This window comes from Metopolophium dirhodum, chromosome 9 (genome assembly GCF_019925205.1).
Source record: "Metopolophium dirhodum isolate CAU chromosome 9, ASM1992520v1, whole genome shotgun sequence".
NCBI lineage: Eukaryota > Metazoa > Arthropoda > Insecta > Hemiptera > Aphididae > Metopolophium > Metopolophium dirhodum.
The window spans coordinates 16,851,044-16,923,132 of record NC_083568.1 but is presented as its reverse complement, the minus strand read 5'-3'; the positions used below and the strand labels follow the sequence as shown (position 1 = coordinate 16,923,132).

Below are 72,089 nucleotides of genomic sequence, written 5' to 3'. Positions count from 1 at the left end.
GGTCTATCATTGAGTGGTCTGCTCCTTTTCTGTCAATATTTTTATACTATTGTGTGCATTATTTTTACTATGAATTTTTATTTTTGCATATAATTTATTAGGCATACGCATTTTTACACTAAGTACCTACCTACTTTTATCAAATCCACTTATTAGTTATTATTGTAGTTAATGGCATGGATTCTAAATGGTCAATTTAAAAAAAAAAGTATCAAACTGTTTTGTAACTAAGTTACATTTATTATTTTCTATTTATCCATAGGGATTTTTACAAGTGAAACAAAGAAAAGTAAATTTGGACTTTACACAACTTTACTTAACGAATATTTTAAAAATTAACCCGTACCTATGAATAGTAATAGGTATACCTATAACACCAACCGTTATATTAACATCTTATAATGTTCTGACGATGCCGTATAATAACATATCACAAGCAGCAATACTTGAGTACCTAGTATGTGTGTGTGTGTGTGTGTGTGTGTATAAAATAGTATTTTAATTTTATAATAACGATTTTGTTTTTAATTTTTATCACGATTTTTCCGGTTTTTACCTTTGCGTGACATCGTTTCAATTATAAATCACGAGCGGTAGGAAGCAGGCTGTCACCGTGTGTAGTTAAATAATAACTCTGCGCCTAGTTGAGTGCCTACCCGATTGTATACTTCAGTAGGTAGCTCTACATGTCAACGAGAATAGGTAATGGAAAATAGGAAATTATATTGTAACAAAAATCCAAACGATTTTTTTTTCGAACTAAAGACACGTTCTTCAATAATAATTATTGTTCGTTGGTCAAATAAAACTCAAAGTCAAAACTAGTCCACACAATGAAGGCGTATGAGTTGTAGTAAAGGTTATTATGAAACGCTGCTCAGACGTTTTTTTTCATGGAATGTCATATGTTCTACGATAATCGTACACATTGAATTTTTCCACGTTTGATTCGAAAATCTATTACTACCCAAAGGTATATGATTTAAAATATTATTGTGTATCCGTTTCGTTCAAAACTAAACGTGTAATATAATTTGTTCTCTATAACAATCATCGATATTCGTCTTTTGAATATATATTTTAATTTTATGCTTTGAACAAGTTATAAGGACTTTTAAGTTGTATAAGAATTTTAACTCGTGACTCACGAGTGTTTATCTACTTGCCATTATTCAATCGGAAAAAAAGAAAACTATATCCGATTTTTGTTTTATTTTATTATATAAATAATTACAATTTATATTAATGATTTAATTTTTATAAAATATTATTATGACGAAAAATGTAACTTAATAATTCATAAAACTATTATTTAATTGTTTAATTTACTTATTCGTTTTGTACTTATTATTTCCTTGTATTATTCACATAGGTACTATCTTTCTGATCGCAAACTAATTTAAATAAAGACTTAAGATATTCTAAATAAAGAGTGGATAACTATTATAATAATATAATAGTATGGTCATGGCTTAGGTACCTCACAAACCGATCATTATCCCGACAGAAACGAGGACTAACGATCATATCTTAAATTATATTCAAGAATAATGATGCACTTTCTTTATTTAAAATTATGGATATTTTTACGGATTTCGTGAGTAAATTAAGGATTCACATGGTTTGTCAATACTAAATATTGATTATTTTTATTCGATAACGAACATTTCTAAATGAATATAAAAAAAATAAATATTTTTAACTTTCATTCTAATTCTCATTCTAAAAATCGGTTATTTTCAACTCAAATAAAAAATAATACTACATTATCGAGGTAATATATTATAATATAATAATAAATATGGTACCTATGTAAGTTGCATGATAATTATATCGTGTATTTGGTCGAATATGAGTAGGAAAATAGAAATATCTCGAAATCGTTATCATAATATAATAATATCAATAGGTCAACGCGTATTATTGGCTAGTTTGATTTATTTAAATTTTTATTATAACCGTAAAATGTATTACTGTTCATTGTTGACTCGTAAAATATAATATTCATAATCATTGTTGTATTACTATGATGATTATTATTATAACATAGTATTATACTATTATTGTGTGCTAGGTATATGCGGTGCATCACGTAAGCTAGATATTATATATAAATTGATTTTTTTCACTTCAATGGAAAAAGTGGTGTACCTATTACGAATAGGCGCGAATAAAAACCGTTTCGTATGTGTGAATAGACGCGATTATTATTAATATTATTTTTTTTTTTTATCATTATTTCAATAGGTACCTATACATTGTTACAGTAATGTCGGCTATCCGACGTAAGTAATTGAATGGACGGGAAATATTTTTGCGAGAAATTCAGACGCTATGACAGAACAGTGGATTCGTCGTTGTTACGCGTGCAGGCGGGTAGTCGTATTATGAATGTAGTCTTCGTTTATAAACGGAGAAATCGAGAAAACACTGAATTCGATCAGTTTTTTAAGTGATAATTAGTAAATAACACAATCGGCTGCCGTAATAATATTATATACGCTGCAGCGCAGTCATATTGTACGTACTGCGTTGTGAATGGAACTGGACTGTCTGTATAGTGCCATGTCGCGAATTTCTCTGATCGGGATTTGGTAAACGTCCGTGTAGGTTGTGAAGTAGCGAGTGTGCGACGATGAAATAAAAATATCGAATGTTATCGATCCGTATGTGTAGAATATTATTATGGTTTATTTGCAGTTAGGTTAGGTTATTTATCGTTTTATAGTATCTATAAATCGTTGCTTTTTACCCGAGTATTTTTCTATTTCTTCAGGATACTTTGGTATTTTTTTTAAATTCGATATAAGGCAGCTCGTCACGAGTCTGTTGTACCTATCTACGGGGAAAATGTATCGGAGAAGTGTTTGGACGGGTAGACAATGCAGGTTTGGTGTTCACCAGAAGGCGTGCACGCCGGCTGTAATAATACCTATGACAAAAATGATAATAATATACAGCGCCACAGTTAAATTATTATTGTTACGGTTATTATACCTCCTGCCTATATCGTAGCACTCGCCCTTTTAGTCGTTAAATAAATAAAGTCGATTTCATATACACTCGAATGATTCGACGATTTTCGTGCGGCCGACGTTGTAATGAAACACTGTTGGAAATTAATTGACTTTTGAATACAGCGCGGATAGTAATGGTGAGATATACAATGACAAAACACACATACCATTATGGTATTATAATATTGTGTTGGTATGATATTAATATTTCAATCATCTTCTATAACGACTGGGAAATTGAATGCTGCGCATTAATAAATAATAATTTAAATATGTATCGCAAAGAAATGGAAAGTGTATCAAACAAAACTTGCAAGAAAACAAACAAATATGGAAAACGACCTTTTTACATATACGTAGTCAATAAAAAATGCGTGTGTTCCTGATTTACTGGAAGATAATATAGTTTTTAAAAGTTTCGATATTACGGTAATTTAATGAGTCACTAAATTACCTTAATTACATTTTTGTTACTTTTTACGGTTAACTAATTTAAATATTTTTAAACTCAAATGCAGTTGAAATTTCAATATTAAAGTAATATTATGTTTTAATCTATTAAAAATGCTAAATGTTTCTAATTAAGTATCTAGTCCTGATTATATGTATATTGCTATTGGTATAATATATATTTGGTATTTTATAATAATATATAGTTAATGTTAGATAATTATATTTTCAAGTAAAATTTAACAAAATTATGACATTATTGACATTACAATAGATTTTTAATTTTTTTTTTTGCTAGTATCATTTAAAGAAAACCAACTTTTAGTTCTAAAAAGTCGTGTTAGATTTCTAACAATAGAAAAATAATAGGGACTTTGTGATTGATTTAAACTTAAATTGATATTTTAATAACCGCTTTAACTCGTGTGGGTTAGTTTTTGACGATAAACGAATATTTTATGATTAAAATGTCATCGGACAAAAATAATAATTACATAGAATAGAATAATATCTTTAACGGAGTATAATTATATCGTGACGTTAGTTTTTTCAGTATTTCTATATAGATAAAAATAAAAAAAACTATACAAAACCTTAAACACCGCGTTTATCATACTACGATATCATTATGGTGATGCCGAAGACTATCATATAGCATAATAATATATAAGCTATCTACATAGGTATGTGTATAGTAATTCGATTCGAATGATATATACGCGTAGCATTGTAATACCTACTATAATATACGTTACGATATCGTTATACGGACTTAGTACGGTGACCGACAATAATATTATGATATCCGATGTGGAAAATGATAAAAACAAAACCGAACTGACTTTGTAGAATATGCGTTTTAGGTATTATAATATTATTATTATGTGATTACATATATAATATGTTAATATAACACACACTTCATCGACGCATAACTGCACCACGCGTACCTATATCGATCCGTCCGCTGCACCGGCCGCGTAGGTTCTAGCCGCGTAAGTCCCTCACGCCGAGGTCGATTTTGGTAAAAAAACAAAACGAAAATGTTACAGAGATACTGTCTACAGGTGGTTCCGCGGACCCGAGCACGCGGTCCGGCGCGCGGTCATAGACTCGACGTGTCCGTCGGGCGCGTGTGCGCGCGCGGGATAAAAGAGAAAGACGCGGGAAAAATAGATAGGAAAACGAAAAGCGTACGGAAAGAATAATATTACAACCGAACACGAAGCTTATTATTATTATTATTGTACATCCGTTTCCGAACCCTATATCGGCCAAGGTTGACACAGTCCGGCCGGCGCGTCCAGACGGCGGCCCGTCTGAGTGGCGTGCGCGCGTACCCCCGCCGCAGTCGCAACCACTGCTGACTCGGTCCGATCGCGCGGCGGCGGCGGCGGCGGCTGCGGCTCGCCGGCACCCCACCAACTCGGCGGCGAGCGCGCGGTGGCGGTGGCGCGCCGGTCGAATAACAGGCGGAAACGCAGTCGAATAAAAGACAACTGACTCGGCAAACGATAGATCAGTGTAGTCGCTTTTGTTCAGTGGTGAAGAGGTGCACAGTAGTAAAACACTCGCACATCAACACTTCACTATTCATAAGATATTACATCGCAATAAAGGCGATATAAAAAAATCATATTCCGTACTCAAACGCAATCGACGAGATGACGAGAAAACTTGCAGTCGCTTGCCTGTTCTTGGTGGCAGCACAAGCAGCGTACGCCCATCCGACCGCCGAAGATGCCCCAGCCGCCCACGCTGCCGACGAGTCAGCTGGTCTGGAAAAGGTGTACAAGGTGATGCAGGACTGCTCCGAGAAGAACATGGCCACGTGCTTGAAAATGAGGGCGTTGCAGTACGTCGACCGGGCGTTGCGCAAGACCGACAGCATTGACGTGTTCGACGGAATATCTTTGGTCAAGTCCGAATCCGTAGAGTCCAGCCGAGGCTTGAACGGCCGATCGCTCGCTGAGTCTGAGCTCGAAGAAGCACAGCCCAAGGACGATGACGAGAAGGACGCCCAAGTCGAAAACCTCCTGTTGGACCGCGTTGCTCGTTTCCTAGAGAGCCACACCCTTCAACTCAAAGTCCCGGAATCGTCCATCTCTGGCATGAGGAGATCTCTCGATGAAGGTAAAAAACCATTTTTTGTCTCATTTACCGCCTTAGGTAACTCTTATTGTACCATCATATTATTATAATGGTTATTAACTGGTCAGTCTGGTCACCTTACCAGTTTTTGAAACGGAGTTACCTAGGCTCACACCTAGTATTATGATAACACATGATATACGATGATCGTTATACGCAATAACACTATACACTGATTCAACGATTTAGTCTTAAACTCCCGATTTTTCCGCGATAACGTTATATTAAATTATTGTTATAATATGCTTTCGTAACGATTTGTTTAAGAAAAATGTACTTATACATGTACACGCAAATATCTTCTCTAACACAATAATTGACTGTCGTTATCTCAGATATAAGGCTATACTTGACAAATCAACATTTTATTTAAAACAATTTGTTTCCGTTAAATACTATTTTCGATTCAAATTGATGATAATATCTTTCTTTCTGTCTATCTATAATAGTCCATCTGTTTCTTTCTTTCTTTCTCTCTGTCTCTCTCTCTCTCTCTCTCTATGACGATTACAGCTTGCTGGCTGACGTTAACGTAACCTTCCGGTCATCGTCATTTGTTATAACTTATAATACGCACAGTATATAATACACGTCATGATACGGAGACCCCGCGGTACCGCGCACGCGTTCCGAGTTTTATGTCTGTCATCGGGTCGAGATTTTGTCCTCGGGCCTAACTATAACTTCGGTGTATAATACGATATTATATACGAATTACACACCCGTCGACAGGCGCACATAAAATAATAATAATAATAATAATAATAATGAAACGCTAAATTCGTTCGGGCGCACACCGTTGCCCGGCGTCGTAACAATATAATAATAATACAAATTTAAATATAATATGTGTTACGGACCCGCCGGGCGCGGCCGAATGGTCGCCGGTGGCCCGAAAACCCAAATAGTGCGCCGATAGGGGGGCCCCCGGTGGGCGTGACGGTATCATCGCAGCCGGAGAAAGCCGCACGATCCTTTCACATATTTAGAAATATCGTTCGGATAATATTACATCGCCCAGCGGGCTCGGGACCTAAAGGTACCGACCGTTTTCGGACGATTGTGTTTTTTTTTTTATTTTTTAATCGCTCGGCTTTCTTCCGTCCATCTGCAGACGACCGACCCTATCATCGACGTCGCGTTTGACTGCGAATAAACTTCAATATATTTTATATTAACGATTTTTTCGTTTTGTTTCGCAGCTCGTGGCAAGAAGAAGAAGCACCAAAAGATGTTGATGCCATTGTTGATGCTATTGAAGATGAAAGCCATCGCACTCGTCCCATTGGCTATTGGTGCTCTTGCCCTGCTCGCATTCAAGGCCCTCGTCGTTGGAAAGATCGCCCTTGTCTTGGCCGTCGTCATGGGAATCCAAAAGTTGTTGGCCAACAGCAAGAGCCAACAATCGTACGAAGTAGTGTCTCACCCACACTACACCGAGGAACACGGACACGGACACGGAGGTGGATACAGACGGTCCCTGGAAGGCGAGAGCGCCCAAGACATGGCGTACCGCGGTCAACACTGACGTCGCCACCTCTAAGCCGCTACCCACGCCGCAAACCATCCCCCTTTGTAGCGGGCTCCACGTAGCTATAGTATCACCCTCGCTCCCTCAGCCATCACCCTACGAGGCGATATTTATTTGTAAATAGTTCGAAAAACATTCCCCCATAGGAACGAAATAATTTATTTTAATATTAATTAGTATATCTTTTTTTTTTTTTATATACATCCGATCGTCTTCTATACCGCTCAATTCACTTTTCCTCTCTTTATCTCAACCCCCCAAAACCCCCACACTACAATCCGTCGATAACGCGTTTTTCCGCCTACGTTTACAGATCGTTTTGCTCGCAAGCTCACATTAGTTATTTATTATATTATTATTATACTACGCGTATAATAATATATACTATTATATTATAATGCACATCAGCTAGAGCGACACAGCGTCCGTTCATCGCGCCCGCCACGTGTATATAATATTATTATTATACGACATCCGTACTCCGGAGGCGACTGTACAACGACGGCGGTCAATAACGGGTTCTGCTTAATCACTTCGGGACAATGATCGCACACACCACATAACAACAACGTTTTACTACCATATACACAACTGTATAATAATATACGATTATTAGTTACCCCGGGCGGTCGGTTAAAAATACAGAAGTTAACCTAGTGACATACACACACACACACACACACCCGCGCGCCGCATGTGTGTGGTGTGCGTGTGTGAGGTGTGTGAGCCGCTCGTGTGACGATATAGGTCGGCCGGAGGAGAAGAAGAAGTAGAATTATTACAAAAAAAAATAATAAATAACTATTTCCGTAACTGGTTTTGTCTATAAAACACGAATAGAAATTGTTAGAAATCTATTCTTTCTATACCTATATCGATCACGATCACCACTACCGCAACCATAGCACTATAATAACGATGACCACGATTACACACCTGCAACTGCTGCGTTACAACTTTGACCTTATCTACGAGATGACACCGACCCGACGACTAGAAATAGAGGTATTTCTATATACACTTCAGGACTAGTATTTTCTTCTTTCACATGAAATACCTAATAACACACACACACACACACACACTCACTAAAAACTAGTGCGATAACTTACTACTCGGCTGCTGCTGCAGCTCTTCCCGATCGAACAAACCCGTACCTACATACATATTTTACTGATGGCCAAACACTACGTTCTTCACTTGACCGGAAATTTAATAATTGTTGCTCACGAACCATAATACGTTCTTATATTAATATTATTATTTGTTTTATTTTATATTGTTATACATTGTGTCATGTTTTTATACCATTTTTTATGTTATCCTTTTTGTGTGTATATCGAAGACTACCTATTTATTACTTATTTTAATAAAACCGATTTGTTTGTAATAAAATCCACTTCTTTTTTTTCTAAACTCAACTCGACACGACTTGACTAGACTATACTCGACATGACTTGACTTGACTTGAATTTACTTTACTCGACTAGATTTTACTTAACTAGACTTGACATACCTTACTCAAATGTGCCATCGTCCACCCCCGCTCAAATGACATAATAATAACCATAGTACTCGAAGAAATAAACATATTATACCGGCTGTTATTAATTTATTCAACTTTTAATTATTATTATTTATTATTGATTTGATTTGACGAAATAAACTTATTGATTTTTTAAACGATTACAATTTTTTTCTGTTATACATTGCATTGCCATAACTCCTGTCAAACTCTGCACCCTACGGTGTTTAAGGTGTACACGTGTTCCATTAACAAATATTGTACAGCTCGTACGGTTTTTAGATTGATCGTGAAAAAAAAAACAACTTGGTGTGGCAAATGAGCGTTACGAACATACACGCATTGGACTTGTTTCCAAAAAACCGGTTTGGCGTTCGCAGCCATGCTAATGAATTAATGAACATAGATATATTTTTATTTTATTTTTTATCAATGGCCAACACAAATTATTATGAGTATTAACATTTAACACTAATTGAAATATCTAAGTGATACTTCGCCCGTACCACCGTTTATATAACATGTAATATAAATAGTTGGGGCTGTTGTACTCCTTTCCCATTTATAAAAAAAAAGAAATCTGATTGCTTGAATGAAGAATAAATTCGTGTCGTGGTGCGTATAACTTGTATACACACACACACACACACACACACACACACACACACACACAGAGTATAAGACCTAGGTCGTGTTTTTGATAAATTCATCGTGTGAATCACAGCTGCAGCTTATCCGTTGACGAGATGCTCTACTACACGATTTTCTGTTTATTTAACCACATTTCTATGTGTTTAGCATATTATAAAAACGTAAAAGTTGAGAGAAGAGTCGTGTGCTACAATATTATAATATTATATTAGGTACCTACTGCAGATTGTATACTACAATTTTCTATTGAATACAACGCGCCCCTTCACTTTTCGGTGTAGAAGTTTTTTTAATTGCCGTCGGATTTTATAATACACGCATAGTTTATGTGACGGAACATACTTTATTCGAGTTTCGTATATGAAGTTCTTCTCCGTTTTAATTGTACAAACAAGTTAGGCGTATATTGTTAACAACAAAGGTCATTGTATTAGAAACGTAAGTCGCGTTTCCTAGAAAAGGGTACAAGTGACTTCGTGAATAAATTGACCATAGACCAACGCGCCATCGATAGCATATTATTATTATGCTTTTTAAATGATGAAATTCTTCGGCATTAGATCGTATCATTTCGTTCAACCCATAATGAATACCTTCTGTTACGGACAATAAATCTGAAGTTAATATAGCTACGCAGCACAACAACTATGGAGACCTACATGCATTCGTGTTATTAGACTACCTAGCTGGTATAAATAATAAAAAAAAACAATATTATTATTGTGCTGGTCACTTAGGCATCCTAGCTATAATATCCAATCCTAGTTTGAACATTTTCGATATGCTCTTTAAATAAAAACAATACGACGTCACGTATCATTTATATTTTATAATATTATTACCTGCAGAAGAAAACTTTCGTTATGTTAAATGTCCGAGTGTGTTCCCGCAGCGAAGCGGAAAACTGCAGATTTCTAAAGTATATTCTAAACCCAAGCCAGATTTATTTCAGATTCATAATAATATATTTTTATTTCGATTATCTAAAATTTAGATTTAAATTTAGATTCTAAAATACAATCGGTTTTTTTTTCGGTTTCTTTCAAGTACGACTTTTGTACAGTCGACACGCGTTCAAACTCGTGCAGCGCTCATAGTCATTTTATATCATAGTCGTCAATCATTTCTACGAATACGGCGGCCACGGTAATTTCTAAACACCGTTTTGATTGCTCCGGAGTTAATTACAGACCCTGCGATTTAGAAAGTGTGTGATCAATCTCATATTATTACGAGAAGAAAAATCTAAATCATTCGACGAAAACAGCCGGCCGGCGGGAGCACGTGAAGGTTAGTTGTACCCGCCCTACGTAATAATATAATATAATATATACCATGGACGCGGTATATACCTGCTACAGCCGTTTAGTACCTCGACTTTGTACAACTGCACGTCGCATTGTGGCGAGGATTAATACAATATTATTGGATCGGACTAAATCTGTTCGCACTATTTTGAGCACCGATATAGTATTATACGACTGAGTTTAGTCCGGTACAGTCGGTTTATAGGAGAGAAAATGAAAAACGGTCGACGCCCGGAATAATTTATTATTATAAAGCCAGCGGCGCCTTTTAAACTACGATAGGTATACTACTACTACTTATAATAATATTATAATGTATATTATAGCGTATGTATACATTACGCCGCGACACGTCACGGAACACGCAATTTGTTATTCTAATAAATAATATTATGTACATAATAATATTATATAGGCAACTACGTGCTATCGGGTGCCGTATAAAAGTCGTATCCTTTTCCTCTTCGTCCTGCAGCAGTATCGGCGATTCATCGTACAGCAGGTCCCGTATAATGACGTTGTTTGGCCCGGCGTATAATATTATAATATATAGGTAACGATTAATTATATCCTTTATTTCTATAATATTATACGAAGGATCTCCTCTGATAATCGCGTCCACGCAACGGTAATATTATTATTATCATTAGCATAGATCATATTAATATTATACATGATATTATTATCATATTCTTCGAGGCCCGTTGTAAGCCGTGACGTCCTCCGCGTTGATGAAAATCAGTTCCCAGTAAAGATATCCCCAGAAAAACTAAATATCTCCTTTGTGGAAAAAAAATGCCACCGAAGGTCAGACGGTTAGCTCGCAGGATCTATGACCATTGTGCGACAATCGTGATTGCGCTTGCTGCAGGATATCCGCGGGCTTATGGAGAAACAAAAATATAACAATTTTTTTTAATTTAATTTGATTTCTCGTTTCAACACACCAAATGTTTTTACAGAGTTTTGTTTTCAATAAAATATACAATTGGTAAAGAAAGGAATCTTCTTGTTAGTAGTCCGGTCGGTCTTGTAGGAAAATGTAGAATTGTGCAGGCTCCACTTGACTATTTACTCTTGTGTGATATAATTCGTACGTTTTAAATGTTTCATAGTTGTATACTCAACTATATTATGGTTTTATCGATTTAGAACTAGGTTTAACCGAGACGACTTATAGGTACGACTTAAGTCTGATCTATATCACGAAATTATTGCCACGAAATGTTATTTGATGCCAGCAAGGCATACTACAAACAATAAAATCAATTGAAGAAAATAAAAAATAATTATTGTTCTTAAATTGTTTTTGCATTCTTATAAATTAAAACAATAACAGTACATTGTTTAGGGGTTGGATTTTTCTCGCAACTATTTTATTTATTTTTCTGGTCACCTACGGGCGGAGAGCGTTTCAGTGACGAGTGAGAATCGCGATCGTGCGATACCTACGGCCGGGCAATCACAACACCGCGCGCCGCATTGTAAGCAGGTACACTGCACAACGAACGGTGATAATAAATCGCGTAGACTGTATTGTATGGTTAGAAAGACGAATAATAAATAAGTAATAACAATATCGTATCGTACCGTTAATATATTATATTATAAAATCATCGTAAAACGCATTGCTCTCCTATATCGTACGCCCACGCCTCGCTCTCTGTGCAGTGCACCGTAATATCTTCCTATAACGTATAATATAATATAATATGGTATAGGTACACGCAATATCGCGTGGGTATCTGGTTGTACGGAGACGATCGTCGGGTAAAAGCGAAACAGTCGGATGCGCTCGAAAGGAAAAACTCGGAAACTTTCTTCGGAATTATATTATTATAATATTATACATTATCTCGTCGTAATACCCGCGAACTCGCTGCGGTGGAGGCGGTGCGTGCTATGACGGCGATATCATACTATACATTATTATTATTATATATCTGCGGTAATAATATTGTTATAATAGTATCGGTATGACGCGCATCATATACTTACGCGATCCACCGGCTTACTGCCCACTGTAACGGTGCGTGTAGTCGCGGTCGCTGCAGTCGTCTGCTACGGATATCAGCTGCCTGGTCCCGTAGTCGGTATTTTTAAAGTGATAATAACATTAATATAATATACAGCCCGGGGCGAACGACTCATACGACGTCAGTGCTACGCCCACGCAGATTACAATATTATTATTATTATAACACCGTCCACGAATATTATAATATTAATTTCATCGGTAAAATACTTAATCTCGCATCGACATCGTACATCCCGTAGTCCAAACGGCGGCGACGATGGCCGTACTCGGCGTTTACCTGGCCAAGCTGATGATTTTCGTCGGCTGCGCGCAGTGCGTCCTGTTCTCCGACGGCGGCCCGAACGGTGGCGGTGGCGGCCGCGTTGGAGGCAGTGTCGGCGACGCCGGTGGAGGCAGCGAAGACGTCCTCGACGACGACCACCTGCACACCCTGACGGTCAGCACGGCGGTCAAGAGCTGCTTGGCTGGAGCCGACCCGTTCCTGCCGTGTATCAACGAGCAGGCCATGGCCGCCATCGAACAGACGGAATCCATGGACTCGGTGCTTTTGGACTCGGGACTGGAGATTTCCAGACGTCCTGGCACAGAGTCGTTCGCCGCTCCCCGAGGAGTCTATTCCTTAGGTAAGCCTTCACGCTGCTGAATCTATATATCCTCCCTGGTCACTACTCTCTCCTAACCATCCCCGTCACGAGACTCCCGAGTCTTAAATGGAATATGAATATAAATATCGGCACTCTAGTCTACTGTATTAAATTCAGCTGCAAATCGTCTAAAATCGATTTCGTCGAAGGGTTATAAAAAGATCAGTATCGCCCGCAATTGTAGAGTTAAGAGACAAATCTTGACCATCGCAATGACATTCTTCATGTTTGTTTAAAAGTATTTATACAGCTGAAAAGTTCAAAAGTCAAAAGTCATAATATATATTATATATCATCATCACTATATATCACTATATTAAAGTCACTATACGCTGATCTCTCATGAGTCAGTCATGGTTAATCTTTTATGAATTAATTAATCGGTCTGTCAGTCTGTGTGTATTAATATTTTATCCAAATCATTTATTTCATCGAGTAGCAGATCGTGGTGGGTTACAATTAATGTTAAACAATTGGACTGGATTACTACGAGAATCTTACGTACACGTGCAATTTATTATTATGTGGGTGCAATATTTATAGAGTACCTAATCGGGTTATTCAAACATTTATAAGGATTTTTTTCCAAATAGAAAATTTTATAAAAAAATCAAAATATATTTAATTGATTTCGATTTCATTATAATGTTGTAATACCTGCAGGTGTCGATTTAAAAACGTATTCAATCACACATATGATATTATTTTTGAGACGTTTACAATCGAAAACTGTTGACTGGGGTACATAATCGTATTATTATTGTATCCACCGAGCCACCGAGGAGGAGGTATACGTAAAGTCCAGCTATTGTAGTCACCGTGGACACCGCCCTCGGGCCTTGACCGCGATGAACGTTCCGAAGGTTGCAATAAGTTGTTACGATAATTAATAATTACATACTTCGTCGGGCCTTAGAAATCCATGTCGGTAAAGGGGCTATTTTTACCGTTTTAATGTTTTCCAAAATACATATTTTACGAGGTGCACACGCCTAAAATGTATTTGTTGTAGTATTTATTATTAGACCTGTCCAGGCTAACGTCCACCACTGCCATCACTAACTGGTATAAGTTATTACGTTTCACGAACCCGTAATACCTACGTATTATTATTTATAATTTACTGGTTTTATTTTAGACACGACACAGCGTGTATTGTACCTTTCATGATTCTCAGTAAAAGCATCATGTGACTTTATATGATATATTTTATAATCTTTTTATTAAAACCAATATTGCTTGTATTTCGTTTCCTCGACCGAATGACCGACTAAGTAAGCTGAGGAGACGTGTACGTACATACGGAATCCGTCTGAATAAGATATAATATTATTAATTAGTAGTGCAACTAGAGAGGGGATGGGGCTAGCACCCCTGATTGAGACTTAGCCCACCAAACAAAAAATTAGTATTGACTATGAAATGTTTTTCTTTGATTATTCTCGCGTTACAGGTAAATAAATGTACACTAATAATATTATTAATGTAAAAAAAATCTTGTCAGATAACATTGTTGGGTGCATAGCATTGTAGGTAGACCATTTCTATGATTGTCTTATTACTTCACTCACCGTGGTAGTGTCAGATACGTAGAAATAAACATCATTGTACAACCAAAACATTCTTCGCTTCCCTCGGAATCTAAAACAGTAAAATGTCTTATGGTAAGTACTGTGTGCTGGATGGGGGGATGGACTGGAGCCCACGCGAGATATTATAATTTAACAGCTTTGGCGAGGGCCATAGTCTACTTAATCCTCATAATTCTAACTCTAATTGCGTCTATATTATTAAGTACAACTTTGTTTTAAAATTCATACCTACTATTGTTATTTTCAATACGTACAGTAGGTAGTACAATATTTATAAGACAATTTATAGGTATCTGGTTACTCTAAAGTCTATACCGTATAGAAATATTGGTCTCCAGCTGAGTGATGCGCCCAGTTTATGAACTGTTGAACTGCCAAAAATAAACTGTTCAGCTCGCTAGGAAAAATCACAAATATAGCGTTCTTAGTGTATGTAACTATTAAACTATATTAATATGTATCGATTTAAAAAAAAAATTATAATATTACAAAATTATACATTATTACATTATGATTTACGCTTGGGCGCTAGATTCCCTTCACATATCGATCACCGATCATGTGACGATTACAAGTTTTCCAAAACTATACAACATAAATTAAACGATTAAATCTAAAAAATTCAAGAAAGTCAGATCCTCCAAATACAAGCTACTAGGATATAATACATCTTTATCAATAAAGATAAACGAGGAAATACTTTTTCTACCATTATAACTAATTAAGTTTTAGTAAGTAGTAACTTAAAACAATGGCATTTGCCATTGTCCATTGATATAACAATAATATAGATGTTACAAAGTATTACATAATATCACAATACCATAATAAGTTCTATCAAAACATATTATATAATTATTAGCCCCCCCACCCTAAAAAAAAATTTACCACACTGATAATACGATAATTTGGTAATATAACAATAACGACATACGTGAGTGAAATATTATCATATTTTACTGCAAGTACTAAATTGCGAACATATCATAGTTATTATACCCATTCATAATATAATACGATTTAGACTTTAGACGTCAAAATGAGCATTGAACACGTGTCCCCTTATAGATAATAATAATATAATAGGGTAAACGCTTTCAGTTAACACTATAATAGTTAAGACTAACGGTTTGAAGACTGAGTTATAATAATAATTATGCTTCGATCAGGTTTTAGAACAAACTAAAATAATACTAATTAACTAGGTAATTTTAAATGTTAAAGTCATAGTCACGATGTAATATTACCGACGCTCCACATTTAAAATTCTTATGTAAGCCATATTTTATGACTTACAGAAAATCAAATTTATTGATACACTGATACATAATATAATATAAAATATGATTTTTTCATTTTGACACACTTATCAGTAATGGACGCTTAGGTAATTATACGTATATGAAAAGGTAAGTAGGTATATTAAACGAAACAAATGTACATATCGTATATTATTATCATTAATTACTATCAATACTAATAGCATCTGAATAGATATACACAATATTATACTATGTAGACATCGCTTTCAGAAACTTATCTTTAGGTCCGCGAACGGAGGAGTTTTTGAGGAACTCAGGAATCTCGAAAAGTTTTACTTGGGTACATTATATAATTTTTTCTTATTTGATACCGTGAAAACCGTGAATAAAAATTAAATCCATAAATAATCTGGCTAGGTGACATTTTTAGGTATATTTAAAACATATTTTATGAATCCTTGATGGATAATGTATTATAGACTCGGTATGATCGAAGATTTTTCAACGTTATCGAATCTAAAATAATAACCCTATACACTACAACTGCTGTCGTCTGTCATGGTGAGCGAAGCGAGTCGAGTAAGCACCATTAAAACCACAATATTATTATTTATGGAATTTCAATGATCTGTACCTAATTAAATAAGCAATTTGTAATATAACGGGTGAACGTATACTTAAGATAATATATATTTTATTTAAATTGCAATGTGTATTTGATATCTGCCCTACCTTTAAGAAAGAAAATTCAAAACGGTTAATCGTCCTGTATTTATAAAATTGTACACGAAATAATATGTGTTATCCGTGCACATAGAATAATAATAATTGTAATAGTAGTACGCAGAATTAGCATCGATTTCAAGTTTAAAATTATCACAAATTACAATGCAGCTCGGACACGCATTTGCCCGAGTGGTCTGTCCAAATTCCTAACCAGTAGCCTGTAATGATATTCTAGCAGTACGTTGGTAAATTTTGTTTTCATGTAACTAAATTTTACACGGTACAATCATTATTATGTACGCATTAACGTTTTAATAACAATGATTCTGTTATTATAATACTGTATACACGATTGTATTTCAAAGACTTTATTGAATAAGTGCACGTGAAACATGTTTTTTTTTTCTCCATTAATTTACCTAGCAATTATGCAGATGATGGTTGACCTTATTGGAGGCTGTGCGATTCACAACGGGACATAATTAATTCAATATTGTACTACTATTGTACTAAACTGTTGGCTGATGATTCTTAAACGCATGCTACGGCGTTAAATAATTATATTAATTTAACCTTATGATATTTAATATTGTAATTGATTTATTATTACGACGGTAAACAATCTAAAATCGTTGACCTTATAATATAATATAATTGTAAACCTTATAATATAATATTTGATCGATATTGATATTGCACGCACATGTCATACTGTTTTAAGTGCATTAAAAATATCATTGTTGAGCTGTAATAGGCTAGTAGGCTACCTACTATATTATTATTACTGCGAGATTTCGTGGATAAAAAAATTCAGAACCGGAGAATGAAATTGATTCGACACGTCCGCACGATAAAAGTTCTATTAATTATTATCAAAGTATAACGCGTAGTAATGACAATAATATTGTGTACCTACCCAAACTTGTGTCGATAATCACAAATTATTTGTAGTAAATATTATATTATTATCAGACCATTGTTGACCGAGCAACGGCTAAATCGTTAAATTACGTTTGAATTTTTATTCAAAATTATGAGCGGCAGATTTTATTAGGTATGTTTAATGTTAGTTTAAGTAAATTTCAGCCGTTTCATTGTTATACTATTAATATAAGAATAAAAATGTATTGTAATTTAATCGTACCATTTAATCGCACTAATTTTGAAACCCAAATTATAATAAATATAGAGGAGTCTTTTTATTAAGTAAATACAATATTATATTAATATAGCTTATTTTGATATACATTTTAACAACAGCTATAAGAATTGTATTGTTAGTATTTTTTCCTGTATTTAGTTTAGTTATTGAACTGTTATTTTTATCCTATTTTGTTAACTTTATTGCGTTACGATGTTATATAAACTTTTATTTTTAATTTGTTTTTTTGTAATATGAGCTCAGCTCATCCGTATTAAAGCATATTATTATGTTTATTGAATGAGTTTGTGACCTGTACTAAATACTTTTATATAATAATATATAGTATTTTTTCTTGTCGCAATAAATTATATATTATCATTATCATATAATACGGACAAATCGAATAATATCGATCGAGACGTCAAAAAATATTATTATTTTAATGGTTGTCATCGTGGTATTCATCAGTTCCTTGCGTTTTTTACAGGCGATAACCCGTACAACGTCGGCGCGGTAATTGAAGCTGCGTCCTCGTTGCTTTCCAGGCGAACGTTTTGTTGGGACATGAGTCTTTTGTATCCCGGGCTGCAGATGCGAATCGGCCCCACGTACACCGGCAGAGGAATAATCGATTTTATCGTGGACCCCCGACGTAAATTTGACGACCGGAGCTTGGGTTATGGTACGTACAAGATTTATAGTATCATACCATTCGTCGTTCCACCATTCGCATTTAGTATCGCGACATTCGCAATAACTACAACTGTATTGATGCGTGTTTAACTAAACAATTGACGACGGTTTTTTTATGAGAAAAGGCCTAAGTCACTATCCATAACTTATTTTAACGACAAAGGGCATAAGTCTTATAAAATTACATGCAATAAGTTTTAAGTCACGATGCGAAAGGGCTCAAACAGGTATAATATGCAATAGGTCATAAGTCCTTTCTCATAAAAACCGTTAATGGTAATATTTTCATGTGAATTTTATTTTTCAGGACACATGATATTCAAAAGGTCATTGTTACCAAACGTGTTGGCTACGCAAATAAGTATCGCTTCCGTTATTCCGATCATATTCGCGGCGATATATTTTCTGACAAAAAAAGCGTTCATATTGTCAAAGATTGCGTTGGTCGTCACCAGTGTGGTGAGCAAGCAACGAGCATAATAATATCATAAATATTATTTTTATGATTTCGACGGCGACGATAGAAATTAATCTAATTCGACCTTTTCGTATTTGTAGGTGGGCTACGGATCGTTGTTTCTACACCACAGCAGCAAGCCTTTCGCCGGCCACTCGTTCGGTGGCTTTCAACCGTTCGACGGCCAAAATCAGTTCGGCGGCTCATATCATAGTCCGGTTGGCGGTCATCATCATCCATATCATCATCCGATCAGTGGCCATCACAACGCGTTCGTCGGCGACATCAGGGGTGACAAGTTTTACGGGAACTTAGACGCCTTTCAACAGATTTCCTCGTCCAAACCATCGTCGCTGTTCCGGGGAGTCAATTACTTCCCTCAAGATGACGATCATATTACAAAGCACACGGAAGCGGCAGATAGGAACAAAAAAGAAACGCAATAAAAGTAAGCGCTATTGTGTTGACATTATGTTATTATGCCTAATATATTATGCTAAAGACACAAAACAATATGTTCGCTATTAAATGCATATAAAATCACGGTTAAACACTTAAGCACAATTTGGCCTAAGTCATTTTGGTGAATATTGTATATTATATTATATTTTTGATTGTAACACTATTATAATAGAGAATAATTTTATATAACATTGAATTTCCTAAAAATATTACAGTATAATATTACTGTTATGTATGCTAAACTTTGTATGTAAACTTTCAGTTTTTGAAAAAAAAAATTAGATATTTACTATAGTTCCTAAATAAAATGTAGTCGTTACGTATATGAAAATAAATATAATTTTTGTAATATACTTCAAATATAGTAATATATAAATAATAGATTTTGTGTACTTTTATATTTTGTGAAAGAAAACGTTCTATGCTTTTCATAAAATATAATACTACCTATATCCAAAAAGTATTTTATAATAATTATTATAAGAAAAAGCATTTATAATTAGGTAGGTAGGTAGGTACCTTTTTAATTTTCAACTTAGTATATTATACATTTGCAAAACATGTACATGTACAATATACAATATGTGTCTATACTATTTTTGTGAAATACTTGTCCTTATATCAAATCGTGTAGTTATGTTACGATTTATGAACACAATTATAGGTATTGTACTTTAAAATGAAAACATATTGTAGATTATTTAAATTGTTTGTATCATAAACGTCTTAAATAATCAAACAATACACTTTATAAATAAAATCCCGATGGATTTTTCTGTTAATAATAATCTTAGATAAGTATACAAAAGTCGTATAATATTATATTTGATTCGTATTTTCAAAAACTTAATTTATATACAATTGTATAGATGTCACTAGATGTCTATATTGCATGGGTCATGATTGACCTCTAATCACAATTTATTTATTTTTTAAACGTTGACCGATAACAACATCAGCCATTTGAATGTGTGTCTGTAGGGGGTAGGGGTAGGGGTTAAAGTTGGTATGGTTGGAACACGTGGTTTTATGTGGAGACAAGGGTTCGTCACGTAAATATACCCACCCACACCCACCAACTTCAATTTACAACTTTTTCCAACACCAATATTTAGTGCTCCATTCCTGCCAATTCCTGCCACTACTCCCGGAATTCCTGCTCAATCGCCGTCCCCCTAAAAATTATAAAACTCTGGTTGGGGCGGGGGAATGTGCGTGGATTCGTCGCCAAGAATCCGGGTGGCCTGACGACGATGCTTGACCGCAGCACACATTAGTAACTGCGGCCAACTATCGCACCACACCAAGCATAATATGTTAACACTTTTTTATGATAATATAAAATACTGTAACAATTATCGTCATCTACATCGTAAATTACTCCCTACGTTGAGCACGGCTAATATGCTGAGTGTTAGTAATGGCAAATGTTTATATATGTAAGAAATATATATATTATGCTGATGCGATGTTTAGCTCACATCGTGTAAATAACCGACCGGGACTCCTGGTGGCAGAGAGTTATGTTAGGGTCTACAATTAGATAGTCGAGAGAGTCTATAGTCGGCAGTCAATAGTTGGATGGTCGAGAATGAAGAGTCCTAGAGGATGGTCGATAATGGAAGTCGAGGGGTGACAACGACCTGTAGAGGACCTGCGGACGACCAGTTCAACCCATATTTGGACATCGGCACTCACGTCACATCATGGCCCGATTGGTAACCCTGAGCTATAGTTTTATAAGTATTACCTAATAATATAATAATACGTTCATGTTTAATAATAGATACGTATACATACGTTGAGTACTTTGCTTCACATAAGGTAACCCTGATCTCTAGTAATAATATCACACACCGAGGTCGAGTCTCCGAGACCTCTTTAGTATAAATATAACGACGCCTAAAAGAGTGGTATAACCACCAGGTGAAGAGGAGACGTTACAATACGAAATTCTGTCCTGTAACCCAACATTTTACACCCATTTATAAATATTATAATAAACCAGAGAGTGTAAGTACAATATCGATGTAAAGCAATTTTCACGAAAACACTGTGTGGCTTGGCGTGGAGCGTTAGCTGCTACCAGTCGCTCAATGTGACTGAGATTAAGTAACGCCCACAACTACTAGTCCCCGGATGGGTGACCATCCGGGTTCGTAGTAGTAAAAACCTTGCCACACATACACGTATTTGTTTACCTACCGTAACAACTATTACAAAACCTTACCGTACCAACCTTACAAACCACAGTTTATAACCCCTACAACATAGTCATGGCCATAGTCGCCAGATTTAAGTTCAAAAAAAAAAAATATTTTCTTACTATGTAACTCAGGTACCTTCTTAATAATATGCTCAATGTCACTGTTATAAGTTTTCTAAAACGAATTCGTTAAAATATATAACCATTAATCAGAGGTACACATATTGGAGACGACAAATAGGCTGAATTTAAATTCATAATATACACTATCACGCATCATTATATTATGGTCTTACAACCAACCGTATGGCGTCACAATTGGTAGTATCTTGATGTGACCGTTATGGTCTCGGATATCGAGTTGTGTGACCGTCATCAGTGTGAGACAGAGCTATAGGACAACGGGGCCAGTCTGGCGCGACGCGACGCCACTCGAAGAAGTACCTACCTTACAGCTCTATTTCAAACTAATATGCTTATTTTATTTTTAGCACTTATTATAGGTTATACATAGATAACAAATATTATTTTAATATAAAAACCAAAATATGTTATTATTATTATGTATAATAATGTATGATGTACCTACTATTATTTTCATTGAAATATGTTATAAAAAATATTTATTAATATGTAGGTAACCAAAATATATTTTTTGTTTATTGAGTTCTAAAAACAATCATTATTTACTGTTTAAAAAAAAAAACAATTTTTTAATATTACAATATTACAAATAATATATAAACACATATCTAATTATGTTAACGAAGTGAAACTGCATAATGTATATTCTCTAAGATTTGTAAACGTATAGTGGCGACGATAAGACCGCAACAATTTTAAAGTTTACTGACTGAAAAATTGTCCTACGTCGCAATATGTGAATTGCGAATACTGCATACATCAAACGCAATGAGTTCAACGTCCGCCGATAATTCTGTGGGATTTTGTCTTGCAGGTATAATAAATGATATTGTTTTTATAGTATTTATTAGTCCTTCGTGTATTATACGCGTATAACACAGACGATTTTAATTTATTATTATTATTTGTTTAATTATTATTTATTACCGAAACCAAAAAAAAAAAAAAATGTATACCAAAAACGATTTTGTCCACATATTTTTATCAGTTAAATGTCTAAATTATGAAAAAAATATGTGTACACCATCTGAGACATCAAGACGTCACGAATTGACGGTTTTCCCATTCTACGTCCGTATGGAATATAATAATAATACTGTCTTGAAGATATATTTTGATTAAAAGTAGCAGATTTAACGGTCGTTTAGTTGAGAAATGTCGACTTGGACCTCTCCTAACTCCTAATATGTATATAGGTACTGCGTTGGGCCCATCTAAATTATAAAGTTAATTTATTTATAAATTATTGCTACCACAAAATAATAGATACATTTTAAATTACAAACTGCAATATCATTTACTATTGTTAGGTCAGGTTAATAAAAACAACAATTTCGTAAGTATCTTATGCTACATTATATACGATGCCCCTCTTATGGATTTGACGACTTTATATATGTGAACCCTTAAATCCACCACTGGTGACTAATCATATACCTACGTCGCAAGACTACCCGAATATCGGGCGTCGCTATACGAGTCGATTTGATCCCTGTAAGCCATCGCATCGGCTGTGGTCATACTCTGCGGCGGGGGGTAACTCCTACGATACCCATTGTGCTGTTCGTTTCCACCACCTCCACCGCCGCCGGTCCACGAAGGGTGAACGCTGACACCGACGCCACCACCGCTCAACAGCTTTTTTATCGCCATGGTGCCGGCCAGGAGCAAAGCGATTTTGGCTATGATCAGAGCTTTCACGGCTATCGATATCGCACCGCCCATCATAATCTTGTTGAACAGACCACCGACGATGGTCAGGCCCATCGATATGAATCCTATCATCACACCCATTTTGTGCTTTTTGTTCTTGTATAAGCCTCCTTTTTTCTTACGACCTGTAACCGATTTTCTGAATTTATATTATACGGTTTAATGGTTATCATTTCGATTATAATATATTTACAAGACATACGCATCATAATATGTCTAACGTGGTAGGTGGGGGAGAGAGATAACGTGATATTGTTGAAAGTATACAAAAATACAATAAAATATTAAATTAATATTCATAAAAACTGGACTTGTCATCAAGAAACATAAATAATAGCCCTCCCTACAAATGGGTATATTATATTTTATTATATTCCGTTTGTACGTATTGTGTTAAAGAAATTATAATACTATCTAGCTGTACTGGTGAGGTGCTACCTTCGGAAACGTCATCGGTCGATCCGTCGTCTTCTTCTGGTTGGTATTGGATTTGCAGTGCGTTGAAAAAGTCCAAAAACCTCGCGGCCAAGTCGTCGCCTTCAGTACGTTGGCGGTGGTCACCGACAGCGGTAACAGTCAGATACCGGTTTAGCCGGTAAGTCTCGTTCTTGTCCAATACTTCATCGATGGATCGCGCCAATCGGCGTTCGAGGCACGCGTCCAAGTCCGTCGATCCGCAATCGTTCAAGTTGGACAAGACGTCGAAGTACCCGTCGACCCGGATGACTGCCGTGGCGGTGGCCAACACGACAAACGCGTACTGTACACGCATGATGCACTAGCGGCATTAAGTCGGATAACGAGTATATCCCGAGCTTTTATATACCGATTCGGTTGTCCGCTCATTTTAAATGATAATAGTTGTCATCATCGTCATCACCGTAGTCGTTATAATATATTACCATCGTCAGAGGTACAGGTACGACGACGAATAAAAAATATGTAACACGCACGGACGTGAACACAGTAACGATGCGAGTGTTTAGATCAACTACGCGATAAGTACCACGATATTATTTTTATAAAATATATGTCGTCAGTGGTCGCACTATGTGCCTAAATAGTCTATGGTAAAATAGTACACTATACCTAGGTACGTGTCGTGGCGTCGAAACTACGCAGGGTGTCGGCTGTAACAGATCGGTCGACCGTAGATACCCAGGTATGATATTATATTATAATATAATATGTAGTGACAATAAAACGTCCGAGAACAATATTATTATCATGCGGAAGATGAGATTTGTCATAACAATGACATACATACTTAAGCACTTAATATTGTAAACGGTTATTCTACTTACCATGAACGGTTTAGAACTTACTGTTGTTCGATTACAGCAAAAACGTAAACGTCGAACGGCTACAAGACATTATAATAATTAATAAACATTATGACCGCGAGTTAAAGTCTCCGTCCGCGATACAGGACGGTTAACAAATTATCTTCTCTCCCTCTCTTCTTTGGGTTTTCCGGTCATTGAGATTTGAGACCATATCGCCAAACAAATTTGTCCTCAGTTATTCGTATCGACTTCCACAACTGTCATTTACTGTATATCTGTAGGCTCCACTTTTGTTGTGTTCTCTAAAATGCATGGAATGTCCCCGTTGATATTTTTTCTCCAATCGACTTATCATATTATTATACTCCGGTTTTTCATTTTCTGTCACTATGATAATATTTTATACATCTGTTATACCTCTACTTAGGTATAATTTCCTAATAAAGCCGTTTCATCAGCACACACGAGAAGATTTATGACACAAGTTAATTTCACGAATCCCGTATAATATTTATCTAACACGAAATTATTAAGTGAAATAGAACTGTTAGAGTGTTAGAACATCGTACTACAAAATTTCGTATGCTAATCGTATTTCATTTTTCAGCCGATCTTTGTGCAACAAATATTTTAGGACTTCGCGCGAAACTAATACAATATTCGGCCCGCTCGTGTATCGGTATGTCCAGTCTCAGCGCATACCTATGGCGATAACAGGTCATAATATTGTAGTCGTGCGCGTGATAAACGAATTTAATATTATAAGGTGTGCGTGCGAGTGTAATGATTTTTGGTAAAAAAAAAAATAGGCTCCTGCGTATGCTTACATGGCTATATATTATATAGGTGCCTGTACCTAAAATTTACGCGTTCAAGAGCATGTCAATGAATATAATATAATATTATTATATTGTTTGACAGCACAAAGCGCTTTAGATTTTTCGTATAAAAAGTATCTATGCGTTTTGCCCCTCAACGCTGAGAAAGATTGACTAATCCTATTTTTTTTTTATAGATTCCACCAACAATGTTTCGGTATTAATAAATACCTAGGTACATGTATATATATATATATATTATTGGTGTTTTCGAAGACGTATTGGACAGCATTGGAAAAGCGCCTACGAATACTCGACCGTAAACCTGTGATTATTTCCCATTTTTAAATGTTTTGATTATAATATAAACCAATAATCTCTTTTATTAGATTTAAGTTACTAATATAAGTATCAAGAACTAATGAAATATTGTAAGACCAAAAAAAAAGTTTGAAAATATTCTTTATTATTCTGATTAATATTAAATATATAGTCTTTATATTAAATTATTTTAAATGATATAACAAAAAATAAATAAATAGTTACTTAAATAATTATTTAACATTATTACAGTAAATTGTCACAAGTCAAAATATAGTGTAATGTATATTTGACCGTCAGTGTATATTATTTATTATTAGTAATACAATTATGTTATATACCTACAAATTGGCTGATGAAAATTCAGATTCTAACATGTAAAATACAATAAAATTGTAAAATTATTTATGAATTGTTTAGTTTATACAATTTATAATCGGTCCATTTTTTATAACATCATTTAATTATTTAAAGTCAGATGATTTTTGAGACACCCCTTTCCACCCTCGATGGTCTACGAATCAGCCAATTTTTCCATCCTATTCAGCAAGCCCGATTGTATTAGCTGTAAACATTTCAAGGAAGCTAAAATATATAGGTGAGGCCAAACCGTCCCGTCTGTACGTAGCGCCTTGTCTAAAATCAAAATGATTTGATCATGATTATTATGATTTCGCGTGGCCAATAATAACGACCACAAAAATAAATATAATATAATAAAATATTATGATTTAATGTTTTACCTAATACAGTGGAGGTAGTATTTTTTCTGAATAACATATATTTCCATACTGAATATTATTTAAATAAATATTGGCAACGTAAACAACTTAAATACGTATAAAAAAAATATATAACAATTAAAACAATAAAAATATAATGTAAAAAAAAAAAACAAAAACAAAATGCATATTAATTTAAGCCGACAGACCGCGCGACACGATCGACCGTGACGGTAAAAATATATTCTTCAACCATAACAATATAATATTGTAGCAAGTATTACGTAGGTACAATATAATATAATAGATGTACCTACTGCGTATAATACAACTATAGACGGCCAAGTACGTCGTATAGATGTGATTTTCGTACAATATTACAACTGTAATCACTGCAGTGATGACGACTGGTGTCTAAATATTATATTATTATTATTGTTTCACACACGCAGTGTTATCGTCACGAGGGGGTCACGAAACGTAATTGGCGAACAGGCATAGGATCACTGTCTTCACGGTGCAGCTGATATCTCGATGAATGCATTACGTTATTGTAATATTTACAAGTACTTGTGTGCTCGTCCAACGGGACATCGAACACTGCTGCAGTGTACCATGGTTATAGGTACACTTAAGTGTACTGCACGGAAATTCGTTAACATTCGTTAGACATGCACCGCGATGTATGATTGTGCTAAAAATAATAATGATATTATCACAGCGAATCGGTACGGAATTATAATATTATTTTAGTCTGAGATTTGTGTAGTGGATTAGTATTTAGTATCTATAATAGGTTAGGTTAGGTTAGGTTAGTTATAATTAAGGCTAGGGACTTCATGCCCTATAAAACCTTAAAATATGCATGCATTTATGCACTTAAAAATGATCATATATGCTCTTAAAATTTTTTAATTTTCGAAAAAAAACATTAAAATATAAAGCACTGAGTGATCAACTAAAATCATTGAACTACCGAATTCTGAAACATACGACTGTAGGCGATTAGATGTATTTGCCTTTACTTTAGGCATTTTTATCTTTAATTTTAAACTTTTATTCACACAAGACGCAACTACGCAAGACAAACACACATACGATACGAATAGACGAATTGACATCAACTGACCGTATTCGGCGTATTCCTTATCGACCAATTTCACAACACACAAATAATTGGGAAAATACACGGTATAGCGATTATTTAATCATTTTAATCTATTTTTATCCAATTTCTAGAAAATTCATATATTAAATATTCTATAGTGGGTACCACTACCTATGTATAAAATATTTTTCTCTGTTATGCATGTATTGTTTTAAATTTGTTTAAATAAAATATGTGAAATATGCACTTAAAATAAAAATACAACAAAAATATGCTCTTATAGGGAAAAACAACTGAATATGCAAAATATGCAAAATAAAACTGATTGCTTTAAACTCCTAGTACTATGAAACAAATTTCTATATTACTTAGCTATGTTTTGAATGATTATTGAAAAACATGCAAACTCCTATAAGTCCCTAGCCCTAGTTATAATATATAACTGCACCAACAGGTAATAATAATTGATAAATGATCTATAATATCAAATCCAATTGTTTTCTTACTGAGCCTATAGGCTATATAGTGTTAGATAAAATCAAATTTCAAAATTAAAATTGGACACAATTTTATTTATGTAGATACAGATAAAATATGGGATAAATTATATAATATAGATTATGTTCAAAACTGACAGCCGATCACTCACCGGGGTTCATAGAAAATTTTTGCGGCCCACCATTTTCAGGTGATCCTATACGATTACAGGATTGAGATCAATTAAAATATGTTCTAGTATTTTATACATATTAATATTATAATATTATTTGGTTTACCTCGATGACACATTGCGTCGGTTAACTTATTTACCGACACTGAACGAGTTTATTCTGATAAAATTTTAATAATGTGTGCGTATACGTAGGTACCTACTATACAATACGATTGAGTGCAAAACGCTCGCCGCTCGGTATCCGAATGGTAAATTATTATAAAAATATTATATGTATCCCGAGCATAATATTCTTTTTTACTTGGCCTAAACCAGTGGTGGCCAAACTTTTTTTACCTCGGGCCAGAAAATTTTTTTTTACTTTTGAGTAATCAGAATTTTAGGTATAGGTATATAATTTCATATTTAACGACGTTTTTATTGTACTTAATAATTTCAATGTCTTTATTTAATACTTAACTTAATAATTACTACAAATGAAAAAAAATGAAATCGGCTTACATTTCCAAATATTATTTTTAAATAAATTATTAACTACACACATAAAAATAAATATAAAATATACAAAATATCGTTTTACACTTACAAAACATATTATTTTAAAATATATTAATTTGACTGATCACGACTGATCACGATGGCTGTAGAAACTACAATGTAGATAAAATTGGTCGCGCAACGAGCACAGTAATATTAATCGTTGTAGGTACCTACTACCTACATTGTTGTTTCTACGAAAATAAGATAAGATACGATAATGCTATTTATAATATGTTTATAGAATGTATACAGTATTTTAAATTTTTTTTTTTTTCGTAAATGTAAAATATTATAGTTCTTTCGCGGGCCAGATATTATTAAATGATGGCGGGCTGGAGTTGGCCCGCGGGCCGTAGTTTGGCCACCACTGGCCTAAACAATAAACGTCTAAAATGGAGGCATTGATCGATGTATATTGTAATATAAGAGTGAGTGTTTATACACAATACGCGCGTTTCTTATCACGCGTTAAACTATAGTCATATTGTAATATAGTAATAATAGTAATAACCATAGTAATAATGTTGTGTATACCTAGTTGTTGTACATTTTATGAAGATTTGTTTCTTTATCTCTAAACAATACAGGTGGTGTACCACTACGCACCTATATCTCATTATAATATTTGTATACGCGGCCCGTGTAGTAGTAGTCTCGTATACGACCGCTTTATACCGCATATCTGGTTTAAGGAAAATCAACAATATTATTAATAATAATAATAATAATAATAATAATTGTTGTATAGTCGGATATTGTTCTAGTATATTGTCTGCATAATATCGCCCCGAGCTTTTATTCGTAGGTCGTCTCCGGTGCACAGTGGGTATTATCAATGCCGGTCGGTGTGTTGATGTCGACCGCGGTCGATGGTATAGGTACCGTCCAAGTAAATAATTAGCGTAGACTGGAAGAAAAAAAAATTTAAAACGTTTATTTATGTTTTACGTCAAGCCAGCTGCCGCCGATGGTTCGTGTACGGGTAATTTATAGCGACGTGTGTCATAGACATTATATCATTATTGTTTAATAAGGACATATTTTTTGGAATGCGTAATTTCGCGTCGTGGTCAAAATAATTACCTAGGTATGTATTCCAGCCTAGGTGATTTCCACCTATTTAAAAAAATGAATAAAAAAACAATTTTCGAATAGAAGCGACATAAAAATGACTCTAAACGTGAGAAATTTATTGGAATAATAAACGATTTTATGCACATATCCACTGTTAAATCAAGCTGTCATTATGACCATGACACGTCAAAACGTTGATCTTAGAATCGGCGTTTCTCTTTCGCGGAATATGAAACTATAAATCAAAATACCTTTGTTGAGCCAGCAGTCTTTAGATTTTTGAGTCAACATATATTGTTGTACGATGATCAGCGTAGATCGGTTTCAGAACGGTTTCACATAAAACATACATATTAATAATACAATATCGATATATTATAGGCAAGTTATAAACGGTGGTAAATCATAAAAAAATAAATACAGTCTATGCGTTAAACAAACTAATTATTATAATATTATATTCTAAACACATACAATGGTAGATATTATCATGTAATTATTGAAGTCTGTTTGACTTTGACAATAGTCTACATATTCACTAACTAAAACGTAACATTATTGTATTTGTCTGGTGATAAATTAATCAAACAATTTTTAATATACTTGTGTGCACTTCCTACAGCGTTAATACATTTGATAAGTATAAATAATAATTTCATTCATTATATTATTTAATTTTAAGCTAGTTTAAATTATATTTATTACGTATTATGACTATATAATGTGTAAAATAAATTAAATTCTCATATAACTAAATACGAATCTTACAGTTTAAAAATAAATAATTATATAAGTAATTATAACACAATATTAATATCAATAATTTATGTAATTATAACCTATCTATTCGCTGGTACGACAATTTATTTTATTTCCATAAATAAGTAATTACATAACAGCCAAACGTAATTTTAATTTATATTACAGTAGGTACAACTCCTATAACTTTAACCCATATGAATTATATTAACTAATATAGTTGTAACAATATTCTTCCTTTGCATTTAAATATTATCTGCGCAACATTATCTGCCCAATAATTCATGTTATATAGGTACAAAAGCGATACATGGTATATCATGAATATAAAAAGTAGACGGTAAATTATAGTATAGTAGACTATAGTAGAAATATCGTTAATACAAAATTTCGGAGTAGGTTAACACATATTTATAACTATACGGTGGTTGGTGAACCCATCCCCAAATTGGTGCGGTTACCCGAAGTAAAATTAAATCAAATATTTAATTTTATAAAACTTCTCAATATAAGGTTTTTAAATATTTTTGATAATAATAATAATAATATTACAATAATTATCACATTCATTTTCAAATCGCCTAACTTTACTATTGTATTATACTACCACAATATGACAACAATATAATATAATGCAGTGTTATAGAAGTTGTACTCAACATAGACGTTCAACCCCGTTACCGGATGAAGTAATTTATTTATGTAAAAATATATCACTAGGAATTACTGCGTTTGGCAAACGAGTCCAGTTGGTTTCTGTAGAGGAAACCCAGAGACGTGATCAAAAGTGACGTCAGACTCAACGAAATGGCTTTTCCCGTCAGAATTGCCAAAACCGGCAGGAACAAAATCAGCTTCACTCCTGCACCGAGCATTAAAGTCTGTATGTCCCATGGTTTTTTCTTTGATTTTTTGCTCTCTGAAAAGTCGACGGTCAATGTAATAATAGTGTAACATTGATAACGAGTGCAAAATGTAATTAACTCATCTTGATCTTGTACGATATTATACTATTTTATAGCAATTCGTCAACGTCATGACAATAAAAGGTTTAGAATTTAGATTACTGATAGGTTTACTATTAGGGTAAGTGATACCAAAGACCGAACATAGTGGAACATATTTGTCAACCGTTATTATAATTTGAGGGGTGGAAATCCAATGTTTTTTTTTTATGAAAAAACATCGATAAATTGATTGGCGTTGTCAGAATAGATAAAACATACTATTTCTTGGTCATATCCGCTATTTAAAAATGACTGGTTAATCCAAAACGAACAAGCACCAATCATTCAATACCAAAATTGACTGTATCCTTAAATTATTCCAAAACGTATTTTTTTTATGTTGTGCCAAAACTTTACCCGTGTTGTAGGTAGGTTGTAAACAAAAAGTTAATATAAAACATACTAAAATTAAATTTTAAAAGCTTTGATTAAGTTTGAAATTAAAAATATAATCCTAGAATATTAACACATTTGAATCGTTTTGAACTAAAATAATATATTATTAAATAATTTAAAAAAATAACTTATATTCAAAATGGTTTGTCTATTTATAAAGGGTTTGTTTTTATTGGTAATTTTAAAATACAGAAAATCGCTTCTTCTGAAAAATCAATATTTTGGCTATAGTACCGCGTTTTGGTTTTTCACCCTTGAATCATTGAAATCGATGTTTGGCCCAAGGTGTCGAGTAATAAAATAAAACTTAAAAGTATCATTACTGTCTCTTTAAGAGACTCATGAAGATTTACAAGCTGTGCGGATACCTTCAATTTCATTGTCGTCGCCGAGCAGCGCACGTCGTGCTGAAATCCAAACGGACGAAAACACGTCGTGACATCCAAACCGCGAAGTCTCGCCACGATCGTCCAACCGATTCGCCAAACAGTCCAAAACTTCCGAAATCCTTCCGACCGCCGAATCCGAACTCTTCGTGGCCGCCAAACTGCCTGCCAGCACCGGTAAATCTGAGTCCGTCGTCTGCGGATGGTGATTTGGCGCCGAAGTGCTGGACGAGTCGGATATCCGGCCGATGGAGAACATCGACAGAAGAAAAAATATATTAAGTTCGAATCGCATGTTGTCAGTTTTCAATCGGCTTCACTCAACTGACCGGTCGTTTTCGATTGTTCGCGCTTTTTATATTCCCATGTCAATATAATATACACATGTTTATAATATAATATGCATGCGATGGTCAATCGCAGAGACATACTATTACGACAAGTATTGACCGTAAACGTTTCGACCAATTGTTAGTTATACCATTAATATTATTATCCTGCACGTTTATAATTATTACCTATCATATATTGTGTCTCTCAGTTGCACTAAACGATCGTTCTACTTAGATGACATACATTTTGGACACGAATTATACTTAAAACTCGAGTAGGTAGTGATCGCATTTGAGCGTATAACTACCTACTGCATTGTTTCATCGTATATTTACATGATAGAAAATATAAGGCACCTAATAAACATATTATACTAATAGATAGGTATATGTAAGTATTTAGTGAATAAGTGACTCTAGACCAAAGGTTGATTTTAAGTATAAAAATTGTTCTCTTGTTTTTTCAAAATATTATATAGTATTTATAAACAATGTACGTTAACCGTCGTGTAAGGGTTAATACAAAATATGTTTTATGAAGGCACTTACTATACTTCTATATAGGTGCCTAGTATTTGTTATTCGTTTAAAAACAATATTATTATTTACTACCTATATTTACTACCTATGTATAATATACGTCGATGTTAATAATTATTGCTCGCAACCTAACCTATAACAACAACGTAGTTAAAACTATATACCTACGTTATTGTTTTCAAACGAATAAAATACGCCAAACTATTCCAATATTAAACACATAGTGTGAAATATATTATAATTTATAATATAGGATGACCGTCGCCAATTATATTCGGTCGAGCACTCAAGGGAAATCGAATGACAGCGGCGTTGATCTACAAAAACCCCGAAAATATTCCCGGCAGGTATACGGTTAGGTTAGACAATAATATTATTTGGGTACAACACCGTACTCCGGGCCCATACGTGTTTTTTGGCATATTTATATTGTTATAGTATCATGCTGCATCGCACATTATCAAAGCCCAGAGGTATTTAAACAACGGCAATCAGGATCATCTCGACACACTTTTGTAACAATGCTTAAACACTTTTCATAATAACGAATAATAACGGCCCGTTTATTGACTTTGCATGCCATTGTTGCTCACGCCAAAATATCGGGCCATTATACAAATTCCGGACGTCTTAGACAATGTGTACGTGCGTGGCTTGGTCTTCTACGATGCTCCACAGGTTGGAGAGTTTTCCAGGAAAAATATAACGCTTTCAGTTTTCATTTTAAACTAGGCATGTGCAATTATGTTTAGGTACACTGTGGACAATTTCTATGGTTCTTGTATATACCGAACCAATTACAATGTCTATGCTACATCATTATTATTTTTAATTAACGCGAGTTTATTGCAGATCGGATGGGTACCTTTAAGTTGTTCGATATTAATAGATATTTGAAATCAAAATGCTAAAAATATTGATCAAAAGTTAAAGCCAATATTTTTAACATCAGCTGCAGACAAAAATCATTCCGTAGATATTAAATATTAAAATAATTTATTATTTTATCTACAACTGCGGTTTTTCCATTTCATATCTTTTGATTCCATTTTATCATACTGTGTATTATAATATAGGTGCATGTGAGACACACGTAATGTAAATATTAGAGAAATATGGTATTTTTTTATGAGTTGAATTATTGCTATAAGTTAGGTACTAATTATTACTATTAATATAATTCTTCAATGATTGTAAATATCATTATAAATGTATGACTTACAAATACATTACAGGCTTAATATACCTGTATTGAATTCCCACTCTCAAAGTATTTTGAATATTTTTAATTTGCAATTTCAAATGAAAATTATTTGTTATATATTACCAATATGATTCAAATTTACACGTAATATTTCACGCATATACCTACGGCGATATACCCGAAGTAACGCAACTGTATTTCATGTATTAATATGATAATTTTGAGATTACAAAGCCCTGATTGGCGCATGTCATGTCACATTATCCAAAATACTATACTCGACGAACGCGCATTTTTATAAAAAAAACCGTAAAATAAATATTATATTATATTTTTCAGTTAATATTAAAAACAACAGAATAGTTATAAAAGTCTACATGCTGTCTCCTTTAACTTTTAGTATGTACTCTATTATCTAGCGAATATTTTAGAGCGAATACGTTTTTATCCTAATCGTGAATGTAAAGGTGACGGTATAAATTGATTCAGCTTAAAAATATATAAAATAAACTTCCCATTAGGATTATGATTGACTAGGTCTATAGGTAACCTTAAAATACTTAGCACGAAGCGTGTATAATATTACGATCTATACAATTGTAGTACAACATGTGGGGTTGAGTTCAATAGAGGCCTATGCCTCATAAAACGATTAATGGGGGGGGGGGCATAAATAGGTGTTAATGTAGGGGTAATATAGGCCATTATTGTATTATCATAGAACATGAAATGCATGGAAAATAGAGATTATTACTATTTTGTCATGATAAAATGTATCAATGCAATACCATATTATAATATAATGCATTAAAATATGTAAAAATTCAAAACAAAATTATATCACAACCCTTATAAATTAAGAACAAAACAATTTAATGGGATGGACCACTGCTGTTAATAATAATATTATACAATAACATGTACGAATTAACAGAGGGTCTAGTTATTGGTCTAATCGTATATTTTGTTGTAGGTACTAGTTGAAAACGCGTTGACGGCGACGGTATAGCGAGCGATTAAAAATACGTCCAGAGATTTCCTTCGTCGTCAACGACCAGATTGGCAGTAAGTTGTTGTTCGGCGATCAGCCAGCCGGCGACAAAAGAAAAGAGATTAATAATGAAAACACAGTTTAAAAAAAAGCACACTCCTCTCATCCTAACTGGACACGCCACGCGACGCACCTACTACCATGCACATGCATAATAGGCACATGAAAACGCACAATACTATATCATAATACATTTAATTAAGTACGACGATAACGATATAATATTAGACGCGCGCGGTGTACCACAGCATAATATACAACAATAATATTAATAATGTGCACACGCGGTGGCGTCGTCGAGGCGGTTTTCGTGAAAGATTTTCGCCGATCGCGGGCACACAGAATATGCCTCCCCCCGCCACGGATCGACGGAACCCGTGTAATGTGCACGTCGTCCGTCGTCGGAAAACCCGTCGGCTCAAGTAGAGCGCTTTTCATCATGTTTTACGCTCTGTTACGACCGCCCCCGTCCGCTTGACACTTACCCGACCATATATTATTATGTATCCGTACACGCGCACGCGCCTTTCCGAGGCCGACTCATCTCACTTACCTACCCGCGTGCGGTCCCCTTTCCCCTCGTCCCGTCCCGTCCCCACCCCGCCGCCGGACGACGACGCCAATTCCGGTCGAATAAAACGAGCCACCGACTGCCGATCGTCGTTCAGTCGATACCGACCAACCGCCGCGGTTATTATTTTTTTGGATCAATTATTGCAATATAGGAAAACTGCACCGCCGCTTCCGTCCGCAGACATGGATACGTCGCTACTATGGTAAATCATTATTACAATAACATTATTACATAGGCAATTATCAATAGGCGTTATATAGGCACGCCTTACGACTATATGTACTTACGACTCTACGTAGGACTTTTGTTCGAAACCTGCTATTATTGAGTTCAAAAATCACACCAGACTTGTTCGATATTTCATACAGTGAGCTGTACCTGACGACCTGACGTTGTCGCGTAGGAATTATAATATACAAAAAATATTGTATAGGTACTTTAAACATTACGAGTAATATAAAGAACATACTAATATACAGCGCCGTTAAATTTATTCCTATTAGGTATTATTATACCACGAGATATTTTATTCATGTCCTCAAAATGACTTGAGTATAAAATTAAATCTTAGTTTTAATATTTGATTAGGATATCGTGAAACTATTTATAAGAAATAATAATATGTGAAACGACAATGCCAGGTTTTCAAACTTTCAACTACGACTAATAAAATAAGCGTATTTGTATTTCTATGCGGTTTCTTCTCGTCAATAAACTTTGTAGACACTTGAAAGTTATCGTGAGTACAATCCGTTGTCACCAAAAATACATATTTTGTAGGAACTTTGCAAGCATATCAAATGTATATTCTATTCGGATTTATTTGAATGTTGTGTAAGAAATACATAGAATTTTCATAAAACTCCAACTTGTAAAGACCGTTTAACTGTCTAAACAATATACAATGTCAGATTTTGGGTATGATCGCGTTTATATCTAAAATTTAGTCGATATTATGAAGACTAGCTGTTCACTAGATAATTTGAGTTACATGTTTGATGTGTTGAGATTAAATAAATAATTTTATATTAGATTGGAGATATTTGGATTGAGCATATAAATGCTGGAAAATTACGTTTATTTTATTTCTTCAAATATTCTAGGGTTTAAAGTATAAAAATTTAATAATGAGTGCCGTGTATTAATAATTAAATAAATGTTTATTATTAGATAAATAAAAACTAAGTGTTTTAGATAAATTTTGATGCGATTGTTTAACCGCAATAAAATATTATCTTAAATATGCCAGATTCTTTAACTAAGTGTTTTTTTTAATAATCAGATGATTGATACGCACAAAAATTATTTTAAGGAAGGAGATATAATAATCAAACAAAAGTTTTTATTAAAGGAATTCAGTTTGAACTATTATCGAAGAGATTACAGGAGTTCCGCTAGTAATATAAAATACCAACTATTAAAATAAATAAATATTTCTAAAAAATGTGTTTTATAATGCAATGTAATATACATTAATTAAAATAATTTCATCCCTTTCATTCTTTAAAACTATATCATGGTTTATTTTGATTTGGAAACATTTTAGACGTATTTATTATTTTTTTTTTAGAGAATTTAACAGGAAATTTACTTAAGGTTATTAAGAAATTCTTGGATGAATATTAACTATATTTTAAGGTTCTAAATTGATTGTCTATTGATGAAATATATTTATCGAGTACTGTAAGATTTTCACACGTTTCTTTCATTTAAGTTCAATAATATTATGTTATTTAATTAAACTATGATTTAACTTTATGTAACTTTCATGCAAAACAATAATATTTTATAGGTACTGGTTTCTAATTATAATGATAGTACAATAGAATCTCAACAAATCAAAACTACTGGTTTATTTGTGACCCTTGCGTCTGTGGAATAGATTTAATTTATCGAAATTCAATTGTTTAAAACATATAATTGAAAAAAAAATAAAACAATATAATATAATATTATAGTTAAAATAACATTTAAAAAATATCATCGGGAAAAGAACCATCCTGGATATTATGCAAATATTTTTTAAATTTTTCCTAACAAAATGACTAGGTATTTATTACGACGGTAATATATTTATTTATTTTTACAAAAATGACAGAAAATGGTATACCCAAATTACTCGTTATACCTACATAATATATACTTTTTGAATATCATCTATGATAATTGTTAGTCACATATTTGATTGAGACAATAATACACCGTTACTCATTTTATTTTTAAATTTTCTTTCTCCCCCAATATTTATGCAGAACGTGTATAATCGTTACAAACATAATATTTTATTTAAAATTATATTTCGTTCATACCCGACATACTAAACAACTGTAGGCATTTCGTTCGATTTAAACGGTACGTTACGGTGGTTTCGATGCGCAAACGACGAGAAGCAATAAACAAATTCCTCGAGTGCGCTGGAATGATATATTATACCTATATAATAAATTATATCGCACGATGATGTCTTCGCGAATCGAATACGTTGACTTTACTTTATATATTTTAAATTGGGTCATCCACGGAGGTTTTTTTTTTGTTGATGGACAACTGTTGTACATAATGTTATTATTAAAAATACTTAGAGCAAAAGATAATAATAAGTAATAATAATTTGAAAAAAAACAGGAAGTCCGTCACGATATCGCGTATTGTCTCGTTCCAAACCAAACACACAATTGCGCGCGTGTACATATCTGTATATTGTATATTATTATAAACTGTAGCGAAATATGTGAGACAAATTCATTAGACATGTACTCGTCTTGGCCGTTTTGATGACCGTCAGTGAAATTCATTACGCCACCAGAGTGTTGTGGAAAACGTCCTTATATTGTACTCGTTGTACTCGTAAGCCGCAGTATATTGTTACAGGTTAACTGCAGTTGTAGCGAATGTTTCCACATTTTCGGACGTATCGTCCAAGTTGTCGTCCACGGGGCACAGTACGTTTTTGGGTGGCGTGAGAGGGTCCGCTACGGGTTTTTGCCAGAAAAACGAGTGACTATAACCAGTATAACCTCAGATTATATTTTCCATAATGTAATCTATGCTAGAACTCTCGTCGTCGATTTCCACCGCCTCCGGCGTATTGGCCTAGTGAACTGTTGAGGTTCGTCTCGTCGTCGTCGTATCCATCGGAATGTCTGCGCACAGAGTCCGTGGTTCACGTGGCGAGAGACATAATGACAATTTAAATAAAAGCGTCGATTAATTAATACCAGAGACAAAAGGCGGGAAATAAACAATAACTTTGCCTCGTCACCCGAAAAAGCGCGTATACACGTGGCAAAATTAACCGTAGGTATATACACGCGCCATTATTATAATATCTTCGTCGTCGTCGTCGACTTCATTATTATTATTACCATCGTTATTATTACTTTTATACTATTATAATGTCATTATTATTATTATAATACGACTTGTTCCGCCCGTCTACCTACTTATACACTCATGCGTCGTACACGCAGCAGAGACACATCAGTTGTTGCATGCGCGAGTGCTCGAGGTAAAAGTCAACTACACAAATTAGACCATGTAAACACACAATATTTTGGCGATTCGGTGTTTAAACCCGAAAGCGATTAACATTGTTTTCAAAATAATTACAGATTTTCGACTTTCGTCGTATATAATATAATAGTAATGAGCGACCTCGCACACGCACATGCTAATATTACTATAGGTACATAATATCATCAGGGGTGACACAGAAAACATGACGTTTAAGTATGACGATTAAACGATGTTTTCACTCCTGCATATCCGGACGTGTATAATTCCTATAGGTTTAGGCGCAACGGTCTTGGGACACTTCGATACTTGGACCATAATACGCGATCCAAGTATAGGCGTGATGATCATGACGGTGATGTCCGGAAAAAATTTCCCTAAACGTCAATCCGCCGCGAGACTCCGAAATTTCCATGTACCCGCCGCGCGTATTTATAATAATTATAATATATCAACACTTTCTAATTCCAATACCCGTCGACAGTTACGCGAGTCGCATTTTTATATATTATCTAGACGGTTAAAAAAATTCACTGTCATGTAAATGATTTGTTTTCCGTGAAAATCTGTAATACCGCGGGCATTGTTATGAAAAGTGAATGCATATTTGCGCGCATATCTTAGGATTTTTTTTTTGCGTTTAAATTTTTTTTTTTATTCTTATTGAAAAGATTATAAATACTTAGATCATCATATTAATATTGTAATCGACTACTATCTAGATTATGAACACATTTTTCCCATAATAATAATATAAATGATAATCCTACGGTAAGGGATTCCTATCTACATAATATTGTAGACGTTTTCGGCATCAGTTTTTTAAACACTTAAATCAAAAAAGTAAAAATTTATAGGCAGGTTACTAAGATACAATATATAAAATATTATATTTTCGATTACGGGCGGAATACTAATATTCAGTTGAGTGATGTATTAAATCAAATGCAAATCAAAATATGTCGTTTGACATGACGTCACTGATGGATTTGTTAAAAACAATTAAAATTAAGTAAAGCTTTTACAACATCTTTTTTATCACCAACCCGAATCTTAGCTAACTCAACAATATGCCGAACAATCTCCCTTTTAATTGAACAATAATAAACGCACACCATTAACATTTTATTAATAATTTATTTTATTTTTTTGAGTTTAAAGTCTGAAAATTATTAGAACTCTAATAATTCAATATTTATAGCACACTTTTAATAAATGCTTACTTTGTTATAGGCGTTTATGAAAAGCTTCGTTTTAATTATAATCCGTGAGTTTTAGGTATAGTTACTTACTTGTTTTAAATTCTTCCTATGGAAAAAATACAATTGAAATGTTTTCTTCTTTGTGATTGTTCATTATTCGACGATTATGTTAATTGGTACGCACAATAATATATATATATATATATTATTTGTATCTATCTGCATAACTAAAACGTAAAATTCAAATATCTCAGCCGAAAAATTGAAGCGGGTCTTAAATACTGCAAAAAAAAGCGTATAAACACGGTATTCGCGCTTTGATTAAAGAGAAAAAAAACACTGACAGTTTTTTTTAATCTGACACACATGAATTGCACAAATTCCATTTATACAATATTTCAGTTTTTGAAATCCCATGTAGGTCATTCGGATTTTTTGCTCCATCATAATAATATTATTATTATATATTATTTTACGAATATAATTTTACAAATGAATGGAATTCGCACGTTTAATCTCAGACGAATGTACCGGCGATACGTGTGTATAATATATATATATATATATATATATATATTGTATTATAATATCGAGATATCGGAAACACGTCGAAAACGTAGGAAATAAATCATGGGGTAAAAAAAAACGTTCGTTACGTCCGTTGGAAATTTGTTGAATACAATTTTTTTTCACTAAAATCGGTCGAATTAATTTTACCGTATAATATGCGCAGGTACCCATATCTACCGACTTAAATGGACTCAATCCTCACTTGTATCATTACAAAGATATCTTATATTGTAATATTTTTAACACTATGGACGCTGTTATTTCTTTGTTCGCACAAAAGGTTAACGGTCTTGGGCTGCGCAGTGTGCACGGTCAGTTCGGAAGTGCTGCCGTCATCGACGTCCGAAGTTTCCGGTTTCCGGATGATGTTCAACGCGTACAGACAGTGTTCGGACCAATCGGAAATGGTCGTGTGCCTGAAAAGTCGGGCGCTCAGGATGCTGGACAGAGCCATTCACATGGAAAACATTCAAATAACCGACGGTAATCATCGGACATTGCATTTAAAATAACTATAATGTCTCAAATCGTTTAGGTGGTAAAATATGGTAAGTACCAAGGCTGGGCAAGTTAACGATTTTTTTTTAACTCGTTAAGTTAAGAGTTAACATTGAAAAATAAAGTAACTTAACTTAGTGTAAAATTAAAATTTGCTTATTTGCCAAAATAAAAAATTCCAGACACATTATATGGTGGGGATAATATACTGGGGAAATTTAAAATGATACATCAAAGCAAAAACCCATTCAAAAATTTGCATTATTCTTCGGACGAAAATTAACTTAATTTAGATACTTTTGAAATAAAATTAACTTGAAGTTAACACATTAATCTTAAAAAAAAGTAACTTATTAAGTTAAAAGTTAATTTGAAAAAAAAAGTAACGAGTTGATTAACTTAATTAAAATTAACTCAACATTTTAACTTAATTTTAACTTTTAACTCGTTGATACTCAGCCTTGGTTAGTTCGTCCTGATATATTATCGGTCGAAGCTTTTCCAATGATCAAGACAGGATAGACAGGACCCCATATAATTATTATATTCGATCGAAAATCCAAATGGTTTTCTTTCGGATTATAACAGTATACTATTACGTGGTATAGAATTAATTATTTTAGATTTTTCACTCTCAGGAAGATTACGTCTCGAGTGGTGCTAATGTTTGTTTGTACTTTGTTTCATTAATTTTACTATGCAGACGTACTAATACGATGCGTTAAGTTTACAGAACTACTGTGCACGAATTATTGTTTTCCATTTAAAAACGTAAATACCACGAATAAATGTCAGAAGCATGTATATTATTTTCTTTTCCAATGAATTTCAACTGTAAAACGTTGTTCAATTTCACGCGTGTTAAGACATTTGCGGTTTCACTTTTGTTCAAATACACGACGCGTCTGCTAATGTGGACATCGAGTTTGATTGTACTTTTATAATGTATTCAAACGATCTCATTTCGGCAAGATTAAATATAATTCAAACAAACTACGTACTTATGAATGCGACATTTGACATAATAATATTTCGAGAGAACAAAATCGAGATCGTTAATACCGTATTATTATTTTAGGCATATCTCTGGTGAAAAAGTCTGAAAACAACGGCAGATCATTGGAGGTCGACAACAGTGATGTGGCTGAAAATGTGATACCCGAGAATTCAGCCGATTTCGGTAAACAAGTGGACTCGATGTTGTACGAAAAACTGTCCAGGTTCGCCAGGTCGAGATCGCTTCAGCTGTCCATGCCACAGATGTTCGACGAAGGCAGGGACCTCGATGACGGTGTGTACTTGACTGGTAATGTAACATCAGCGTACACTACACTTTTGACATTGTCTATAGCGTGCTGAAACATAATTATTACATAATATTATAATATTTGGTTGAGTTTTGTTAAAAACCAAAAGCGTGTAGTATAATCTATACCACAGTCAATACCTACTAGTCAAAATATCGATCTTACCGCACAAATGACGTTTAGTCTTAATAATGTTATATTAATTTGAGTCCTCTGGGATTTAGACTTTTCGGGACCAGGGTGCCCTTCCTTGTGCTCATGACACATACAATTCGGTCGCGCCATATCCAAAGTCAAACAGGTTTCAACCATATTATAAGTTTGACGAGGTGTATGATCCGATTCATCAATAACATATCCGTCAAACACATGGACGAAATTTGGAGTTACACCAGAAATACAATCATTACTTCATAGTTTTTACCTGTAATTATTGTTATAGTATCTAATCGTGTTTCATGTCTATTTTTTTGATCATTCATTCGTCACTGGAAATTTCGGCCAGCTCACTGAGATTATATCGTTCCTGGTAATTACCATTACCAGATCCGAAATCTTAATTAACCCAAGTTAGCACGTGACGATAACGGTTAAAGATCTAGAAGCCTAGAAAGTCAAGTTTTAGAAAAATATTTACATTGAAAGATCGTATTTTAGAAATAAATAATATCGACTATTTGAATACAATATTTTGAAATTATAATATTACTAAAAATGTAATTTAAATGCTAAAATATATAAAAAATAATAATAGAAAATAAATTTAAAAAATATTTGTTTAAATAATATTAGATACCCCCCCATGTTGTAATCATATTATAAACATATGCATAGGCAAGACGTCCAAATTAAATTAAATGCATACCCCGTCCAACCCTTAAACATTTTTTTAAAAACTCAATATAATTTTAAAATTCGATTTTTTTTTTTAAACATTTTTCTTGTATGGCTTATGTTTCGTTCTCCGTCGATTTTCGGGGCACGCAGGCCGCAAGAAGAAAAAGGACAAGGGTGGTCAGGTGTACCTGATGATGCTCAAGGGAGGTCTGCTAGCCATGGCGTACAAGGGTCTGGCGCTGTTGGCCGGCAAGGCGCTGTTGGTGAGCAAGATCGCGCTCACGCTGGCCATTCTGGTGGCATTCAAGAAGCTGTTCAGTGGCGGCGGTGGCCACGGCGGCTCGTCCAAGACCACGTACGAGATCGTCAAGCAGCCGGTGATGACGCACTCGCATCAGTACGCCGCACCCGGCGCCGCCGACACGTTCGGCAGCTACGACAACAGCGGACCCTACGCCCGGAGCATCGCCCAGCCGGACGTCGTGCCGTACCCGCAGCTGGCCGCGTACAGGGCCCACGTAAGAGGCATCGGCGGTGGCGGCGGTGGAGGCGGCGGGGGCGGCGGTCCCATGGTGATGTCGTCCGCTGCCTCGTCGCCGTCTGCCGTGTCCGGAGGCGTGCAACACGAATCGGGTCAGAGGGACGAAGCGCTCTGAAGACCGGACCGTAAGCTCGTCGACCGATCCCATCGCGGCTGAGACCCTACCACAGCCATTCCACATATTGTCAACTTCATCACGAGAAATAATATTTTGATATTGTTTTTAGCGTAACGCCGTCCCGGGAACCTGTCTAAGACTTCGTAATTGAATACCGTTCATTACACGTTATTATCATTATTATTATTATATCATTATAAATTATTTATTTATTTATTTTATTATTGTCTTTTTTACATTATATACATTATAGTATAATAAACGTATATATTTTTTGTTTTTACATAATACTATTAATAATTATTGCTTTCCGTTCGTATATTATATTTTATTATATTATTAATAACTGATTGTGCTCAATGTTGTGTGTCGTACAATATTTTTATATTTGATTTAAGATTAAGAAGAATAAACAAATTGAATACAGAACCAACCAGTTCACGTTATTAACGCGTCCGATTTTCGAACGTCGTCGACCTGTCACTCAGTATGTTTAATATTCGTTTATTGATATATATAATATATATATTATAGATCCTCACAATATTTATTAATGTCTAAACTATAGTAAGATAAGGAAAAAAACAAACTTTTATTTAGTTATATTTTATAGCGATCAAACATATAGATGTTTGTGTGACTAAAATATGCAGTTAATCCATAAAATGTCAAACTTGATGGTGTGCCATAACGTAAGTTTACGTCAATGACGATGATAAAATAATTAACAAGTAATACTAAGTAACACGTAAGAATTGGATCGGTTCTTAAAAAAATCATCGATTATGGTTCGTGTCCGGTTCCTAAAATTTTACTTTCGGTTATCGAAACCATGGATTCCGATTCTTGTTTCAAACATTATTAAAAAAAAAGAATTAAGAATAAAATAATTAATTAATTAAACAGCACTTTATTATGAATTTTGGAGACATAAAATGATAATCGTAAATTAATATTAATTAATTTATATTACACTATTATAGAACATTTTTATTAAAAGGAACACCGACAGTTAAATAGTACCTAAATGAAAAAAAAAAAAAAATTTCTTAATTTAACTTAAAAGTTGAAGATACGTTAAAGGAGCACAAAACATAAAAAATAAGTTTTTTTTAATTTGAAAGAATGTTCCATTCTCAGAATAATGATATAGTTTTAACGTTTCTACTCACATTATTCAATGAGTTACGAGGAATTGAAAAAATACGCGTGACGTCATTGGGCCGAGATTTCTGTAATTGCCAATCTTATACGTGTAAATGTTACTCGCTTGAACGCTTCACACAATAATTTACCTACCTTTAAAGCATATTTTCTAATTTTTGATGTCCATATGTGCAGGAGTGTGTATTTTATGTATTGAAAACGTTAGTGGAACCAGAATTGTTCTAAAGTGTAAAGTTTTCTTGAAATATTTGAAATGTCTTTCATATAATAAATTGACACATTAACATATATATTAATTGTTTTTAACATTAAAATAAAACCAAACATTATATTGAATTTCTAATATTACTATCGTCTTCAACGCGAAAAATCACATATTTCTACAAAAAATGGTTGGTAAATCATTGTGTAAATAGCAACTTTAACATGCGTAAGATAGACGATTATTCCGAGCCCAGCCCAGTGACATCGCGCGATAATTCTAGATTTATCAATATCTCTTTAAATAACATTTTTAGATTCTGAGCGAAGCGATGAATGTATTGATTTTACAATGATGTGTAAATTGTGATTTTATTTTTATTTTTATTTTTGTGTCTGTCATTACCTTTTAGGACAGTAAAAGTGCTTGGATTTTCTTCAACAGTAACTTATCTGATAGGAAAGTGAATCTAGTTGGTACTTTGGGGGGTCAAAAGTAAAATTTCCCAGTAGTTTTCAAAAGCGACGTGAAAAACAAAAGAAAAATTAAGGAAAAACGGGAATTTTTACGCAAAATCTGTTTTCGAGAAAATCGATTTTGGTTTTTGGTGTAACTCTAAAACAAATGACCGTAGGGACATGAAATTTTGACTGAATGTTTGTAATTGCATTTCCTATACACCATAACATTTTCCAAATATTTTGACTTATTTTGAGCTGTTTACGGACATTGTCAGTTTTCAATTTTTTTAGTTTTTTTTTCTATAAATATCAATTAAATTTTACCTGTTGAGTAAAAAAGCTTGAACATTTAATAGAAGGCTCCTAGGTTATTACTTCAAAGGCAAATTAAAAAAATTAAAAATCCTTAGTCACAGTTTTTATTTATAAGCATTTAAAGTTCAAATTTTGACAAAATACGGAAAAATCACGAAAATTAACAAATTATTTTGAGTTGAGAATTTTTAAACATTTTTCTTTTTAAATCTAAGATTTGAAAATGTAATATAAGATTACTCATAAGTTTGTCTATCTTTATCAAAAAAAAATGTCCACAAGAAACTTAAATTACATTTTTATGAGCGCCTGAAATTTATATTTTTACAACATTTTGATATTCACTCGATTTCTCATGTAACAATTTTCTTATTTTATTATAATTAAAAAACGAATGACTGTAGATACTTGAAAATTTCACTGAATGTTTATATTAGTATTTTCAATATACCATAAAATTTTAAAAATATTTTGACTCTTTTTGAGTTGTTTACGGACATTGTCAGTTTTCAATTTTTTTAGTTTTTTTTCTATAAATATCAATAAAATTTTATTTGTTGGGTGAAAAAGCGTGAAAATGTAATATAAGGCTCCTGATATATCGTTCTAATAGCAGTTGAAAAATATTAAAAATACATAGGCACAATTTTTTTTATAAGCATTTAAAGTTCAAATTTTGACAACATTTATCAAATTTATAATTTATTAATTATTTTGTAGTTAAAAATGTATTAAATGTTTAACTTTTATGGCTAAGGATTGAAAATTTAAAACAAGGCTCCACGTAAATAGGTTATATATAAATTACTTTATTCACAATAATATCATCAAATATACTTGGTAAAATCATAGGCTGACTGACCGTTTTCGCTCAGAATCGTTTTTCTTATACAATGATATTATATCATTGAATTCAAATTTAGCACCATCCATTACAGTGACCCACTTGTAACCTACCGTACAGCAGAGCGACATCCACTTATCCACCTTTTTTAGATTAGATTTTGACGACATCGATTTTAGGTGTCCCGACTACAATGATTTGGCATTTAATAATAATTCGAAGTAATTTTTTGTTGTGTGTGTTCTTTTAAGTATTTGTTAACTTAGTTTAAAAACTAAATAATGTATTAAAAATATCTACTAATTTAACTGGAAAAAATTGTTGACCACTTAAACGAGTTTTGTGATATTATTATCTCATCCAGAGTTGCATATTAATAATGTGTTATCCAAATTTATTTTGAGTGAATTCTTTACGTAATTTTTCAACCATGTAAACCTGCACGTACAAGGATACATCGTAGTAATATGCAAAATGCCATGTTGTAGTACCCTGGTGGAATGGAAAATTGATAAATTATTAATATTTTTACTTGAAATGTTTGTAACGGATCTAATATGATTTCATGTTTTATATAAATAGGTACTAAATATTATATTATACTGTTAAATATACCTAAATCATTGTTTTATACATTATTATAATATTGCAATTTTGAAAAGTTTTATTTTTAGCCTAGTCATTACTCATTAGTGGTATAATATGACCATGTATCAGGGCCATGGCCAGGAGGTGGTCACTAGGGACACGTGCCCCCCTCCCCCCGAAATTTTTTTTTGGGCTTGTTTTACATTATATATTATATGTTTGATAAAAATTAAAAGTTAAGGCTGTCAAAGCGAACCATTTTGAAGTGGTTGGATTTCGGAAATATTGTAAATCCATCGTTATATACCTAGTGCTGTACAGTGTGACGCAGTGCGTGCACTCAGCCGTGGAATGCACTAAATGTAAGTAACGGCCGGCGTTGCTAGTTCCCGGATGGGTGACCACCCGGGATTTTTATAGCAACGTATCCTTGCCACACATACAAAAAACGTGTTTTCAACCGATCCTCCTCCTACTAACAACCTTTACAAACAATTAAAACCGCCTATGGCCTAAGTTACCGGGCTCAAGCTCAATAAAAAAAAAAAAATTATATTTATTAGTTAGGTAATATTATTACAGAATGTACATTTTATTATTAATAACAATACAAGCTGATTGAGCATCACTGAGTGAGATTGACGAGGATTCTAATTTAGAATCCACAAAACCATATTCTAAAATAGAAAAAGCTATATTAAATTATAAAAATTATAACAATTATAAAATTATTAAGCAATTTGATGAAATCAAAATCCACGGAAATCCTTATTACACATATCATTTTTTGCATGATACCACAGTGTTTTTCGTTTTTTCCGATGTACCTTGTTGTAGTTATCGATAATATTATTTTGTTTTTTTTTTTTGGTCAAAAAGTAATTTAATACAAGGTTCCTCGTGAGATTTATACACTAGTAAAGAAAAACTGAAAGTTCACCTGTACAATATACCTAGACAACATATCCACAAGTTAAGTTTACACCAGCGTGTTGACGCGTTTATTAATAATAATATCAAATAAATAACAAAACAAAAACGCTTATTCGTGTAAACTTACAAAATATAGATTATTCAATTATACATTATACATTATACATTATACATATTATACATTATACATTATGCATTATACATTAGACATTATGTATTATACACTATACATTATACATATTATACATTAGACATTATATACTTTACGGCAGTATAATAGCCATAGTTTATAATTGATCGGTATAATTATTTATTTTCTCAAACATAGGAACGGAGGGCAGCAGTATTTACCGACAATTTTCACAGCAGATCTATGACGCGAACGGTGCGATTTCGATGGTAACTTAAGTCAGTATAGTGCGTGTGACTTGGGGAAATGTTCAAACGTCGGAGTGACCTCAGAATGAACGCGTACAACGGTGGAAGTAGAAGGATTTTAGCTGATTTTCCGGCGAACAAGTTCAACCGGACAAAAACTCGGCATAAACACGCACACACGCTATATATACATTGCGGTCTATGCCGATATGGCACCGCAACAAAGCTATAGAAAAATTACTATTTAGTGATACCTAATCATCATTATGTCTAAAAAAAATATATGCAATTTATTTATCCGACTAATAATAATATATTCTACCACGAAGGTTTTTATGCGATTCCATATAGTACCCATAAATCCTTTTGATTTTTCCTCTTTTATGGACCAGCTTAAAACGAAGATAACAATGGTCATATAGCTAAAAAGTTATTGAAAATTACCTAGTTTCAGATTATAAATACGACGTAACCTATCTTATTAAGTAATAAAACACAACGTTTATATTAGTGTATCACGGAGCGTTGTATATGCAATTTTAACACAAGGCATAGATCGTTATAAAATATGTAGCAATTTAATTTATCAAAGAATGCGTTCTCTACATTGCAATATTTAAAAAAAAAACTCAAAGAAATAAAGCAACGTTATACTTAAAATATTTATCTATAATTTCAAGAACTAATTAATAGAGCTGATGTATTATTATTATACCTAACAATGTGTTTGTTTTTTTAATGTTTTAGTAGTGGGAATCACTGTAGCATACTTAAATTATATCAACTTATTTTAGAACTATTAGATTTTTAGCAATATTTATACTGGCATATTACTCACAATATACTTAGGTATGCAGTAAATATTATACTTGGTAACTTAATTTATGATGCATAGTTACAACGTAAAATATACTTGTACATTTATTATTATTACTACTATTATTATGCAGGTACATTTTTATTATTGAAATACATTGACGTACTAAAATCGTATAGTTAATTATTAGAAATTGATATTTTAGATAACGTATAAAATTTTTTGGACCAGTGCTTCTCAATCTGAAGTCTGTGGCTATATGAGGAGCCGTGAAATATTTATTCAATTTAAATTATGTTCTTTGAATGTTTATATAAAAAAAAAAAAAGATCACTGGAAAGTCACGCTATTTATAGCCATGAGATATTTTAGATTTTTATAAAACTTTCTTTTAACTATTAAATTTGATTATTTATACAAATATGACAAAACGTCTTCACTCAGAATCGTTTTTCGTATAGGTACAATGATTAATCTTTGAATTCAAATACAACACATCTATAATTACAACGCATGTTCGACAACTGCTGTACAGCAGAGTGATAACCACTTGTCCACCTTTTTTGTTAACCTAACATTGAAAACGAAACCATCAAATAACAAAATATATAATGTGCATACGACGGATATTGAACAAAAACAAAAAGTACTATATATCATATAGAAGTGGTACTATATAACATGTAACCGTCGAATCGCGGGTTACTACGCTGTACGGCGTGTCGACTGCCATTTAGAGCTGAGTGCTCAGAACGAGTCTCAAGTGGACGTAAGCAACACCGCCTGCACAGCGGCCAGCAACTCCGGTCTCGGGTGGTTATCGAAATCCGTGGTTGATTTACGATCCAGCTGCAGAGCCGTACACTGGTGTACCGTGACGATGTGGCCGTGATGGTTTCATCCAACCAGCGATCGTGCGACACCACACTGACGGCAGGGGACACGTTAGAATTGCCGACTTCGCGTCTCTATCGTCGTGGTTATCGGCAGTCGCTCTGGAGTCCAGTCTGGGTTACCCCCGGTACCCGAGGAGCAGTGGACGGTGATCTAGGGGCTGACCTGACATGGAGGACAGCCGAGGCTTGGCGACGGCGAACAGGAACGTCGAAGATTCCGATTAATTTCGGCTGGTCTTCGAGTGACGCTGCCATTTTGAATTTGAACAGTACGTGATGGTACAGCAACAGTGCCAGACGCGGGATGACGTATTTCTCTGGAAAATTACAGAGAGATCGGTGTAATTATTTTATATAATTATTGTGATTTAACTACGAATGAGTTAGAACATTCCGTTTAAGTACAATAACAATAAACACAATTCGTATCTATTTACTTTTTCTTTTTTATTGAACTATTCGACCAGGCGACTACGGCCATTAGTTGTTGTTGGGGTTATAAACTGTGGTTGGTGAGGTTGGTACGGTAAGGTGTTGTTACGGTAGGTAAGGAACCCGTGTATGTGTGACAAGGTTTTTACTACTACGAACCCGGGTGGTCACCCGTCTGGGAACTAGTAGCAGCGGGTGTTACTTACTCTCGGTCATATTGCGAGGATGGTAGAAGCCAATCCCTTATTAGAGGTTGGATTAAATATCTTTATTTACGATTTATAAGTCAGTTCTATGCATGCACAAAATATTCCATCACATTATAAATTATATTAAAAAGAATCACCTCTCTGTAATGATCATAATATCTTTTGTTTGAGGTTTTAATTTATGCAATTTAAATTAAATTAAATGAATCATTCTTATAGATTATTTATATCAAAACAACAAAAAGTAAGGATTATACAACTATTAATTGCAACGTCATTTTAATTGTTATAATATGAATATTTATATATATTAATCCATACAAAAGTGATTAACAAAATTGTTTTGCTACACATTACCTCTGCCCGTGAAAATTATATTTTATGAAACAATAATATATTATGAAGAATGATGATCTGCAATCAACGTAGAGTGAATGTTATAATTTAATTAATACCAGTGATACCATAACAGTGAACAGAGTGTAACACGGCGTTTAGTGTATGCAATATTGATACTTATTATCGGCTACAATAATTAATTATTTGTTATTCCTAAAAATGAAATTATGTTTATCATTAGTTAAGTATTTCTGCAACGTATAAATAGATGTAATGTTACATCCAATATGATGGCGGCACTTCTCTCCGGACACCGTGACTTTCCCGAAGAAAAATGCCACCTGCGGCCGGGTTCAAACCGGCGCTATAGTGTGCGTCACAACCGACACCTTAATCCGCTCGTTCACTTCATCCCCTCCCCCCTCATATAATAATTGTAAAAATGTAAAATAGACTGTTTATCGAATTCAAAATACTTAAAATATTAGTGCTGTAATTATTTGAACATGATAAATTAGTAGTAGTTATTCGATTGAGAAGAAAAGTTAGATATAGATTTCGATAAATTTTGATATTACACACGATTCGTCAATAATAACAATATTATGTTCAACTTATTTTAAAGATTAATAAAGATGGGTAAGTGGGTACCGTTCTGCGTACGATGGGTGCCTAGAAGGGTCACTGTAACGAATGTATTAAAGTTGAATTTCTATGATATAAAATCATTGCATACGAAAAACGATTCTGAGCCAAGTCAGTCTGTCAGCCTATAATATTACTAACATGTATAATATATTTTATGATATTATAGTTAGGTTAAAGTAATTGGTTTTACAATTAAATATTATAGACATTAAGAGTAGATTGAATTAATTTTTGTCAAATTGTGTGTATACAATATTAATGTTATGTACCTATATACTTTAAAATTTTAAGTGCTCACGAATAATATTTTTAAATTACAACAAAAAAACTAAAATTGTTATTTGTTGTTGATATATCTAATTTCGTCAAAATTTGAATGCTTTTTTTAAATTTAAATACTAATAAAAAAAAATTGTTCCTAAGTATATTTTTCAATTGTTATTATAAAAACTTATTAGGGAACTTGTATTACATTAAGATTTTCGACCTAATAAAAAATATTTTATTGATATTTATAGAAAAAAAATGAAAACAATTAAAATTTTTAAATGTGGTTATATAAATAGTTCAACATTAATGAAACTATTTTAAGACTATATCATACTATGTAAATATAGAAATAATGACAATAAAAATTTGGTAAAAATTTATCTACAGTTTCTGAATTACAACAAAATATGAATATCGATCGATGAGAATTCGTTAATTTACCTAAATATCCGATGTCAAACAATTTTGAAACTTGAATAAAAAAAAAAAATTGCTGTCTGATAAACTTTTTTTTTTTGTTACGTCATGTAGAAACACTTATGAGGAATCTAGTTATAGATTGAAAGAGCTCAGACATAAATAGAACATTTTTTATTTATTTCTATCTCAAAAATGAATAGTAAATATTCGTGATTTTGACGGAATTTTTCAAAATTGTCATTTCAGATGTTCATAAATATTTATTGTGGATTTAAGCTTAACATTTATTTTAATTTCCATTAACAGAAACTTATGAGGAACATTGTATTACATTTTTAAGTTTTTTGACTGAACAAAAACATTTTTTTACAGTAATTTAAAAAATATCCTGTAAAAATTGATATTTTCTTATGCTAATAAATAGCTCAAAAAAAAAAATAAAATATATTAATTAAAATGCTAATATTAACATTTGGCGTATTGTAAATTTAATGTTACTTGTACTGATATCGTAATAACCATAGATAGGTACTCGAAATAATCAAAAAATGTATATATAATATGTGAGCATATTATTCTATACGTCATCGTCATTACAACATTAATGTTTTTACGCTTTTTGAGCTATTTATAGCTATAACTATTGACTATTAAGCTATGGATCTTTGACATTTTCAATTTTTTTTTATCTTTTTTAATTATGAAATGATAAAATGTATCATATATAATATGAATATGGCTAAGGCTATGCATCTCGTCTCCGTTCAGAACCCTTTTTCGTATGGAATCATATATCATATTATCATTGGATTAAAATATAAAAAAAAATTGATTACATTGTCCTACTCAATGACATCAACCAACAAGGTAAACATAAAATCTACTATAATGTTTGAGAGAATTTTCTGTTTTATTTTTCTATTTAAAGTTATATAGTATATTATTATTTTTTTTTAATAATAATCCCACGGCAACTTAGGCCATTGGGTGATGTTTAAACTGTGGGGAGGGAACAGTAAGTGTAAACATGTTTGTGTAGTTTTGGCAGATTTTTTAGTGGGCACCCGTGGGTATTTTCCATGCCCGGGTGGGGATGGTGGCACTTCTCTCCGGACACCGTGACTTGCCCGAAGAAAAATGCCGACCGTGAACCGAGATTTGATCACGAAAACGAAAAAATAATAATTTATAAAACTAATGGTTCATATTAATATGAAATTTGAGTCACCATTATTAATTGTAGAAGTATATAGTCCAATAATCAAAAACAATACGGTTTTACAAAATGATTTTAAATATTATATCCAATTATAATAATATAATAACAGAACAATTTTTATCTTTTACAACCATACGACAGTAACATCATGATCGACAGTCCGTTTTATTATAAATCAACGCAAAAAGTACTAAAATATCGTAACAAAATGACACGCGATAGAACATAAAAAATTTTAAAAAAGACGAACGATGGATAAACTATTTAAATATTGTAATGTCCTATGATAACAGTACAAAAACAGCGTCTCGTTAAAATATTATGATCAATATTTCCCGTAGGTACAGTGGCGCCGTAGTGTCAGGACTCGGAAGTTTAATGCATATTATAGTAAAGATTGACGAAATTAGCCTTTCGTAAACGAACAACAGTTATTATAATATAATGATGATAATAAATAATAATAAATACTATAATAGTTAATATAATAAATAATCGCGTCATGACTACAGTGCGTGACGTACACGCATTGTCGAATGACGTGGTTCAATAATTATTGAACTTTTGTAATTCCATCTTCAAACAATCATGGCTTGATGTACGATCTGTAAGCCAACATCTGACTTGCAGCAGCAGCGGCCTCCGACGACAGCGACGACGGCGACGCAGACCTCTTGTCCCAGCCGCCGCCCCCATGGCCTCCCGAGCTTCCACCCGATGGCCACCCGGAAGAGTGGGACTCGTGCACCAAATGCTCGCCGCCTCCGCCACCGCCAGACTTGGACAAGAGCTTCTTGAGCGTGATGATCAGCGACAGGACTAGCGCTATTTTGCTGATTATCAACGCCTTTCCGGCCAGTAGGAACAGCACGCCGAGAGCCAGCGGTATGATCATCATCGCCTTCATGGCGCCCATCGTCATCATCATTCCCATGGTTTTCTTCATTTTTCCACGACCTTTGCAAACATTTACCGAGAAATATCATTAGTAAATTGTTATTGCATTGCGTTAAATTGTTTGAAATCTAAATATATATTTTAATTTATATTGTTTGATTTTGGCCAAATATCGTAAGGTCTGAGGGTATTTCAAAACGAATGTATAATACTGTTACGATAGGTACCTCAAACAATATTTGGTACATTATTAATTATTAACGCGTTTCGAGAATCGATCGTATAACGAAACGAGTTACAGGGACGGAAAGTTATCGCGACGAACGTTCGGCAAAGTCGAATAGGTCGAATAGGTACCTATGGAAAAATTAAACGTACGAACCGATCGGACAAGGACGACTTCGCGGTTTTTCGCGTTCCTGTAGCAATACAATACGATAATGTCGTCCACGCGAAAAGGAAAAATCGCATAATATTACTATTATTGTTACGATCCACAGCCCTAGATTTGTCGTCATTGTTGTCGTCGTCTCCATTGTGTGTTGCTCATATCGCGTGTAATTAGCGCCCCGGCGAAAGGATAATATAATATATCACAGGTAACGCGTACACACACACACACACACACACACACATATAATTACATATTTATATTATTGTAAAATCGTATAATATGTAGGTGCGGTATGTCTGTCCGAATGGAGTCCGCTCTCGTATTAGTGACGGACCGACACACACACACACACACACACTCGCGCGCGTGCGATATTGTTGTAATACCATTTTGGTATTATATATACATATATTTAAGTGAAAAATAATATATAATATAAAATATATTATACCTATATATAAGTATACCTACGCTACACTAATTTCGTTTCGGTTTTCGTTTGTTTAGTTTTTTTTTTTTTTTTTTTCATGCATTTGCATTCGATGTTATTTGAAAAATCGCTACGCGTCAATTGTGTTGTACCGTCCGAATGAAAAACACGAGCCACCCGTTTGTGAAAATATGTAGCACAAACACGCACTCATGCCGCGCAATTGTATGGCTCTCGCCCGATCGACGCAATAATAATGATAATAATATTATCTCGTTACGCGTTTCCCGCCGCCGCCGGCCGATCCGATAGACCCGACTGATCTGCGCCCGTTCAGGATTCGAACCGACCCTTAACCCCTCATAATATTTGGCCACGTCCACGGTAGATTTTCGACATGGTAAATCAAAGATTTAAAATTATAATTATTTTTAATGATAAAATTATATTATTTATATTTATTTTAAATTTTAAATATGAGATGATAATATTATGCTACAGCTGATGAAGAAGTGACGAGAACACAGTTTTTGCATAAAAAGTATATTATTATTGTTATGTCCGATGCCGTCTATATTATGCATATTACAATATATATATATTGTTTCACAAAAACTCTACAGTATTAATTACTTGGTAATTCTACAGACTAAGTGACCCACCTTTTGTACGCCGACTTGAGCGTGGACAACGATAATATTATCATTTTCTAATAATAAATTGTAAAATGTATTAAATCGTAAATGTATTATATTGTTCACCAATATTTTATTTTAGACTACTGTACATATTGTTAAACGTATTATTGTAATATTATAATATTATCATATTTTATTAATTTATGTTATTGATATCTATTTTTCCTAATGTGAAAAATGTATAATACCTACGCACTAACAAAAAGTTTATATGACAATGTCAGGATAACTTAAAAATAATAAAACTATAAATAGTTTACAGTATTAGAAATTATAATATGTATGAGGTATATTTCATGGTTTTTATTAAATGTGTAATATTTTGGTAATATACTTTTATGATAAATTATATATATTTTAATTTTGATTTCTGATAAGTATGGAGTAGTTATTATCTTGTGTAAATGCATTAATATTCAAATATTATATTGTTTAAAAAAAATCTATCTATATTATAATATTTTTGAATTAAGAGATTTGATATCCAATACAACAAAAGTATAAATTCTAAAACTTTGGTGAATGAAACAAATTTTAGTGTTTTATTTATTTTCGTAACAATTTTATATTTAGATATTTAAAAACATGAACATGAATTATTTAAGTTAAGTTAAAGTATAGCAATAATAGATTATAAATATATTGTATACAAATATATCACGCGTATTGATTTTTATTGAATAAAAATTCCTAAGCATTAAATTTGATGAAATTTCGTTTTATTATTGTGTATATAGTTGTCGGCTGAGCATTACACATTTTACATCGGGAAACTACTCTAAATATATTAATGAAGTTAAAAAAAGTTTTTAAGACAAAATGTAGATACCTAAATTCTAGCCTAAAGTTAATACTTGCAAATAAAAAGAGAAGTCGTTTATACTTTTTTCAAAATTCTGTTTTTTCGATTATGCATCTCTAGTGAGGTTTGTAGTTTATACACAGATAGACATAATATATATTTATATTATGTCCATTGGTTTATATACGTATTTATTTCAAATCCTTTTTACCTTCTTCCAGGGCTGTTCTCAACTGGTCTGGTGTAACTTCGGGCAAACCGACCTTAACGACTCGACCACTGAGAAGTCTGACCGCCTTGTCGTAGAGCATGTTGTTGAGTGTGTCGTCCGGTTTTGACTGGAGTTCAAGTTCTGAAACCACTGGGCCCTGATCCGACCTTTGTCGGCGGTGAGTTGAGTCCCCGTGGACCAGGGTCACTGATCCGGTTAGGGGCAACGAATCGTCTCGAGACATGCGGTCAAGTGTCACGATCGCCTTTGCCTTGAGACACGTGATGAAATCGTTTACGTTGCCTCTTTCGTCGCTGTCACCGGATCTCAACCCGCAGAAAGCTTTGGACCGGCCAACGCCCAACGCTAAAATCACCAGCACGCACACCAACACCGGATGTAACCGATCCATTATACTATCAGCAAACCGTTTCCAAACGAACTGTCACTGGACCCGGTGTATCGAGTTATCGCAAAAATTACCGCACGGCGCGTACTAACTATACGATAACACAACGATATTGTATATTATTATGTGAAGATGATATCGATTTCGACTGTTAATAAGACGGTATGTGAAATCGCCCCGATAGTAGCTGTAGATGCTTCGACGCCGGAACGTGCACTGATAGCTGGGTTTCCCGGACATTCAGTATATATACCACCGCCGCAGCGGAAAACGCGCGCGAATCACAACCACTGGCCCGGTCCGCTCTTGGGCGGCGCCCCTCCGAATGCGCACTTGACCTCTAACACCCGTGCTTTCTTCTTATTCTCTCACGATCGTTGTTCGCGGAGTAGTCTATGACGACGACGACGACGGATGATTATAATATAGTTTTAGCAGGGTCACAGTGGTAAGGGGTGTGTGCGGGTAATAGTCTCCGGAGTAGAGTGTAATATTATATTATGATATTATATTTTCACCTCGGGCGCACGTCGATACACTATAGGTACTCGGCCATTTTCGTGAAATAAATGTTCGTTTAATTTGAGGCTGCCCAATAAGCGTGTAGTATATTATATTAATTGTTTCTTGTGATAATGCGTTTTTATAACGTGTCGCGGGAAGACTTTCACACGTTGCCATGAGTATTGATCATATACGGATATTGCCATAAATCGACAATCGCTGTAAAGTATTGTAAGAGTGCTTGCAAATCGACTGGAATTGGATGGTTTTTTTCAAATGCAATGATTTTGTTTTTCGCCAAATTTCCATGTTTATAATATCATTTTTTCAGGTTTATAATAATATTAATGTACCTATGGCTGATGAATTATCGGCTTTAAAAATAATAACAGTACAACTTACTGTGAGTATATGTCTTGTATTTAATAAATCAGGATATGGCTTGAATCTATAAAAGTACGTTTTTGTTCGATTCAATTACTATATTTAATTAATTTTAAATTCAACTTTATTAAAAACGAACAGAATTTTTGTTAGTTATTTCATTTTTAAATCTTATTAATACGTTGTAATTTATTTTTATTCTATTTAAACTAATTCAAGTTTATATATATATATTATATAAAAAAAAAATGAAGAAGTCCCTAATAGTTTAATTTAAAAACTATTGTTTATTACTACCCTGACACCATAGAGTATTCTTTCTTCACTATAGACGTGAACACAGCTGCACAACCCTGTCGAAATGCGTCTTTCTTGTGGACGACATTTTATCATAATGTTTTATTATTATTAATCATTAAAACCATATAGGTACAACTGTGTGTGTCACGCATAAAATACGCAAACGCCGTACAGTAAGTTGTACACGATTCAGGAAATCTGCCGCGTAAATCTCTCGTTTTACTCATTTCAGATTCCTAGATGATAACAATATCATATCTCGGGTGAACATCAACCGCCGACCATGTCCACACGATCACAGGATTTTTGTCTCGTTATATTGTGTTTTTTTATTTCACGTCCGCCTGCGCTGGATCAGAACAATTCACTGCGTATTTGTTGCGCAAACCGAAAATATTTCTCCTCTGCGGACGGTAATGTATATTTTATTCAGTTACTTAAGTTTCGTTTTCGTTTCTTGAACTATTGTTCTCCGTTAAACGAAACAAGTTAGTACAGACTAATCCAAGGTATAATATGGCGTATATTGTCGTAGCTATATCTTAATATTGATGTGTGAGAGATAAATTTGATGCAAAAAGCTATTCATAATATTATATCTGCAGGGTGATATGTGAGTGTCTACAATACATTAGATATTTGTATTTGGATATAAGTTGAATATTATAAAAATATATTCATAATATATCCATTATCTATACTATATCATTATATTGTTGGTATGATATTTAATATTTATATTGATATGAATTATATATTTATATAAACTGATATTTATAAAATAATCAAAATTGGTTCATAAAACATTCATATAATATCTGGTTGATCTGTTGCATAGGCAAGTTAATAAAGACATTCTGTGGATATTAACATAAAATTAATAATATCTAATTTTATTTTATTGTATAATATTATAACAATTATTTATTCAATTTATTTCTACTGTATGGGAAACGACAATATGTTTCAATAATGGCTTATCATCAATGTCATATTATTGCATTGAACGTTACATTAATTATTCGACTTTTTTGTTAGGTAATAACTAAGTAATAACTTTAATAACAATATTATAGCTTAACTTTTTTCTACTACAATAGTAATATTATGTTTATTAACCCAAAATGGCCAAAAACACATATCTAATGGTTTTATTTTGCAAATTTGATCACGGTTACGGTTGTAGAACGAAAGATAGAACTAAAAATCTTTCATAAACTTCGCACGCAAATATATAATAATACAATAGTATAATAGTTATGCCCTAAAATAATATATCATTTAGTACATAGGCAGGTACGTTACCTATTATTAAAGCATAATTAAATTTCTTTGGCTCGTACACAACGTAGGTAAACCTTACGCGTATAAACGCGCAAACTATTTAAACGTGGTATAAAGACTCTATAAAGGATATCCTTATAACATATGTAGTACACTTTCCATCCTGCGAGGTAGTGTGTTTTTTTTTTGTAGTAAGTGGATAGGCATATTTGTTGGTGTACCTAACATGATAATATTATATGTTGTATTGTGCGTTGAGTTGTGTTTATTCTTGGGAACATGTCCCGAAACAAGAGAGACTACCCAGTGTTGTACTTGTCTCCGACAAAGACAAACGATGCGCAATATACATAATATAATTCCTCTGTATAATAACATATTGTGAGTATTTTATTCTCACGTGTACACCGGACAAAACGATTATAAGAAGCGTTGTAGATGTAGGTACGAATAAAAATATTATTATAATCGCACGGGATTTCTCTGCACAGGTGCACAATTTAATATTGTTATGAATTATAATATTATATAGGTAGGTCCAGCCGCGTCCAGGTATGTTGTTTAGGTTTTTGTTTGCGAAATCGCTAGCAGTCAGTTGGGTACAACTATAGGCACATTGTAATATTTATCAAATAATATAAAATATTTATCGTATAATATTATGTGCGTTATTATTATTATATTATTATCCCGTCGAAATACCGAAAACGATTTCGGACAATGACACCCGGATAAATAAGAGACGCGAGTAAGTACCTACACCTACGTGCACACGACGTATTGTTGGTAATATACACGTATGCCGAAGAAATTTCTTCCGGTGAGAATATTCGCGAATAATACAAAATATACAAACCGAAAGTCCGAACACATAATAATAATATTATATTATACAGGCCATAAACGGTGTACCGACAATATTAGGTGCCTATACCTTAGAGTTGATTAGAAATACTTTCTACGCGCACATAATACTATTAATACTATTATCGTTATATATGAACATTATTATCACCGATCGATAACAAACAACCGTTGTTGTATTATACATTATAACTAATCATAATATGTAACGCCGCAGCCGAGGCATGCAAATCGGACCGCGTTATACGTTGGATTCGATATTTTATAAACGGACGGTACCTATACCTGCCTATCTACCCATATAGCAACAATATAACGCGAAATCCGTTCTTCGATCTGAAATGGGCAATCGGAATACAATAAATTTTCTAGACGCCACTACGGCTACAACTGCAGCACTCGATGTGTAGAAATTTAATTGGAATCACTACGATAATACACCGTATATCACCGCCGACCCGTCATCGTAATAATACGAAAAATATTATAATATAAGTAATATTATTATACTTCATATTAAACTGTTCATGGTTTCCAGATGCTCGGCTAGTAATGAAATTTAGAGTAAATCGACCAAAACTGATCCGCACAATACAAACATTGTGTTCGACACGCTATCGTTGATCTGCGTGAGCAGCTCAAAAACATACCGTGGTTGGGTGAACGTACTTGAATACTTACAAAAACAATAAAAACGAAATTTATTTTTAAAACATTTGACGAGTACTTCACTCTGTTGTCCTCTAGCAAGTTATCTGAGATGATATAATTATATTTTATATTATTGTATTCAAATTATGTATTTTTTTTTTTTTTAATTAATAATCAAATATTTAGAACGTGTTTACAAATTTTATAAATCGATATTATGTTTTATTAATACCCTAAATCAAAAGAAAAATTTTAATATTCAAGTACGTAAACTTAGAAATTATAAATTTGATAATTGCGTACTTTAAAATATGAAAAAATTGTGTGTTATATAGTGGCGTGAGCAAATCCAACTACCAAAATATCTTTTAAGCTTTCTTTGTTTCAATAATGTTTGAAGCATCGACAAATTTTAATTCATTGTTATTTTTTTACAATTTTTAAACACAATATAAAATAATATAATTAATATATTTATATAATTCGATATAACTATGTAATATTATGTATTATAGCAGTATCTAATACCTATGTAGTATGTATAATACAGAATACTATAATGTTTAAAGTTTATTTGCATAATCAATAATAATTTATATATTTACTATCGTGTATTCGTGTGGAGAATTTATCTAAAGATTTTCAGTTCATCACTTAATCGCATTAATGTAGTTGTAAGTTACAATTTTTTATCACGGGGATTTTAGTAGTTCTGGCAATAACTAAACTGCCGTCAACAAATAGAAACGACGCAAGAGTTTCAATGAACGGGTTGTGTTTAAAAATTTTAAATGGAAACAAAATGACCACATATGCCATAGAACACCCATTATTATGACTTAGTAAACCCATTAAGCCCTATAGTGGTATTTTCAAAAAACATAATACATATAGGTAACGGATGTATCGATAGGACGTAACCTACTAACCCGAAGCTGTACTAAGATGACTAATCTATTAAACACTACACAGGTAATGTTTCAATAGTAAACCATTATACCACACTGAGGTACCTCAATTTTCGTAAAAGAAAAAAAGTAGCGTTATGAATACGGTGATCATCAATAGTGAAACGCCAAATTATTGTCGAGAAGTTGTAGCGCCGAACATTATAATTTGATTACTTTTCAGAATTTGATTCTTTCCGAATCGTTTTTTCTTTTCTTTTAAATTGTAGAAACGCGCATTTGAAGTTTAGGAGCCCTACATAGTCTGCGCGATAGTCTGGCCAACGAATAGTTTATTAATGTTACGCAATTTATTTTCAATATTCAATAGGAGTATTATATTGGTACCGAGGTATAAAAGACCTATCATTTAAAAAAAATTATGGTCTTAAATTTCATACTCGCGATTACTCGGGTTAATAATATACCTACGGCAACTGTACCTAATATATTAATGACATTAATTGGATCCGATTTTAACGTTTTATTAATGGTTTTATCGTGGTTAATTATCATACACAAGTGAATATTAGATAATACTGTTATAGCAACGTGTCTACGGAGATTTCACGTAGGTATAATAATCGACCGGCGAATAATAATAATTACGAATAATAGAATTGTCTTAATTCCAACCGGGTTCCATACAATACCGGCGCGATTCTTTGACCATATATTACATTATCGTTTACACGGTTATGTCTGTGTGAATGAATCGTGAACGAAAAATAGAATACGGAACGAAACAAAACGTAGCAACTCGTCACATTAAACGATGATAAAATAAAATAAAATAATAATGATAGGCCGGAGAAAGCCTGCTGCTGATGATATGCGTTTGGCCGGACGCAAATCCGAATACTTTGTGTGTATAATGATAAAAACAATAATATCACTATACATTTATATATTATATTATTATATAGGTAACGTAAAAAAACGGTAACACGCCGGACCGAAGACCCAAACAAACAGTTCTCTTTTTTAGTGCGACGACAGCATCAGCTGCTGGCAACAATTAGCGTACCTACGATGAATTCTGGATGATGATTTATTTTTTTATTAAAGCTTATAACACGTTGCTATAGACACGTGACGTTAAATAATAATTTTTTTAGTGATGAAAAGGATGACCTGTTGCTCTGTTGTAATGTGATAATATTATCGTGTCTTGGGGGTAACATTATTTATAAAATATTTGAATCTATTTATTCGAATAAAAAAAACGGTAAAGTAATAATTATGATAACACACACTGAAAATATCTTAAATATTTTAAAAATACGTTCTTTTCATTATGCCTAGTACTTTGAGCATTTGAATTGCCTCGATTTTATAAAATACATTAGCTGCGATTGAATACAAATTCCTAAGTGTGCAACGTGCGTGTTTACCTTTAATTTGAATATGTGATAATATGATAATTTAAATAAATAACAATTTTAATTACATGTATTCATACATGTTATATAAATATATGTTTAATTAGCTGTTCCAAAACATATTTTTAGATGTGTTAATTGACGGACGTTACATTAAAAATAATTGATTGGATAATAAAAAGTATTGAGAATGTATTCTCAACATTTTTCAAACTTCAAAATTCAAACAAGTAGTTTCTCTGTTAATAAAGCGATCATACTAATGATAATAATTCTTACAACTACAATACTATGGTCGACGGTCGTACATAATATTATCCTCGGGTTGCAAGTTATACATATAGCGTGCGATGGTCGTAAATTTTCTTCAGCCTCCGTCGTTTACAATGCACATGTCTTCTCGCGTACCTACACCCCCGGCGCCGCACCTCATTCTCTCCTCAGTCCCTTTTTCATTTTTACCGTCCCCTTTTTTTCACGTCCTGTTTCGCGGCTGTTGAGATCTCCCACCACTGCACAGGGCATGTCGCCACGCCATAAGTAATATTCGTTTGCACGGTCGCATGCATTATAATATTATGTAGGTAGGTACACGCGTCACAAGAACGGCCACGTTCAAAAAGTACGATCGTCGCGCCAAAAACGAATCGTGGTCGAAATTAAATCGGTAGAGCGCCAAACCGGTATGAATAGTACCTATGTTGCAACACGTTGCATAGCTGCAGGTGTTGTTTGCTATGCAGTAACCTGATTTATTTATTCACTCAAATACATAGATCTAGTCCATTACATTCATCGGGGGGCGTAGCTCAGATGGTAGAGCGCTCGCTTAGCATGCGAGAGGTACCGGGATCGATGCCCGGCGCCTCCAGAACCATATTTTTGCTGGCACAGTACCAGATTTTTTTTATTTAATTTGTCGAAAAATACGAGATCATTGTTTGAATTATTCTAAAAACAGCTATTATTTTGAAAATAACACGGATTCATTTGTTCAAAAAAAAAAAAAAAACAGTAGATCTTATAGCGTAGTATTATATAAGGTTTTATAGAAAGAGCTGACTAGTAAAACATATTATATAGGTAGTTAGTACACTGGTCAATGGTACTGCCTATTATTATAATTTTTATGAAACAAACTCCACTCAGAATCGCAATATGATTTATTACTCTCGCGTGTACGTAAATTTAACCACGTTTAGCTGAAACACAGACGTCTGTACTTAAAAAACGTCCCCACTGGCCACTGTGATTTACCAAACCAATCACTACATATTAATATATACCATAATAACGATCGTCGCCCATTTCGAATTTTGTTTTCGTTCTCAAGACCACACTGCAGGTTCGACTGATACAACATTGTTATACTATAAGCATACATAATATCGTATTCGTCGTGGATCCTCTTCATTATATTATTTCCGTAGCGTTGTCAAAGCAGACGCGCGCTACGAAACGAAAGGACGATCGTCATAATTTCTTTTTCGCGAATACTTATACGTATATTTTATATTCAGCACCGAAAGACACACGGTTCTATTATACGTCCGTACAACGATAATAGTATAATATGTACAGTCAACCATGTATAATATACAAACTATAATACCTGATATATATAATATATTATATATTTGTATGGTATACATATACATTGTCATATTCATCAGTACGATTGTAGGTATATATATATATATTATATAGTGGCAATAGTCTTGTATATTTGTACATGGCTATATCACAAATTATATTATTTTTTTATAAATGGTATGCACAGACTCGTCGTTTGTGTGACATTTTAATGATATCGCTTGCGAACGCAACGGTATTCGTATATTTTACTCTCTCGCGGAATCCGACCGTTCCGGTACATCGCGGTTTCTATGTACTCACATCATCACATAAGTCGGTGTATGTAAGCACTATATTATGTTTAACTTTCATACGAACCTATATTATACAGGGTGTTCAAATAGTTTGGGAAACGGTCGTTAAATTAATTATTAGGACTGATTTTTATAAGATAACATCCCGGAAAGGCAAGTGGCGACGACAATTATGAAATAGAACAATATTTTTATTTTATTTTTTTTATTTTTTATTTATTCTTCAAAAAGATAATGTAAATAATATCATCTTTTATACATCTTAAGATTAACAATATGACAAGATAATAGCGATATGATTTAATATTGATGAGGTAATTAAAATGTGTTTTACCTAATGTATGTGCAGCAGTGTTATCTGTTATTACAATAATAATATGTAGATATTAAAATATGCGAACAGTAATTATTTAGAGCTTCTCCACATTTTTCGTACACCTTGTGTACATAATATCGGGCATAGGCGTAAATAGTATTTGAGATATTTGGGAAGGGGGCTGAAGATTTTGATGTAGGGAGGAAAATTTTTAAATGTTTCAATGTGGTGTAAAATCTTTAGGTTTTTTTTTGGTGGGGTTGGTTACAATGGTTAAGTGGCTTAGCCCACAAGCCCCTAATATTTTCGTCTATGAATATAAAAGTAAAATAAAAGTAAGGTATTAAATAATTATTAGATCAACGAATTTAGTTTTTTTGTTTTCAAACGTTTCAAAACAAATTTTATTTTTATTTTTGAAACGTGTTAAGTTTGTGTCTACCTTCATGTGGTTTAAGGTGTACTGTGGTACTGAAATAACCAAATCATTGCCAATTTCCAACGAAATATGTAGGTACATAGTTCTATACAAAGTCTGTTCCACGACTCGACATAGTGTTGGACTCACCAAACGTTTTTTGAGTGTATTTGTCGTAGCGATTTGATATTGAATAACGAGAACACAACCGGCAGTCGTTTTCATTTTATTCAAACTGTTTGTAAATAGTAAAAAAGTTTGTTTTCGTTTTCAAATAGTCAATGATGACAATGTCTGCCATTTAATTTCAACTGTACATCACTACAACGTTTAGACAAATAATTATTAACTCTCATTTTTTCCGGACGCACTTTGAGCAAACCGATTTTCTACTACGATGACTATACAAACGTGTTTTAAAACGTTAAAACATTTTTATATTATTATTATTATTATTGTTGGGTTGGCGTTCTCTTTTCATTTTAGGTTTACTTAATAATTCGTTAAGTTATTTCGTTTCGGGATTTATGTTCTCTATAATTTTACTTCCACAGGATTTTAAAATCAACAATTTAAATTGATTTCATGTATACAAGTTAGTATAACCTGAGATATTTTGTTAAATTTATCGTTACATAATTATATTATATTAATTAATATAATTAGGTTCTATATACATTTTGATTTTTAATCCATAAAACAGATTCATCAACTATCTAGCCAATGACTACATCCAATATAGTCAAGTTTTAAATTCAACGTGCATCATAATTCATAACATCAGCATCACTCTTACCTACTTTCGTTTGATTAAATCGTTAAAAATACATTCAATTTAATTGCTTTTTCTACCGCAGTGGAGATGTTGAAAATGATCTAGATAGCTGTCTTCCTTGGTGAGGACACACGACAGTATTGTTTGACTTACCAACATCAGTAAAAAATAAATTATAATGCTCGAGTGTAGTACTGTGTACCCTATATTCGTTAAAAGAAAATTTAAAACACTCATATGTATTTCGACAATGCATTCACACGCACATAAAAAGAACACATGTATGTCAGTGTATATTGTACTTATTCGTTTTAAAATAATATTATGTTCATATGGACGATTTATTTAACACAGTAATAAATATAATTATATACGTATAGGTATATATATATAATATATTATATACAAAGTACATGTACCTACTGTTATTTAAGTTATTTATTAGACTGCCTAATAACTATTTTTGTTTTTCAAATCATACACTTTTCCTTTTCAACTCGTACAATAGCTGAAATTTGCCATGCTTCATAAATATTTAATTTAAACAAGATGAATGTGTTATACACTTATACTGTTGCAATCATATACAATTCACAATTGTGACCAGATATTTAAAAAAAAAAAAGAAGAAGTACAAAACCCATAGGTACTACAGTATAACATATTATTATTATATTAAATATAGATATAAAATACAATACAAATTAAAAAAATTATATTAATTTTGAAACATACCACAATAAGTACATTGTCTGAAGAATAAGTATTATTTTTAAAGTAGTTAATTACCTTTCCACTCAATAAAGCAGCCTTTAGAGCCAAACGATGTTTTTTTTTTGGTGAAATGTGTATTAATATTACTGCGACCAATATTCGCTATATCGACTTCACATTTACATATTTCACAATAAACAATGCTAGTTGAATTTTAAGTTGACTTCATAAACGGAAATTCATTTTGTAAATCACTATTAAAATTATTAGACTTCTTACGAGGCGGAGCCATTTAAAAAAAACAATTTTACTGTATTATAATATTTAATATGATTAATTCTAAATTGTAATCATTAAAAGCAGTAAACATTACCGTAAATCAAGATAACAAGATAGCCGCCATAGATAATAAACAATATCATGCTGCAGCGTTTTTATAACAGTGTCTCCACTCTGGCGAACATGAATTTTTGTAAAACATTGATAATATTGATTTTATTTTTCTCTACAAATTAAAGATGTCAAAAATGTTATGAATTTAATAATTAGGTTATTTTAAAAAAATTTTCAATTTGCAATTGTTACATTATTTAAAATAAGTACTTTTTGGTTTACTTCATCAATTTATTTAGGATAATACGACATGTTTTGTAAGTACTGTTCTTAAAAATATACGATATAAGTGCATTTTTTTATTTATATATAAAAACAATAAAATAATAATATATACATAACCTAAGTCATAAATATTTTATATAAATCATACTATAAACTATAATGGCTTATATGATATAAGCATAAAGTTTATTTTCGAGAAAAATATATTGTATACCAGTGTTCAAATAAAAACAGAGAAACCAGTTTATCATTAATTAGGCATGTAGATTGTGGGTACCTGGTACATTGTTTAAGAAGTTTGTGTTAATAATATGATTGGAAAATAAAGTTATAGAGTAAGTTAAGAACAATTAAGTAAGAAAAAATTAACACATATTACGACAGAATAAGTAAACATTAACTGGATAAAAGTCGTGATAAGAACAAAAAGCTGCAAAATTCAATAAATTGATTTTACACAATATGCCTGAATCATTTTAAATTTGGTATATATCTATATTTTAAAATAATATTGTACTTGTTCATAGTTTTGTGACTTAAACGATGATAAAAGTTTAAAAACATAACACATAATTTTAATAAAACATCATATTATTTGAAAATCTTTACAACACATGGTTTTAATAGTTTAATATATGAACAGAATAATATACGTCTTATATGATATCATAATATCATAATATCATCATAAATAGACTTATATTAGTTGAAAAAAATCAGAAAATAGTCAATCTGTTGTATAGTAGATATTGAGTGTACGTCGTCATAGAGTAGGCCAATTTATTGATGTGTTAAATACTTTTTACTAATTTTAATACACTGATAACTGATAAACCATTGCATATGAAAAACCATTCCTAGGTAGTGGAAACAATAATCAACTACTATATTTATGGAAATTATTATAATTTATTTATATAGACTATTTAACTTATTTTCAAATAAATTATCCACTTAAAAATTTACAGTAAAAACAAGGTTCTCGTTTAAAAAATAGAAGTTTGTATCACCACAAGATATACTTTTGGTAGTACTAACAAATTTAAGAATTTGGTTTTTAAGTATATTTATTATTTAAAATTTCCAAAAATCAAAATTATAATAAACTCATAATTTAAAGAAAAAGTGAGGGATGAGCATGCTTGGTAAATCATATTAAATAATATATAGAAAACATAATCGTTGTAACAGTTGAATGTTGCATGTGTCTACGATTATTATTTTTATAATTACAATTTACTACAATTATTTTGTGGAGAAATCGTTATTTTACGTTTACGAATAATATTCAATTTTATCTAAATTTGAACTTTTGACGTTCGTGAAAAATAAAAGTGGCCTTAGGCTTACATTTTTTTTTTAATTTGAGCAAGAGAAACGTATGAAAATTAAATTTTTAAACCTTGAGTATAAAAATTAAAAACATTTTTAGCTACAAATTAATTAGAAATAATGTTCGTGATTTTGATGAATTTTGTTAAAACATAAGCTCCAAACACTTGTAAAATTAATTGTAAATATTATGTATGCAAAGTTTTTTTTTTATTTGCTTTTAAATTTAGATTTTTAACAACATTTACCAAATTAAAAATTTAAAAATTTAAAAGCATATAAAAAAAATTGTGCATACATAATATTTACAATTAATTTTACAAGTGTTTGGAGTTTATGTTTTAACAAAATTCATCAACATCACGAACATTATTTTCTAACACGTAAAAAGGTTATTTCGTAACAAAAAAAATCTCAAAAAAATTTTTTATAGTTATTTTATTTTCAAGTTTGGACAAAATTACAATATACTGAATAACCAAGAATAATGATTTTAGTTATTTTGTTGTAATTTTATAATATTAATTCAACTTACCAGCTACCGTATTAATAATAAGTAATATCAATTTAAAATAGTATAAAATATCCTGTCTTCACTCAGAATCGTTTTTCGTATACAATGATATTAGAATCATCATTGAA

General features: G+C 32.8%; 6 protein-coding genes and 1 non-coding gene across 8 annotated transcripts; 4 read left to right on the top strand and 3 right to left on the bottom strand.

Moving 5' to 3' along the window:
• Positions 1–4,973: 4,973 nt before the first annotated feature.
• On the top strand, positions 4,974–8,835 carry LOC132951586 (uncharacterized). Its single transcript, XM_061023365.1, has 2 exons — positions 4,974–5,600; positions 6,821–8,835. The coding sequence occupies exons 1-2, from the start codon at positions 5,132–5,134 to the stop codon at positions 7,144–7,146; spliced, it is 795 nt and encodes a 264-aa protein (XP_060879348.1). The 5' UTR covers positions 4,974–5,131; the 3' UTR covers positions 7,147–8,835.
• Positions 8,836–12,646: 3,811 nt separating this feature from the next.
• LOC132951584 (uncharacterized) lies at positions 12,647–19,912 on the top strand. The gene is made up of 4 exons (XM_061023361.1): positions 12,647–13,293; positions 18,526–18,720; positions 19,039–19,190; positions 19,290–19,912. The coding sequence occupies exons 1-4, from the start codon at positions 12,927–12,929 to the stop codon at positions 19,632–19,634; spliced, it is 1,059 nt and encodes a 352-aa protein (XP_060879344.1). The 5' UTR covers positions 12,647–12,926; the 3' UTR covers positions 19,635–19,912.
• Positions 19,913–22,511: 2,599 nt separating this feature from the next.
• LOC132951587 (uncharacterized) lies at positions 22,512–24,485 on the bottom strand. Its single transcript, XM_061023366.1, has 2 exons — positions 24,152–24,485; positions 22,512–23,838 (listed from the first exon to the last, which is right to left on the bottom strand). Exons 1-2 carry the CDS (start codon positions 24,483–24,485, stop codon positions 23,438–23,440), a joined length of 735 nt encoding a protein of 244 aa, XP_060879349.1. The 3' UTR covers positions 22,512–23,437.
• Positions 24,486–31,038: 6,553 nt separating this feature from the next.
• On the bottom strand, positions 31,039–33,106 carry LOC132951588 (uncharacterized). Its single transcript, XM_061023367.1, has 2 exons — positions 32,786–33,106; positions 31,039–31,933 (listed from the first exon to the last, which is right to left on the bottom strand). The coding sequence occupies exons 1-2, from the start codon at positions 33,096–33,098 to the stop codon at positions 31,731–31,733; spliced, it is 516 nt and encodes a 171-aa protein (XP_060879350.1). The 5' UTR covers positions 33,099–33,106; the 3' UTR covers positions 31,039–31,730.
• A 3,441-nt stretch (positions 33,107–36,547) lies between these two features.
• On the top strand, positions 36,548–45,519 carry LOC132951585 (uncharacterized). Of its 2 annotated transcripts, none has more exons than XM_061023364.1 (4): positions 36,548–36,706; positions 42,070–42,272; positions 43,366–43,578; positions 44,582–45,519. In XM_061023364.1, exons 1-4 carry the CDS (start codon positions 36,687–36,689, stop codon positions 45,085–45,087), a joined length of 942 nt encoding a protein of 313 aa, XP_060879347.1. In that variant the 5' UTR covers positions 36,548–36,686; the 3' UTR covers positions 45,088–45,519. The 2 variants fall into 2 exon arrangements, with proteins under 2 accessions (XP_060879347.1, XP_060879345.1); XM_061023362.1 differs by having other exon boundaries at positions 43,366–43,593.
• Positions 45,520–55,284: 9,765 nt separating this feature from the next.
• LOC132952014 (uncharacterized) lies at positions 55,285–59,277 on the bottom strand. The gene is made up of 2 exons (XM_061024124.1): positions 58,661–59,277; positions 55,285–56,185 (listed from the first exon to the last, which is right to left on the bottom strand). The coding sequence occupies exons 1-2, from the start codon at positions 59,070–59,072 to the stop codon at positions 55,815–55,817; spliced, it is 783 nt and encodes a 260-aa protein (XP_060880107.1). The 5' UTR covers positions 59,073–59,277; the 3' UTR covers positions 55,285–55,814.
• A 6,906-nt stretch (positions 59,278–66,183) lies between these two features.
• Positions 66,184–66,256, top strand: Trnaa-agc (transfer RNA alanine (anticodon AGC)). Its single transcript has one exon. It is a non-coding gene; the product is annotated as a tRNA-Ala (tRNA).
• Positions 66,257–72,089: the final 5,833 nt, after the last annotated feature.

What these genes read in the sequence shown, in the direction of transcription:
- LOC132951588 (XM_061023367.1), bottom strand. Translation starts at nt 33,098, where the DNA reads ATGCGATTCGAACTTAATATATTTTTTCTTCTGTCGATGTTCTCCATC. An exon ending in CGACGACAATGAAATTGAAG is followed by an intron (nt 31,934 to 32,785) that starts GTATCCGCACAG and finishes TCGACTTTTCAG; the next exon opens with AGAGCAAAAAATCAAAGAAA.
- LOC132951586 (XM_061023365.1), top strand. Translation starts at nt 5,132, where the DNA reads ATGACGAGAAAACTTGCAGTCGCTTGCCTGTTCTTGGTGGCAGCACAA. An exon ending in GAGGAGATCTCTCGATGAAG is followed by an intron (nt 5,601 to 6,820) that starts GTAAAAAACCAT and finishes TTTGTTTCGCAG; the next exon opens with CTCGTGGCAAGAAGAAGAAG.
- LOC132951587 (XM_061023366.1), bottom strand. Translation starts at nt 24,485, where the DNA reads ATGCGTGTACAGTACGCGTTTGTCGTGTTGGCCACCGCCACGGCAGTC. An exon ending in GACCGATGACGTTTCCGAAG is followed by an intron (nt 23,839 to 24,151) that starts GTAGCACCTCAC and finishes AATCGGTTACAG; the next exon opens with GTCGTAAGAAAAAAGGAGGC.
- LOC132951584 (XM_061023361.1), top strand. Translation starts at nt 12,927, where the DNA reads ATGGCCGTACTCGGCGTTTACCTGGCCAAGCTGATGATTTTCGTCGGC. An exon ending in CCGAGGAGTCTATTCCTTAG is followed by an intron (nt 13,294 to 18,525) that starts GTAAGCCTTCAC and finishes CGTTTTTTACAG; the next exon opens with GCGATAACCCGTACAACGTC. An exon ending in CGTTGGTCGTCACCAGTGTG is followed by an intron (nt 19,191 to 19,289) that starts GTGAGCAAGCAA and finishes TCGTATTTGTAG; the next exon opens with GTGGGCTACGGATCGTTGTT.
- LOC132952014 (XM_061024124.1), bottom strand. Translation starts at nt 59,072, where the DNA reads ATGGATCGGTTACATCCGGTGTTGGTGTGCGTGCTGGTGATTTTAGCG. An exon ending in GAGAACAGCCCTGGAAGAAG is followed by an intron (nt 56,186 to 58,660) that starts GTAAAAAGGATT and finishes ATGTTTGCAAAG; the next exon opens with GTCGTGGAAAAATGAAGAAA.
- LOC132951585 (XM_061023362.1), top strand. Translation starts at nt 36,687, where the DNA reads ATGGATACGTCGCTACTATG. An exon ending in ATGGATACGTCGCTACTATG is followed by an intron (nt 36,707 to 42,069) that starts GTAAATCATTAT and finishes TTCGCACAAAAG; the next exon opens with GTTAACGGTCTTGGGCTGCG. An exon ending in TGACGGTGTGTACTTGACTG is followed by an intron (nt 43,594 to 44,581) that starts GTAATGTAACAT and finishes CGGGGCACGCAG; the next exon opens with GCCGCAAGAAGAAAAAGGAC.